Below are 72,089 nucleotides of genomic sequence, written 5' to 3'. Positions count from 1 at the left end.
ATCCCATTGCTATCCATGTTTCTGACCTCCCAGAATAGGGTCAGAAATCAGGTACACTGCATAGGATATTAGCTAATTAAGAGGTGGAAGGGACATTTATTCTGTGTAGTACATATTTTCTGAGCAGGGGCAATCAAACAGAATCTCTTTGTCAGTTATTATAAAATACTCTGAATTAGCAAATAAATTCTGCAGCAGAGAATCTTTTCTGGCATGCCTGTTAAAGTGCACCATCAAAATTGTTGGTGGCACACTGGCTCTGGTACAGCTGAGGGTTTGCCTTTGTGACTTTTGCTGGTTCCTTCAATACAGTCATTCTGAAGGCCCCAGATGTTCAGTCTAACAACTCACAGGCTTATTTGTGTTCCAAGCCCCTCACTCTCCAGCATGGCTGTGCTCACTCCTGCAACGACAAAGTAGGTATTTCTTTCAATAACATTCACTTGTCATTAGAAAAATATCCTAATTATGGATTCAGAAGTGACAGATTGTGAGATTCAGTTTGCAAAGATGATGTCACTGGTGGGGAATTGGTGGGTAACCTGCAATTACCTCTTTGAATAAAGACATCAGTGTTGTATCTCGAGAAATAATGGCTAATGATATGTCTTCCAAAAGGAAATAGCGTTATTAATTACCTTACTGTGAACACACCACTTATTGACAGCTTTGAAGGCCATTCATCCAATTAAGTATAATGACTAAAGGCTTCATTTGGCCTTCATGGTTATACAGATGGGCTAAGAACAGAGAGCAAGATTCTGATTTCATTTATAACCTTCATAAATATTCAGAGAAAGTCACAAACACCCATGGAGCTCCCCTGGTTTCTATTGCTGTGATTAGAGTCAGACTGTGGCAGGTAATGATGGTATAGAAAGTGCTGTAAATTGATACCTCTAATACCTTGAAGACTTATTGTTGTGCAATAATACAATCTGTCATCTCTTCTGATTGTTACTAAGCACTTCGCTTCCAAGCACTTTCCTATCAACATTTAGGGGGTTTCTCTTTCCCCAGCTATCATCCAGGCCTGCATACATTTCAGTGACAGATGATTCAGTGTCAACCACTGCCCTAATTTAGTTCTTAGTGACACAACTGATTTTTGCAATATTTTGCAGTTTCCACATTTTTTTCTCCCTCAGAATAATCTAACAATCATTCTAAAAATCATTCATTCATATGATACTTCCCCTCAGTTTTATGGATCTGCTTCTGATTGTGTTCACACATGCTGTCAAGAATAATGCAACTGAAGCCAACAGAATTACTTTGGAGAACAGAATCTGGCCCTAGGTATAAAGGATCATTTTTATGGACCCATCTAGGCATCTCCAGAGCCCTCATTAACATGCCATTTTGCTGATTAATTATTTTAATGGGTGGTAAGACAAATCCTTGTGCACAGGACAACTCAGATAGATGTCTCTGAGATAACTGTGTGGCTTTTAACAGTGCTTCTGCCATCACTGGCTTTTATCTCTGAACAGCAACAGGTTGCTAATGATATGGAGTTATCGTTTTCACATTTTGGAACATCAAAAATGCTGACAGACTGAGGTGGCAACAGTTTGTAAGCGCTCAGGTAGAACATCAAAGACCTTACTGAAGGCTTAGCACACACCAGGGGTAGCAACAGTTTTAGATCTACCTGTGCCAGGGGTCTAATCGCTCCGAAATCTGACACTGGGGCTCACATGACATCCCAGAAATGCTTTTTTTGTTAAATGGAAAGCAACATTACAGCCAAATGGCAAAGTGTCTGCAAGTGCTTTGTTTCTGTGCAACGCTGAAGAGCCAAGAAACTCCAACCTTGTAACAGCTGACATTGTGGAATAACTTAATGCTGCCAACAGGTCTTGGGAGAATGCAGAATTATATGTAAATATATCCAGTAAATGTTTCTAAGTGATAGGTCTTCACCTTGTGCAAACAAGTTGCAACAGCAGCATTTATCAAAAGGGTGCCTGATGCAGAGGAGTCAGGTTGATTGTTTATGCAGAGGCTTTCAGTCTGCATTGCAATGAGTGCAGGCACAGAGCAGAAATGTTTCTAGAAACCACCTCCTTCGTGGGAATGGCTGAGAATGAAGGAAATACAGTGGCAGCAATCTGAAGCACGATTTTAATGCCTTCTGCCACTTTGCATTGCCTGTGTTCCTAACACTTGGGTGTACTCAGGGTTGACACAACGAAGGGAGAGGAGCTGTTACTGAGCAGGTCAGAAATACAACCAATGTGTAGATGAGCCTCCCACACCTGTGGAGGTACCAAGCTGTGGAAAAACACACTCTAGCCAGAAGATGCCTGGAAACCCATCAACCCAGGGACAAATTTACTGTTTTGGATTTGAAGCCTGTAGATGTTAATCTATTTTTGCTTGTTGCCTTGTTTCCATCACTAAGGTCTCTCACCGTGGCAGACAGTGCTAAGGATTGGCCTCCTTTGCTTTTCCTGGCTGTTCTTCAGAAACTACACCTGGCCCCATAGCTTCTAAGGCAGGGTAACCATTTCTGCTACTAAGAAAGTGGGATGTGGGGATAATGAAAATACCAATAAACACAAGTGGAGCAGGTGGAGCCAAGGGAGACTCTGGACTTTGTGCTTTGGAGCTGTGCAGTGGTGCAGGGTCGGTTCCACAGCAGGGCTTTGCAACCTGGCCAGTCTGGATGGAGATTCAGGCTCAGCTGTGGCACTGGAACTCGGGGTTTATTTGTTTGAGACATCCTAATTTATGAAAGCAGGTGTGAAAGTCCACCCTGAAACATTCTCTGCAGCTTTGAAAGCAATGCAGCACCAGGGCTGTCAGTGACTGCAGGGCCATCACACCCTGTGCCAAACATCAGGGCAGCACAGGGACTGCAGGAGCTGGGGAGACCCCTGCCAGCCCCCCGTGCATCCCCAAAATGGGTCTGACACACCAAAACCAGACAAGGCCAAACAAGGCATGTCCTTCCCTCAGGGTTCCAGCTGGCTGGCACTGAGAGCTGAAAACCCAGTCTCATCAGCATGCCTGGCCCCCCATGGCAAACAGAGGTGCCACAGCCTCTCCACGTGCTGTCCTGCTGCCCCCAGTCCTCTCCAGGACACCAGAGGGAACTAAGGAAGGCAGCAATGACACAGCCTCTCCAATACTTTGCCTCCTCAGTCACATACTTCCCTGATTCTCTGTTTAGCCCAGAGGAAAACAAAGCCATCACCCCATTCCTCATATTAAATATCACTGGGTGGCAAAGCTGACACTGGAACTGTCATGAGTTGGGAGATGCAAGTTCTGAGCATCCCAGTGAAAACATGGGGAGGACAATGTCACTGTGCTTCACAACACGGGCCATAAGCAAAACCATCTTTTGATCCTGCAGTTGGTTACATGTCAGTAACTGCACAGAACGAGGAAAAAAGATTCAAAGGCCTCATAAAATCATCAGGGGAACTGTTTTAAATTGATCATGTCATACAAAAAAAAATATCAAAACTTATTTCCAAGAAATAAACAAAATTGTTTTCCAATAAAGCATTTAATTATGACAGTAAACATGATGAGTAGAATAAAAGAACATTGCCAATGAAAATCTAATTTCTCTATAGTGTCTTAATGCAGGACCTCATTTTCCAAGCCTGTTTAATAGCAAAATAGCAGCATCGATTTCATAAGTACTTTTTTTTGTTACTAAATGTACTCATAAATACAAGCTTTTTCAAGAGTGGAACTTAAGTCAGCAAATACATGATAAAATTTAGGGCTGTCTCCACAGCACAAAAAGAAGAGTGTAAAGCTTTTTACCTTCCAAGTCCACAATATTAAGACAGGGTTTATGTAGGTTTTCAATTTCTTAAACCAAGTCACTGCCATAGTGCCTTTGTAGCAAAAAAGGATGGATTTGAAGAAAATATTGGAAGTGCCAAAGTGAATGAAGAGAAAATAACTGATAACAGCAATGCTGCCAACCAAAAATTACTGAACTCAGTCCCTATGCACAAAGACCACCATAAAAAAAAATAAAGTTAGAAGCAAAGCACAGCAGAAAGAATCACATTTCATGATATACCTGTGCCTGGCATATCACACACCTGTGATACAAACACCTGCCCTACATTCAATTGTACATTCCCTACTGGCCACAATAATACTGTTAATGTCCTATTCACTCTGGGTACCATTAAGCAATTGGTGGCTGACAATGTTTTAGGAAGTCTAAGGCAATACTTGCACTCCCATAATTTACACCAGTGGCCAGGCTATCTATTTATCATCCATGGCAGGTGTTAAAGTGTGGCTGAAACAACAGTGTGGCAAATATATCCCAGTGAATTATCTCTACTGCATCATTGAGACAGAAATGAAAATGAAAAAAGAGATAAAAAATTAAAAAATTTGTCAGGAGCACATTAAAAATAAAATAAAATCTGTGTTCTGTTTAATGTTCTTGCCATGGGAAAATCTCCCAGTGGAGTCAATGAGAGATTATCTTGGGCAGGGAGTACTGAGCTGGCCTTAACACATTAAAAGATAAATCATATATAGCTGATGCAAGTCAGGGGGGAAAAAGTGTTATGGGAAATGTTTATCTTTTCCAAATCTTTCTGGAGGGCAGTGTAAAAAAAAGTTGATGTGATTGAAGCATAATGTCTTTACTTGCCAGGGGAAATACAGGATGTCAGGAGGCTGATTAACCTGCCTTCACAGTACGAGCATGTGGCCCTAAATTTGTATCATATTAACTTTTTATCTTCTGAAGTTGTCCAACTGCAAAGGCACAGGGAAACTCAGAAGGTGTGTTCACCGCAGCTGGAGAGTGAGATGGGAGCTGGGGGCCACATTTAAAGCCAGAGCTCATCTGAACTTTTTGCAAATATGAGGAGGGTCAGCTCCAAGAATATAGCTTAGATCCATGTTAGCTATAGGTAACTGAGTCCAGAGTGTGACCCCTTCAATCAGAGGAACTACAGAGCAAAACAGCTTTTGTCAGTGTGGCTTGGGCTGGCACTGAATGTCTTGATGTGAAGAACAGAATCTGATCTAAAGCTTACCTATTTATAATCTGCACTCTATGAACTGTGTGTATAATTTTTTTATGATCCAGGATAAATAACTATTTTTCTGTGGCCTCCTGCAGCTTTGTAACTAACACTTTTCTTTGATTTACAAAACAAAGTTCTCACCCCTGGTTGTTAGGGCTTTCTATTTTGGGCTGGGGCAGCACTCCTGGAATGCAGCAGAGCACGACTGGGTGCTGCACCTCCACTCCAAGCAGGGAAGAGTCTCCCAGGGGCAGCACCCAGAGGTTTGAGGAGGGTTGACAAAGCTCATCGCTCCGGCACAAAGCTCCGCAGGCAAATATATGCCTGCCAGCTCATGCCTCTAAAGACTGTAAGAACAGGCTGTTCCAGAGCATATATCATGAGATTCCCAACCTTACTGACACCTCGATGCCTGTTGGAACACCAATGAACAGCATCATTACTCTTAAATTTGTTAATACGGTTGCTTACTCTCGTGTGACTTGGGTAAGATTATCCACCTGCATTAGACTGAGCCCATAATTTCTCCCAGTGCCAGTAGAAAATAGCCTCATGGTAAAATTATATCAAATTATGGATTTAGAAATGTTAAGAATATAAGTTTATAAAGTCGAGTGTTTCAAAGCTGAAAAATAACAAAATTAGGGTTGCCTTATTATTCTCATCTGATTTTTTCCAGAGGATGTACTGTGCTCACATTAAGAGCTGAAATTATACCTCTTGTTCTTGCCCTGCCCTTCTCTGTTGGCAGGAGGAGATGAGCTTTAAAGCCTCATTTCTCAGAGACATTTACAGGCCCTCAACTGTCTCACTATGTTTCTTACTTGTTAACTATTTTACAACCTCCAAGCCAGATGAACTGGTGCCAGTGCCTCAGCAGAGGATGTGGGAACTCAGAGCCCATGGTCAGTTTGGACTGATGGATGAACAAAGAGGAGATTTTGCAGGACAAGGAAATGTGTGATGTGTAACTGAAGACTGTCACACTGGGAGAGGACGACTCTCCAGGCAGGTGACTCAGCCTGTGGAGCACATTTGGGGTGTTTTTCCCTTCTCCCAGTCCACGTGGCTGTAACCACCCCAAGACAGCTGACAGTGTCCCCACAGGCTTCTCTGCCCTGCTGGACCTGCAGAGCTTTCCCACACCTATTTGTAAATAGCTGCTTGGTCACCCCAGTGGGTCCTAATTAAGCCTTTCAGACTTCTCCCTTGCAGAGTCCCTGTGATCTGTCGTGGAAGGGATAACTTACAAACAAACCTGATCCTCTTCACAGGGATCACCCAGAACACAACAGCAGGGCCAGAGGATGATTTGCTAATTATGTCCCCGGCCTGAAAGACAGTGGCTTTGGTTCAGTTCCCTTCCTCATTACAGCTTTCTGCAGGATTTGTGGCAAATGGCCAAAGCCATCACCTGCCAAAGGATGCAAGCACAAAAAGGAAGAACAGAGTGAAATGCAGGCACTCAGGTACAGCACTGTGACTCCTCAGGTCACATATGCACTTACATTTTCAACAGCAAAACTCCCTCAAAGCCTACAGCCCAGCCCCACCACCCTCTGAGGGTTCAGTGCCCAGCTCCAACATTACCCTAAACATGGGTGGCATTGCCTCCAGCACTGAGCAGCCACCAACAGCTCCTGCAGCTTTATGGTATCAAATACCATCATCACTGCACTAGAGAGCTCAGATTGTGCCTCCTGCCTTCACCAGCCCTGTCCTCTGTGTGCTTTCTGCAGCGCTGGCAAAGCTTCAGCCACACCAGTGGAGTGTCCTTGTGCCCAGCACTGTGACAGCCAGTGGCAAAAGCATCTTCCTGGGAAGCAGATGGTTTGGACCCCAGCACAGTCATGCAGAACAGGACAGAGAACCTGAATTTCCTATGGCTTGGCCAAGGCCTCTAATCACTAACGTGCTTTTTATCCTCCTCACATTCCTCTTTCCCTTCGTTAAAATAAAATTTAAAAAAGGCCAGTATCACTTCCATTTTTGAAAGAAACTACAGAAGCATTTTAATTACAGAGAAGAGTCTAGCTGAGTGGAGTCTACACCTTACTTTGGCCCAATAAATTAAAATACCAGCTTAAATATTTCCTACTGTCCTTAAATTCACTTGCATCAATGTATGGTCTGCAGTGTATTGCAAAAAAACTTTTCCACATATGTCAGTGAGTGTAAAAAACTCTATAAGCACATATGAAGTGTGTGGTAACACCAAAGTGGATCTAGAGAAACAGAAGTGGTGTCATTTTCATGCCACAGACTGCATTTATGTCACTGGATTACCAAAACCTTTATTCCCTTTGCTGTAACAAAGGCTCCACAATTGGAGTGCACCCATGGGACCACTGTTTACAAGATTCATTCAGAGATGCATCAACACCTCGAGTCCTGGTACAGGAGAACATTGTAGGACATTCACAGTCCATAAACCCTCACAGAACAACTGCCAAGCCCTACAATATCTTGCTTTCAGAAGAACAATTCCCTCCTTTATACATCAAACAGCAATTTTCTCAACTGCAGTAATTGTGTATGTGATGATAAATTCAGATGGAAATCTGCCCAACAGTTTCTCAGGAAATGTAATGCAAAGAAACTCTCTAAACTTACTGGTGCACCTTTTTCAATATTCATGTATTATTTAAATACTTAAATAAACTTTCATTTCTTTGGAGAAACTGGGTACCTGTGTGCTCTTGACACTTGCACAGGTCTTTCTCTCCCAGGATTAGTCTCACTGTAGTTTGCAGGATTTACCATGACTCCTTATAATCACTGGTTGAAAAATTGACAGGCCGAGGGATTTTTCCCAAGAAAAGCACTTTGTAGGGCTTAAGAGACAGATATCTTGGTGATGGAGTTCAGAAAGGGAAGGCACATGACGCAGAGGAAGGTCACTGTTGGCTCAGTGTGACAGATCTGGTCCATATTCATTTATGGTGTGACCTCACTGAGTGTGGGACTGATCCCAACCACTGCAGACCCCAAACACAACCAGATCTCACTGTGGGGACTTCCAGACTGACCCATTTGGGATAATACACTTCACAAAACCCAGACTGTGAAACTTGGGAGTTCTTCCCAACCCCAGCAGCTCCAAGGAACCAGAGCAGCTGCAGCTGGAACTCTGGCATGAGCCCTTACCAGACCCTGCAGCACCACAGGAAATCCTCCAGTTTTTAATCACTGCACATTAAGTGCCCTAAGTCTTCCTTAGGAAAAAAAAAAGCTAAATCCATCAAACCCAAACAATAAAGTCCGTTTCAAAAGATTTGTTATTTTCTGTTTGGTTTTGCTTTTTTTGTGTGTGAAAATATGCCTTTCTGAACCAGGAGTTTTGCTTCAGCCCAGTGACTTGGGATTTCAAAGGTAAGGTACAAGTTCCAGCCTAACCCTGTATCACTTTACTTTAGGCCACTAGTTCTGATTAGTAATTAGTTTATCCTTAAAAAAAAGCTGGAAAATAATCAAACAGAAATCGAAAAATGGAAGAGATGTTATTTTCTTCTTTCTGTCTGTGTATAACAATACAGTGTAAGAGGGAGAAATATATCATCTCTAAAATTATGAAGGATAAGGATGAATGTAAGTAAATCCATTCAATTTTCTAATTAAATACAATATTCCCTTTTTTTAGTAACTGAATTTAGATGAATTTATATTGTTTTCTTATGTATCTAGCCTACTCAAGATAATTTATTTCAGTAGCATCAAGATTAATTCCTAGATTTTTATCCATTGGAATTATAATTTCTACACAAATGAGGATACAACCATAATCCAACCCACAATAAATGCAAATAGAAACAAATCTATACAAGATCTTAAATAATAGATACAAGATAAAGTGTGGCCTATATGTAAGCAAATCTATTTATAGGACCTAGGTAGTTTTTCCCTATGAGAACTGTATTTGACAGGATATTTAGATACAATTTTATGCTTTTTACAAGCTGACCCTTTCTAACATGACCCCTGAAGAATACATAATTATACACTATTACAATAATTTTCTATAAAGCTTGTGATTGTCCTTATTGCTACAATAATAATTTTGCTGCTAATATTGCTTGAGTATTTTTTATCAGAACAAAACCATAAATCCCAATATTACCTGTTATTATAGTCCATATTAGTTTTTATTAAAGTTTGCTTTTAGATTTCTAGAAGCAGGAGTCACTTTTAACAACAGCACAGAGGCAATACTTACTGTAACACATCTCTGGGAGGTTCTGATTTCCAATCCATTATTATCAGATCAATCAGCTGACTAGAAGATGACCTAATCCCATTCCCATTGCTGACAAACATAGTCCTGTTAACATAAATAGGGCAATGTAGAAGAATTGTGGATCACAACGGGCTTTTACTTGTTTGTTTTTACATCTCCAAAGATGTTACCCAGTGCAATTCTGTATTTTGAGATACAAAAACACAAGAGCTGGTTACATTCCTGTGAAGAAACTCTTTAATTACACAGATTTCCTGGAAAGGTGATGTTGCCTGAAGGTGTTGGAAGCTGGACTAGATGATCCAATCTGAGGGCCCTTCCAACCTGAATTATTCCAGGATAGACATCCCATCCCAGTGAGTCACCAGGCATCTTTAAAATTAACTGGGAGTTTCTTTCCCCCCAGTGCTTTGGGTGTGAAGAAATAATTCAGCTTTGTTGGTTAGACTTGCTAATGCCCTTTTTGCACACACTGTTTCTGCTAGAATGGACATAAAGAAGACAGGATGCTTAAATTCAACTTTTTCTCCTCTCCAAGGCTGTGTCATTATCTTCTCAGTGGCAGCTTTTCCTGATGCCTCCCCAGCCAGCCCCCCAATCCAGAGGGATACACAGGTAGGAGAGGAAAGTGCTTCCAGCGTGGCAGATCCTGATGCAAGGAAAAGCTTAATCCAGGAGTTCACCTGCCAGCTGTGGGAGGCAGAGGAGATGTCTTGGGGGCTAAACAACACCTAAAGATGAGAGCGGATCCTGGAGGGTGGCAGGAGGAGTCAGGGTTTGAATTTACTTCCTTTGCCAGTGACTCCATGGAATTTCAGCAATATTTCCAAACGCATCCACTCACCTTGCATCAGGAAGGGGAGGCTGTTTGGCTCAGGAGGACTCACAGAGATGCACAGGACACTCCTCCCAGGTGCCCTGGCGCTGCTCAGGAGGAAGCATCACTGTCAAAAACATCTGAACAATTACTGCAGTAAATTTGTCAGGTTTGAAACTCAGTCTCTGGTCTGCTGGAAGGAGAAATGCTCTGCAAAAGCAACATGTGGGGTTTTCTCCTCATACTTAAAGAAGATATTTACAATAACTTACTATTTGTTCAAATGGTGAAAATCCCTTTTAATTACATATATTTTCTGAAAAACTTCATGGCTACACTGGTTTTATGAGTCATTTATTAGAAAAGATTGAGGTTTTTAAGAGGATCCAGCTGTAACTTGCCCTGAGCACTGTACAAATTCTTTAGTAAGTGCTTTTTTTGTGTCTGAGTGATTGAAAAAATACCCAGTAGTTTTGTTTATCAATGCAAAAACTTGTTTAAACATATTCAGAATTGTGTTTCTGGTTTTATTGAACATAATCTCTCTGTTTCTCTTATTAAGAATGCTTTCATACAAATGATCAAAATGATGAAACCTTACCCCTCAGATTCACAGAGAATTTGAGAAAATGTAACAGTGGTAACTTTTGATGTTTTCTGAAGTAGGAAGACTACAAAATATCTCTATCTGTGTTTTGGCTTGGGGATAAGTACTTTAAAAGCATAGCACATGATGTTCTTTTGCCCAGAAAAAGAGAAGTAAAATAGACTTTTTTGGCAAAATAATTATCCTAACTTCCACACAAATCATCCAAGCAAACCGAGTCTGATCCCCTCATTGCAGCCTTGCTGGGAGTCAACATTTGGCACCACTGCATGCTTGTGCTTTCCAATTGTTGGAAGGAAAAGATAAAGAAAAAATGAGGGAAAGTTAAGATCTTATAAAAAACCACCTAGCTGTGATGGTGCTTGGTTTAAATATCAAGAACATAAACAGTAAAATCTGCTCTGCTTTCCTGGGTCACTTGCTGTGCCTCAACTGATTTTTTTGTGGATTCAGAGGTGTTGTTTAAATGTTCTACCTGTGCAGAGCAATAAAATGCAACGAGGTGCCCAATATCTCCAAAGCCTTGTGCTGGGTCTGCTGCCTTCACTGACTACACATCCCTGGAATAACAGTTTTCCCTCTGAGTTACCTAAAACCCACAAACACTGCCAGAATTGCATCATTCTCTGTCAAGATAAAGGGAGAAACAAAAGAAAACCCCTCCTGAAATTCCTGATATTTTTACCCAGGCAACCTCCCAGATCCCAAAGGAGACTCGAGGCTGTAACTCAACACATGATTTTGCATAATTGGACTCATCTTAAATTGCAGTCTTCTAGTGTTGCCAACCCTGGAGTCTGACCTTGGCTTTAATTTTTAAAAGTTTACTTTGCTGAAGCTTCTCCTTCTCAGCTTCAGTGATATTGAAAACAATGAGAGAGCAGCTAATAACTGCAAAGTGGGCAAACAACAGAGCAATCATCCAACTTTCCTGTACTTGGATACCATTTTAAACACAAGTGATATTGGGAACAGAGCATGATTTAAATGTGCTTTGACACGGGAGATGATACCGGGGAAGATAAATGTTTTAAATCAAACTCTATTTAAGATAAGCAGAGCATACAAAGTAGCTACTTGACTCTTGATTTAAAAGCCCAGTTATTCAGATACAGGCTTAAATATACAGAACTGTATCTGGAAAATAATTTCAATGAGCTATTATATTAGTAATGAAAATACAACATGCTTGGGCAGGATGCCATTTTACTTGTTATTATTCTACAACTAATTTTTACAACTTGCCAAAGTGCATGCTTTATACTTATTTGAAGCCAAATTTTAAGTACAGGTGCACCAATAGGTGAGAAAGTATTTCAATAGCTGAAGAAAAAGGTTATATCCAGAACTGAAGCTGTGCAATCAATGTCTTCAAGTGCTTAGCTGTGTGCCAGAAGAAAAAGACTCAGAAAGAAAGAGATTGATGCTATTGCCAACTCCCCAAAATCCTGGGCTACAAACACTTCACTTTTTGTGCAACTTTAATATCAGACAAGCCAAAATATTTAATTCCCAAGGACCAGGATTTATGTTTAGTCCTAATTTTTCCTCTGTGTCAGCAAAGCAAATTGCTGCTTTGAAAACAGGTGGGATAAGGGTCCACTGCCCTGGATCTAAGATAGTCATTAAAACAAGGGCAGACTGGGACTAGCTGTTAATATTGGGATTTAGTAGCCTTTTAAGCTCATTTTGACCTGGTGTAATGCCAAATTTTTGCATTAATTTCAAAGTTTGAAAAAAATAATTACACTTATTAGGAATTTGACGGCTTGATACTTAGTAAGGGTCTGGAGACAAATAAAAAAATAAATTTGAACAGGACTGAGCCTCCTGAGTTTTGCTGCTCATGAGAAGTGGTCTGAGGAAAAGAGATTCATGTTTCTTAGCAGATATGCTGCCAGCTTTTCTCACAGGAAGCACCAGGCAGTGTAAACTCCAGGGCCACATCAAAATGAACACATTTTATACCTGGGGGAAGCAGGGAGGGGCAGTTTTCCAGCAGTCACAATAATTAATCTCCAGCAGTTGAGAGGGTTGATAGATGAGGTATTAGGAAGAAATCCTCCCCTGTGAGGGTGGGGAGGCCCTGGCACAGGTTGCCCAGAGAAGCTGTGGCTGCCCCATCCCTGGGAGGGTCCAAGGCCAGGTTGGACAGGGCTTGGAGCCACCTGGGATAGTGGAAAGTTGGAACAAGGTGATCTTTGAGGTCCCTTCCAGCCCAAACCTTCTGTGTTTCTGTGACACAAGTTGATCTAACACACAGTGGTGCCATTAGGGACAGCAGGAAAAGGGTGACAATAACCCCCATGTCATGTGAGATCTGCCACTGTGCAAACTGCAGGGGCTGAGAACTGACTGCTCCAAGGTTTTCAGGCTGTCCGAGCACCAGTCCTAGGTCAGCAATGAGAAAAGGATGAAATGCTGCAAATTTTAGGATGTGATGATCTTATCACTCAGTGTCTTTGAAAGTGCTCTAATGAGAACTCACTGCCTTCTCAGAAAAAGCACCACTTTGTATCTGGGCTGCAGTCAGTGGTCATTTCAGCTGGCCAGTAACACTTCCCAAGCTGGAATGTCAGCTGCTCCCTGTGGGGATTTATGGAGGGAAGTGTTGTCCCAGGACATGGCCAGAAGCACTCCTGGCAGAACACCAACTTTCACTGAAAGATTTTAATTGTAAAAATAACTCCACCAGCCCGACATCCCCCCTTTATAACTGCATCACTCTTTGCTTCTGTGTCAGTCTGAACAAACCACCAACTCTGTTACCCTTTAGTCAGATTAAAATCCACAATTTTTCTTTCCAAGACAAGTCGAAGGTAGAATCAAATAAAGAAGTAAAAAATTTAATATTTTGTGTATCTCCCATTGCCCTTTGGGTAACAAATAAATAAATAAATAAAATCAAGAGCTTGTACTTCAAGCAATTTACTCTGGAGGGCAATTTGTGTGCTTTTTTCCAGGCACTAGGAAAACCTGATAAATCTGCTGCTGTTTGTGTTCACAGCATCTCACACACTCCTGACGTGTGATGCTCACCACGGCCAGGCAGTTATTGCCTCCTGGAAGGAAGCAGTTATTGCTTCTCCTGTCTGCCACTGGAAAACTCAACAAGCTCATTCGGCACCTTTTATATTCTGAGAGAGCTGCTGTTCCCTTCTCCAGCTATGTATTAGCATTTGATCAACATTAACAGAGCCACTGTCTAAAAGCTCTTTTACTTCCTCTCCTTCTAAAATTCCTGTTTCTCTTTACAACTCCCAGTTGCTAAAGACCATCACTGCTGGATGGTTTTCTCCAGCTATTTCTGAACAACTTAAAACCTTGTGAGTTTGAGAGATCCTGTGATTGTGAGAGATGCTTTGGTTTTTCACAGAACTCTCTTTTCTCCAATGCCAGCTTTTTTAACACCCCCTCAACCACAAGGTACAGCCATCCCCTCAGTTACAGCAGCTGCCTTCTGCAAGTCTACACCTTCCTCTGTAGGATTCAGGGAAAAATGTGGCCTCTTTATTCAGGTGAACTGCCTAAAACTAATGAAACGAAGCTGAATGTTCTCACAGTTTTAAGTGAGATGAGGAAGACACTGAGTGTATTTAACAGAACATATCCTCAGACTTGGCAACTTTTCAAACAACTTAATGATGCCCCACATGACGTGATCAACAAAATGTCACCTTTTAGTCTGAATGCTCTTTGACTGACACACTTGTGTGCAGTGAGCCCAAACAGGAACTGCAAAGGTCTGTGAGCCTGCAGCCCCAGAACACGCTGACCAACCCACCCTGACTGATCTGCACCTGGAAATTCATCTGCTCATTGGCTTCCTCTCCCCTCAGACTGAAGGGACTGTCTGCTCTCAGAGGGACACTCTCCTTATTCAAGAAATCCCTTCTCCCCTTGGCGTTCATTTCGCTGTGGTTTGCTCTATTTAGAGTGTGGCTTTGAGTCACCCTCCCAAAGTTCAGGATAGTTTTCCAGTGAGCTCTCCAGAAACTGCCTTTGGTGCCGGCTTTGGCAGCCGGCTCCCGGCACATATTTCATTTGTTACTTTAGACGTAATTCCCTTCCAGAACAGCCCAAGAGCAAAGCAGAGGAGCAGCCTCCAAATATGGTGAGAGCAGAGCCAGCCTCTGGAGCAGTTCAGCACGGCGGCGTGCGTAAGAGTGAGGGGAACTGGAAGGAGTTCTAAATCACGCTCGAAATAGACTGTGCTGAAATGTTCAGAACTCAGAACTACACAGAAAACCCCGAGCCAGATAAAAGAACAGCTCTGACCCTGTTAGCAAATATAACTGTCGTCATCAGCTCCAGCAATAAAAAGCTGCTTAAACCCTCTGAAATCACGTCCAATGAAACAAAGGTTAAGCCCAAGTCCTTAATTCAGTATTTGGTTCAGAGAGAGCCAGTAAAGTTTATACCATGAAACACAAAGGATGAGGTTTTTTCCAAAGCAATTATACCAGAAAGTTACAATAAAAATACTTACCAGAAAAAATACAGATTAAGTATCCACCAGCTGAATCTTAATTCAGATCACACAATTCTTTTGGTTTTAATTAGGATTATTTTATTTCTCCCCACTATTGACGGATGTTCCTTTCATCAGTCTCTCAGCTTCAAATTCACACTATTTCACAGTATTCTGTGTGAGGATTATGAGGCCAATTACACGAGGGTCTCAAATAGCAGTAACATTAATCAAGTGAAATGTTACACGTGTTGTAGCCAAATATAATCTGGCCACCAACAATAAAATTTACACAAGTTTTTTTAATGTGAAAAATATAAGAAAACAGGAAGTTTTCTATATCTGACCCTGGAAACATGTGAGCCTGGTATTCACATGCAATACACTTCACAAACACCAAAAAGCCAAGAGCACATCTCACACAGCAGGAACATCTTTTAACTCAGTCCTTACAAGCAGCACCCAGCACCTGCTGCAAACTGATTCCTATTCTCCTGTCCCCCAGCTAGAAAGAAATCAGGCAGATTTGATGTCAGGCTGTTGGATAAAGGAGTGCCTGAGGCTGCACAGCCACAGCTCTCTGCACTGCACTTCAACACAAAGGCTTGGACAACTTCTTAGGAAGACTTTACTTCTCCCAGAGCTCACTTTTGACTTTTACAAAACACAGAAGAGTGTATCAGATACTTTGGATTTGTGTACTTTGGAAAAGAATAATCTGGAATCACACAATTGCAATTTAAAATATGTAACTGTGGTAGCTTTTGAATCATAACTATAAAATATTGGAGCACGTATCCATAAAGGAATTAAAGCTATAAATTGCATGAACACTTCAAATTGTTTCTTGCTTTAGATGTTTAATTATTTAGTTTAAAATAGCATGTAAAAACTCCTTAAAAATAGCATATTTAAAAATGCTTATCCAAATGCAATTGCTATGCACAAGGCAAGACTTTTCGTTTAAAAAAAACCCTGACATTTTGTGTTTTGTGCTTCAGTGTTCCTTAAAAATAAGCACTAAGTAATCTACAATTAGCAAAATATAAGCATGTTTAAGCTATGAATTATAAGCTAATGAAATAAGCTGCTTTAATGGGAAAACATTTTATTAGGAAATGGAAAATACTCATAGACTGAGAGTCAGCAGTTGCTTCCAAAGGATGCCATTAAGCTGCCATTATTTTGGCAAAGCTCTGGTCTCAGAGAGGCAGATTTTCTTACTGTATTGTAGAAGTCCTTGGCAAATTACATAATATTCATTAAATTTAAATGGAGACCCTTGATGTCTCCTGTAAAGATGTCCCAGGGAGTCAATTTTCAAGGAATTCATAATGTAAGCAGCAAGTTATCGGAGAAGGAGACGTTCACCACCTAAGAAGGCTCCAAATGAATGATTCAGAGGAGGTGGTGATGTGACACATTGTGGTGACTCCCAAGACAGACACCTACCTCAAGGACAGCAGAGCAATCTGGCCAGCCACGTGCTGCAAACCCCAGATCTCCTCAGACACCTCCTGACTTTCCTAGGACAGTGGTTTGCTTAATCCCTGAAATCAATACTAATGTCAGGGGGCTATAAAAGCAGAAGTGACAGGTGGCTGAAGCCTTGTGCTCCTGCCTGACACCTGCCCCACATCCCTGGCACTTTGGGAACTCCCCCTTCTGCTAAAGGACCACCTTTGGGGGGGTTTCACCCTGACACTGATCTTGCTGGGAAAGGATGCTGGGTTAACTGTTCCTGTTAAAAAAAGAACCTGGCGCATGCCAGGCAAATAGATCCCCTAAAACCAGACTCCCAGCCCTACTAACTTCTTGTTGATGGTGGTTTTTTTGGTTCTCAACAGTGGAATCTCCCCAGTGCTGCTTCTACTCACTCCCTGTATGTCACACAGCAGACACTGTTCAGGCTGAAACAACAAAACATCCCACAAAGTTTCCCCCTTTTTTATATTCAGCTTCATTTAAATGTTGCATGCCCCTAAAACCTTCATAAGCAGCTTACTTTTAAAGTATAAACATGTCAGTGTTTAGCCACATAGGGTACTTTTCTGTCCTAAATCATCATCCATTTATCAGACTGATCTACATTACTAAATGCTGTTAAAACACATTATAAATACATTGCAATAATCCCCATGTAATAGCCACTGGCTTCCAGCACTGAATATACTGATATTTATATGAGCATTACACAATCAATGCCCCACAGTCTCCAGGTTGGGCTGGACTCAGTGTGGCAGCCTTCTGTTGTCATTACTCAATAAGTACAGGCAAGAGAAAACAGCTCACTTTAGCAGATAGTCTTATTCCCACCTCTCATAAAATGGCACTATTACAAAACAATCCAGCAAAATAATCCAACATTTAATTCATTAATGCAGAATAAGAGATGAGATTTGTTTTTCATCATCATTATTTATAACTTTACAAGCATGCCCAGTGTTACACAAAAGGGCAATGTATCCCAAGTGAGCTGCAGTCAGAACTTGCACAACACTCCCATAAAAACAAATTAAACAACTTAAAATATGGAAATGAAATCCTGATTTTCAGAGTAAATATTTATGGCTTCATAAAAGAAGCGAATTGTCTTTAATGACACATCTAATTTCAAGAGTTTTTTAACTGCTAAACTGTATTTAAAGTATCCTTGAAAACCTTTATTAGGGGGTCAAGATGGTTAATAATAAAAATTCAAAAACTAACTCCATGCTGGGGAAACTGGAGGCTATTTAGCCATGTTGGGCTCTTATATTGCTGCTTCACAGAAGAGGAAAAGAAGATAGGTAAAAGCCTATTTTTTGGGGGGAAAAGTGTGTTGAAAAACTTGTGGGCACATTGAAAAAATACCTACGGGGCAGGGCAGGGGTGGAGGATGCTCGAGTTTTCCGTCATTCTGGCCGGGTTTTTTCTGTCAAGTATGAAGAGAAATATGTGTCATGTTTTCCATACTGAAATTTGAAGTGCTTGTCCTCATGCTAAATGCAGTGCCAAAGATCTCCTGGTAATATTTACACACCCAGGGAATCACAGGAATAGTGCATTTAAAAGGATTGCAGGTACAATATGAAAAAAGATAATACAGATTAGTACATTTAAGAATATGGAGTTTTTTTAGTGGCTACCCTGCAAACATCTGGGATATTCATTTAGAGCTGTCCTTAAGGAAACACCCCTCTCTGTGGTCTGAGAGCCTTAACAGCATGGCTCTTACAAACACACACTTAAGCACAGCTTAGGACTTACATGCTTTGCATAACACAGATTAATATCACAATTCAAGAAATACTGTGGTAGTGCATTGTGGTGCTTTATTAGTGTTAGACATGCAATATTTATTTAATGAACAAAAATTAAAATATTAAGATAACATTTTAATCAAATTTAAAGGATCTGAACTTGCAATAATGAAACAAAAATAAAGTTTTTCATGCATTCTAAGTTTATAGTTCCCATAAGTGCATATAGTTGTGATTCTGTACCATTATTAAATGTAGACAAACTACCATTGATTGCACGAGACAAAATAAACCCTTAAGTCATAAGTAATGCTCGTATCTTTCACAGACTTGCTATAGAACCTGGATCTTCAGCTTTGTATAGTACATTGTAATACAGGACATCTGGAAGCTTCTAGGATGAACAGGAATGGCTCTACCACTTGTAACATACAGTGGCTTCTTCAACACAGAAATTATAACAGACACAGCGAATGCCCACCGCGCTCTAGGAGACCTCCAAACCCTTCACAGACACATTAAAGTGCTACCTATTGCATATTAAGTACTTCCAGTGACTGTATCTACATTTTTAAGTTACAGATCCCCGAAAACAGGGTTTCCTGCTGAAAGTGCTGACAGCCCCTTACATCCAGCATCCTCAACACAGCAGCACTAGAATCCTTCACCAAGTACTTCAAGCTGGTCACCCTGCTTTAAACATCCCCCCTGGGAAAGCCTCTACCAACCCTACAGCAGCAATGGGGACAGAAAGAGCAGAAAGCATGAGCTCACTTTACACAGCTGATGTAGGACAACAATCTTTAAAGCTGGAGGTGTAAATAACCCTCCAGTGCAGCAGTAAACACATTAAGACAGCAGTTCTGCTCCTGTCAAGATGCACCAAGGAAAGGGCATCCTGGGCAGAAAGAAATGCAGACCAGGAGCTAATGAGCATGATTTTCATTAGGTCCCCAAATCATGAAACCTTTCTAAATGCAAGGCAACATTTTTCACAGCTGGAAAACTACAAATAGTTCTTGACACAGAGCCAACAGCAATAAATGTAGTTATGGATAATCTAGGGAGAATGCTACATTCATTAGTAGGTGGAAAACCAAGCTAAACATAAAATACAGCAGCAAGGGGTAACATACATAAATATAAAACAACCTTCTTGAATGGCAAAAAGTTTAAATTTCTTGCTTACAACAATAAAGTATGGCCTTCATATTTGTCCTTTAAAGTAACCAAAACACATGGCTATGAGCAGAGCTGTTTCAAAGGATAATTTCAAAGTATAGTGCATGCATGGATGAACTCCTATGCTAATTTTTGAGAGAAAATATCAAAATAATATGGAGATGTTCAAAATTTTCATTCCTACATTTTAAAGGGCAAGAAAAACTGACTATAAGTAGCAAGTTATCATGGTTTTAAAATGATGTGTAAGAAAGTTGACAATCTTATTCTATGGGAGAAACAGAACTTTCTTTGTTTTCAACATATAAATTACTCTGCATGAAATCTTTTATTTTGAAAGCTGCATGATTCAAAAAACACATGTAGGGTGAAGATGCTTTTCAAAAATAATCTCAAAATATAGAAACTAAACAAAAAATGTGTATATAATCTTTCAAGAATTCCTCCAAAAGCAGCCTATATCTTTACCCAAAAGAACTCCACAAAAATATTTTCATAGTTGTAAATGTCCCACTCTGCCTCCCTAAATAATTTTACCTTTTCCTAAATTGCATTTGTCATTCTCCCCCCCTTTCTGTTAGAAACAAAAGGTGCTTTTATTCAACATGCAGATCAGATACAGACTAGATAGTGCATTGAAAGCTTCACTAAATTTCTTCACTAATGCACAAAAATTGATCTTTTCGCTACCTTTAATCTGCTTATCATTCTTGGTATGCAAATATGTCAAATGATCTGCTTTTAGTCAATTATGCAGTTTGATATTCTACATTTACATTCTAAAAGAAGCGATTTCAGAGGTGCTAAATATAGTAGAGTTTCATTTTAATAATTATAAGTTGGCTTGCATGTGAGAAGTCATTGGAGCACATTCTGTGGTTAGTTTACTGGTTAATCCCCACTAGTGTGTCTGATGTAAGCAGTGTAGGTACTAGAGATGGTCTCACACCAGTTAGCTGAAAATGACTGTGGAACTCCAAACAATTGCACAACACTTCCCCATCAACATGAGAAACCCACTTGCTTGGGCCAAGCATTTGAAAATGTTTGAGAATTTTTATGGAAATACTGAGTAACCGAAATACATCTTGGTGTAATTAGGAAATGAAAATCTAATTGAGTGCAAAACCTAAGCTCCAACAGCAAACGTACCATAACCCAGCACAGAACCTTTGGCACTTGGAGTACATTACAACAAATTTACAGTCATTTGGATCTTCAGTGGGTCAAAAAGAACATTCATGTGGTTTATGAGGTACCCAGCTTGATAAATCCTCAGGCTGACAAAGTGCCAGATGTGTGAGCAGGTCTCTGCTCCACCAACATCTGAGTGCAGAGCTCTGCATGTGGGCAGGGCTGGAACACTCAGGCTGCACAGATTTCAGGGACAGCACTAGGGGGGTGGGAGGTAGCTGCTAAATAAAAGAAGAAAATAAAGGAGAACAAGCCCCAAACAGGTAAATGAAATCTGAGAACATTTGTACAAAGAAGCTTTTTCCCTAACAGGAATAATTCTGTGCTGCCATACAATACTAACGGCGTCAAAGGCATTCACATACAACTTTTGCACTTATGGTTATTCAAGATATTACCAATTTTTGCAGTTTTAAAAATGAAAGTATATTTAAGTCTTTTACAACAACAACAAAAAATTGGAATTTAATTTCAAGCTTTTTTGCCACCTCATCAACAATCATTTCATGGTGCTGTAAGAAAATAAAAAACAGATCAAGTAAAGAAAAAGAAAAGGAAAAGACAGTTTTCTTAAACCCAGATCTAAAATATTCTCTGTACTTTTTTGTTAATATTATCTTACTGTTTCACAGCAACAGACAATCCAACTGAGATTCTTATTAAGGAAATGAAAATTAAAATCTCCTTCTGACAATATTTTGAGGATTCTTCTCCTACAGTATTTCCCCATTACATGTACATCACTATATTTTGCCAATTCATTGAATAACAGATACCATTTTCATATGTCATTCCATAAACAATTATTAAATGATCAGGAAGATATTTACTACATTCTTCTTTCATTTGCCTCAACGAAAACTGACTTTTAGAACTATTTACATGGATACAGATATTTTAATGAAAGGTCTAAGTACTCTATATGTGTTTAAGCAACATGGCCTATTTCTAAAGGCATATACTTAATTGTCATAAGATTTAAAAAGTTAAGACATATATCATGTAAAGCTCAACTTTACATTGAGTCAGTTCTACATTTTTTGAATTATCGTGTCTATTTAAGTCAGCCTCTCCATTTCTGCTACATTTTCATTGCAGTAGACTTTGACTGAACAAAAGTATTCGTATTTTTATTCCATACTTCTCTCCAGTCCTACCTCTGACTCTATTAACACTGTTCAAAGGACTTTAGCACATAAAAAGGCATGCAGCAACTTCATACAAAAAGATCCTCAAAACAACCTTGTGTCATGAGCTCGCCACCAAAGTTCACTCATTACACACAAAATTCAGCATTTATGTGTAAAATAACTGGTTCCAGCATATGCCAGTACAGAAGTGGCACAGGTTCTTTTACATTGTTATAGAAGAAGCACATTGTATAGAATACAGCATTTACTCTGCAAAGATTGTGCATCACTGTTAGCCCCTACACTCCACTGCAATAAACCACACTTAGCTTTAGCAGAATACTACTACACTGGCCTGAAAACAGTGGTCTTGGTGGCATGCTGGAATAAAAGAATAGATACATTTGCCTAATACCAATAATCATTCAAGAAAACACCCATAACAGCACAGGCTTCCCAGCTGAAACTGCCACATGGGGAACACTATGTATATAAACTGCATGGACATATTTAATGTGTATTATTAACTCTATTTTAAGTATTCGGTACCTAAAGGTGTTTTCAAAAAGAAAAAAAAAAAGTTCCTCAGGTAATTTAACAGAGTATTTTGGCAGTCCCTGCTAGTGTTTGGAGTACAAAAAACAAAAGAAAACCCCCACGCCACTGCCCCTTCTCCCTGGAAGGCATTCCTGGAATTTCTTAAGAGAAAAGGAATGAAGAGAAGTCAAAATCTTGCAGTGTGATTTCCTTCAGTAAAGCATTCAGCAGGCAGTTCCACCAAGCCCCGCTGCCTCAGCTTTTGGAAAACTTCCCAGCTTTGCGAGAAGGTTCGTATGGCACCCTGAGGATGCTGGGGGTCTCCTCCATCACCCGCACCAGGAGGTTGTCAATGTAGTCCTCCAGTTCACGGATGTGGGTGTCCTTCTTCCTCAGCTGCTCCTTATGTTTCACCAGCTCCTGCAGAACCTCCTCGTAGGTGAGGTTCCGGTACCCAGCAGTGGCATCGAAAGGGTTTCCTTCCTGCAGGGAAGGTTAGAAAAAACACCAGATTTTATTAAATAGTTCAGCAAATTGATAGGTTGTTGCTTTTCACACATTTCTCATGTGCAGCTCTTGACAGAAGCAGCTCCTTTCAGACAACACACCTCCATTTGCTCCAGATCTTTTCCCTGCCATACCCCCCTGGAGCAGACACCAGGGACAGGCTGCACAGCTCAATGGATGAATCCCACACTGTCATCTCAGAAAAATATTCTTCTCAGTGAGGTGTACACACAGTTAATGACCATATGAGCAGTGACCACAAGAATGGCAGGTCCATTCTGGGAAACCAACTCTGTGGTAACCTTTATTACTGAAGAACAAGAGAAGAGCCCTGAGAATTCAAGTCCTGCTGTAACTTCCCCGAGTTCTCGCTTTGGGAGCACATCACAGCAAAGCACTTACTCAGCCCTAAATGGCATCAGCCCTCATCTGTCTTTCATATTCTATTTTTAGTCATCAGTGGTTCTCCAGGCCTTGGCTTCTGAATCACATAATAAAACTTCCAATTTTTAATTTCAGGTGAAGGTAAAAGGCTGCATCTTATTTTCACCTGAGCACTGAAACCAGAAATGTGTGCTTATAAAAGACCTTGCTTGCTCCTTGCTTGCCATAAAGCAGGAGGGGCCCAGAATTAAGCAGCAGGGAACACTATTTCTGTAATGATTTCTGATGACTCAGTAAGTGCAGGTATTAGCAGAGTCAGTCCTCTTAACAAAGGGCAACATGTGATCCAAACCACTATAAACTTGAATGTCTTATTCTGTGTCAAGAATGAGCTGTGACCTTACGTAACCAGACAATGAACAACTTTGAAATGTAGAACTGAAAAAAGATTGTGAGAGCTGGTTTACAGAAGTATTAGCACTGCTAGACATGCTAAGCAGCAAGTTTTGTCTCATCCAGAAATGGAAACATTTAGAAGATATGGAACATAAAAAGCCCTGCAGCTCTAACAGGGCAGAAGAACACAAGACAGTTTTTATTTACAGTAGAAGCATTAAAAAATATAAAGCTTGCACAGCTAAGAAGCACAGTGCATAATAAAGTCATACCCATTCCTTTTCCATGCTCCACTCCCTTTCCTTCCACACAGCTCCATATTTGCACCCTGGCATATGTCAAACCATTCAAACACGCAGATGGCCAAAGTTTTCCAATACACCCAATTAAAAGTGATGCTGCTCTGCAAATAGGCTGAAGTGCAACAGATCAGCCTCTCTCCATCAATTATATTCTAGCAGCAGTTCTCAAAAATAGGTGCTTTTAAAGGTTTTTCCCTCCATTTAATTCATATCATGTTTATGTACGTGCATTCAGTATTTCAAACTTACCAAGTTACAGGACTGTAAGTAATCAGTAGCTCCCACTTTATTAAAACTGTTAACCTGATGAAATTTATAAATTCGTTAGGAATTGACTTCCAACAAGTATAGAAGAGAAAAATCACCTTTTGGCCATATTTTTAACAGATTTTCTTCTACAAGAAGGAGGCAAAATTTTCTCCTTGGGTTACTAAATTTTTGTACACATTGGAAAAGATATCATTAACACTTACATGTCTGAAATACAAAGTTTGCCTAATTTTTTGATTTGGCAAAGGAGCAGGAATTAAGATGCAATGATGTCTTTAATTATTCTATCAAGTTTACTTGAAAAGTTTGTGTAATACATATGTTTTAAAGATGATGTATCATATTCATGCTCCATGCACATCTTTTGGGGAGAATAACTTATCACATTAATTATGCAAGAAAATTCTACTTAAAGTACAGTAGTACTTAGAAATAAATAATTGTTCAAATTAAGAAGGTTCTAAACGTTCAATTTGAGCCAATAGATGATATTTAAATGTATAAGGAACACCTGTGTCCTTACAAAAAAACCAATTTAAACGCAAAACATTAATCTTATAATGAATTATTTAAGAAAAAAAAAGGATTCTAAAGAACAAGATATGCAAGTTATTGTCTCATCTACAAAGTGCTGTTGGGGTACACACTGCCAGGCAGAGGAAATGGCATTAGATAAAATGAAGGCCAGGCAATCTCTGATCATCTCTTCATTGTTCTAATGAGGAATTCTGCTCTGGGAATATCATCTAAGCTACTTTCACATCTTTTGTCCTACTTACTTCATCTTCCTTTCAGTTCTTAATTAGGCCTTAAAGAGCTCACGCTGCCCTTTCAACTGGCTACTGCTCCCATTTAAACACTGCCTTCACAGACAGGTGTTGGCATCACAGTGGAAGGCATACAAACATAATTACTAAATAATATGCACAAGGAAGAAAAATAATAACTTGGTGAGGGCTATTACTGCAGAACCTAATAATAAATTACTTCAAACACCTTAGAAAGCAATCTTGAATATTTAAAAAAAAATCAAATGGTTTCATTCAAAACTATGGTTGAGATATAATTTCTTCCCACCTCATTTGTATTTTGCATGAAATGAGCGCCACCTCATAATCCTGCAACTGACATTTAGGATAGCTGGCATTCCAAAGGAAAAATCATCAAGGATTTCTTTTATCACCTTTAAATCCTTTAAATAAAACAATTCACATCTTATTTCTTAAAAGAATTAAACTGATGCTTTTACCAGCAATAAATTACATGATTTGCAGTCGTACATTTGCAAGCACATAGGAACTGTAATTATGGTTACTTTACAGACAATGGCTGCTAAGTTAAATCAATTTTTTTGATGTCGCTTTTTGTCAGAGATTAAGTAACTGCCTGGTAGAATTCAGTTTACTATCTGATCAAAGGCAGCCTTCAAATACTCTGACATCTCCCCACCAGTAACTCACATTATAAAAACTTGGGCATTTACAATAACATCAATTGTTATGACAAATCATTTACATAAACCAGCGAAAAACAAACAGTACAAAGCCATATTTGCTTGTGAACCTTGTTTTCTATATTTTTAAAGATTGAAAACAAACCCACTTATAAAGATTTCATCTCTTCAGAGAACAAACCCCAGTAAGACCACATTTTCCTTCAAACAAAGACACTGCCTATGCCTTTTTTTTGTCTTTTCTTCGTACACAATTTATTCTTGGTGCTTTGAGAACGAAGAGCACTTGGAATAATATCTTTTAGTATTTCTATTTTTTAGTGCTTTCTGAGAGGCTGTTCATGTATTATGTGTATTATTAATCCTATCATATATCAGCTCATTATTTCCATTTTGATTTGCCATCTACAGACTGTCCTCAAGTCTCTGATCAAAGTGACAGTAAATTCCTGTTTGGTCAATCAACACACCACTGCCTAATGCAGAGTTCCTCACCTGACCATTACTTCTCTAGATTAGTCACCTAAAGCACCCCCAAAGAAACAGTTTGGTTCCTGTTTTTCCTACTTTTTGTGCAAAGACCTAAATTTTTCCTTCCTCATCATCACATCACAGGTACTCTGTGTATTGAGTGTAAAATTCTTCTTTATTCCCAAATTTCCATTAAGCCTGTGATTTTCTAATTAGATTTTCTGGGTATGTCAAAAGAGAAAGAAGAAAACCCCAACATTTCCGTATAGGAGGTTAAAAAAGAATATAAGGTTATATTGTGTCAAGCACCAATTAGCTGGCATTTACTGATGTCTTTCCATAACATTCATAACTCACCGATTTTTTCCTGAGATCCTCAATGCCAGAAGGATTCATATGAAAACTGTGGGGGAAAAAACCCAAAACAAACAAATATTAGTAGTGTACACTTATTTGACCACAAAACATCTACTAGAAGACAGTACTGAATTAGGTATACAGCTATAAGATATTTAATATGATTTATGTTCTTGATTTGTTGAACTCAGGAAGAGAAAATATTCAAAATGAAAGGAAGTTTTAATGTACTCCTTGCTCAAAATTTTTTGTATTTTTCAAGTTCTTTTTGTCATAAAATCTGAATAAATAATTAAGAAATGCTAGAAAGGCTATCAGGGATTGGGCTTCCCTGTCTCTCCTCTTGTATCTAGACTTAGCTTAAGGTTCTAAGCAAAAAGTGATACTTTAAGTGAAATATCCCAGAAACAGGTCCCTGGGATGAGACTGCTGAAAAACAACCCCCAAACCCTGCAGACTAACATGTATTCCCAGCTTTCATGAGCTCCTAGAGGAGAAAGGTCCCATGGAAATTCCAGTGAGATCACCAGCTTAAGTCAGAGCTGAAAAGCAACCCTCTGTCAGCAACACCTAAAACTGAGTAAATAATCAGTTCTTTTTATCCTACATATCCAAAAAGCAAAGCTATTTCCTGAGGTTGTTGATACTGATAAAAGCAGCCACTGTCTAAGTGTCAGGGTTAAGAAACTGTCCACTGGTCTCTCAGGTTGGTGTCATTATTAGCAAGGATCTTCAAAAATGAGTGTTGCTATGTTCTGATGGACTTGCTGCAGAAAGTTTGGACAGAAAACATGCTCTGAAAGTGTGTTCAAAATCTGGATATGGCTCACAAACACTATTAACTTGGTAGCAACAGAGCAGACATCATTCTTTCACCTCACAGAATCTACTGTTTCATTAGTCTGCATGTACTGGCTGTGAGGGTGATATTTATTGACTGAGAGTGACAAAAATATGTCCAGACTTTTTAAAAATAAATTTTAAAGATAGGTTACAGTACGGAACGTGAATTTTGTGACTGCTCATCCCTCTTTGTTATCTGAATTTATAAGCCATATATTTCACGGTGTAAAAGCGGAAGGGACAAAAATTTACAAACTGAAACGATGTAAAATATAAAACATGATTTTTTTCTGTAAAGAATTTTTGTTTATATTATGAGTTTGTTTTTTTTTTTACATTTCTTTTATTCTGTACAATATTTTTCATTCCCAAAGCAGGCAGTCTTTTGCCCATACAGAAATCCTGTGAACCATGTGCTGGGCTGAGGGATCAGACAGGGGCTGGATTACAAGAACAGTCGCAACCAGAAATCAAGAGGTGTCTGACGAGTCAAGTTGGGCTAATTCCCATTGTACCTGTTTGCACCAGTGCTCCCCAGCAGCCTGCCTGGTTTGCTGGAGCCCAGTTGTGAATGAGGGGCCTCTTTCCCGGGGTATTGTCTCAAGGCCAAAGGCAGGACCCTCCCTGCCAGCCCTCCTTTCAGCCCCTCACCCACGTGTCAAACCCGGGATGAACTCCCTCCATTGAGGGCTGCCTTCCCTGATCCCAGCACAAAGCACTGCCTGAGCTGAACTGCACTGAATTAGCCTGCTGAAAACCAAGAATGGCTCTATTTAACCAAGTGTGGCGTTAATTTGGGATATCTTTCTTTGGGGACTGTTTCCTCATGTCAGACAAGATATACAATAATACAGCCTGACTGCTCAACTGAGTGACTTTCTGAAAGGTCAAAAAAGCAAGATCTTTCACTGCCTTGAATGACTTTATAGTTTCTGTGAAATAAGGCCTAGGAATCTTTTGCATAGCAGCAGCTTAAAAGGAAAGCATTGGTTCTGATTATGAAAAGGTACTGTTTGAAAATTACAAATATAAATCACTGGCAATATGGACTAAATTTTTTTTTTAAGCAGTAAAAAACCTGCAATCACTTCTGTAACATTGTGGACATCACAACTGCAGTTACAAGAGAGCACATCTGCGTATTTTACATGAAGAAATTTGAATACGCTTGCAAAAAATGAAAAACTATTAAAATATTCCCCAATAAAACCCCCAACCCCCATGAACACTCTTACTCATATTTTGAAGAGATATGTGGAAAATATAACGCTTCTCAAGGAAGAAACAGGTGCTGAGATTGCACAGAACATTTTTTTAAACCAAAGTGTCTGTTCAGTAAGGTGGGAGCTCGTTGGCCTCGCTGAGCCCTGCGGGGTTTCCTGCCAGTGCTCCCTGCCCGAGGTGAGTGTGAGCAGATGCAGACTCCCACCACTGCACCCATATTTCACTGTCCCCTCAAAAGAAATCACTGTAAAATTACGAATGCATTTAAGCTGGGGGAGTTGTCTGCTTGGTGCACTGAAATTAATGAGAGCGTTTATTTTTTAATTTCAATTTCATCATAATAATACACCCCTGAAGTTACCATTCTCACTCGATTACTGGCAATAATTACAGAAAACATGCCCCTAGGACTACAGCCCACATGCTGTACAACCATCACAAGCCTCCTTCAAGCAGCCATTATCTTAACTTCCTAAGAGCATTCTGAAATCACTGATCTAAGCAACTGTAAAAAACAACGTCAGTTTTCCCTGTTACAGTCCTAGTTCATAGTGATAGTACCAGTTATAGTCCCATTCCTCTTTTTTTCCCCACGGGTTGATAAACTGGTGGGGAACCTCTGCTATGGAAGAAGTTCATATGTTCACAGCTTGGGAAAAAGTATCCTTTTGTTTTTGGGGTTCTTTTGAGTGCAGCTTACTGTGAACGGGGATTGTAAAAATCTAGCATGGCAGGATTCTGTCATTATTTTTTCTCAATTATGCCCAAACTAAATTTGCACAGTTTACAAGTAAAATAATGTTTCTTTCCCAAGAAACAGCCTTTCTGCCAACTCACTCTGAGAACTGCAGTCAGCCTGGCTTTCCCTGGCTCATCACCTGTAACCCTGTGGGTAACTCCAGGTGTTGGTACATCCAGCACCTCCTCCCTGGACATACCTTCTAACCCACACACACTGACTGAACTACTCCTCTTCCTGCTCCCTGAATAGAGACCATCCACCTTCTTGCTCCTGTAGCCTTCCTCAAGGAATCAAGTAATCTTCCACCCTTCCACCTGCCCAGACCCAGCACTGAACTCCCCCTCTCCCCCTGGGGGAGTCCCACGTGCCCCAAGGTGATGGCCCAGGCCCCTGAACCATTTTTAACACAATAAACTTTCATACACTTGGATCACCCTCGAGACAACCAGGAACTACTAAAAGGGATGTAAATCCCAGGGGCACAGATTAAACATCAGCTCCAGTGGGATCATGGAAGTGACAGTGACCAAGCAAGACACCCAACTTCTACACCAGCCTTAACCAACTACAGGTAGAACAGACTTCTCCAGTCCAGCACAGCAATTAGTCTCATCTCACTCATCTGGGAAATCCATTAATTTCCTTAGCAGTTATTTTATAACACATATTTTTACCAGATTAAATCATATCCACTATTTTATTGTTTTGGATATAACTTTTTCTTTACATTTTTTCCCAGAATAGTAAGGTTTGTTTGAATTTCTAGGGTTTTATTAGCTTGGATGTCAATTTTAGCTCATCTGAGATGAGAACCCTTTCCTATCACCATGTTCCTGAGGGGTGAAAGCAATGAGAAATAAAAATAGTATAAACTAATAATGGAGAGAGACATACTGCAGTGCTGATTCTGCAGAGTGTTTTGGATTACTCTTTCATAACCATAGCAAGCATATTGTTTTATACTTTATTGCTGTTTTCCCTATTTAAATACATTTCATTAGAATTACATGAAACTTTACTTTTTTTTTAATAACACCTATTTTTACTGGTAGTTAAATACTCACACTGCCTGTTGATAATTTACGGTTTGTATGGAAACTGCAACTCAGTGGAGTTGAGTTTGGGATGTATCACAAGTTCAGGTTTATGAGTGCAGCTTGTAATTTTGTCTTTTGAAGTTTAATGGTAGTTAAAAATTCAAACATTAGGTCTAGTGGCTGCTTAAATATTTAGCTTCTGAACGCCTAGAGATTAAAACAATCTTTATGAAATCTTTCCTATAACTGATTCAAACATTTTAGTGCCTGAACCATTTACTCTGACAACATAATGAATGGGAATCAGACTCCTAAATTATGCTCCATGGAAAGTGTATTTTCTTAAGGAGCAAAATCTTTTTACTTATCTTTTGCTATTCCTATTAGTTATGTGATCGTTGCACTGTATACTATTAGAAATTAAAATTAGGATATTTACATTAATCATCACTATTCAAAGTATTGAAATCTATGTTAATACTCTGTAAAATACCCATAATAAGCCCAGGTTTCAGGTTTTTTCCTTTAATATGGAATGTCTGCACACAGGTAATTAACAAAGCTCTACCATATTCATTTTCCATTAGAGTTGAAATATGTTCCTATTCCTACTTCTTGGTCTTTGGACTGATTCTTAACTACAGTGCCTATGTATTTTTCTTTGGATTCTCACAACATATATCAAAACCTTAAATTATTAGGATGCCATTTAAGCTATTACCAATGCACTAAAAAAAAAAAAAAAAAAAAAAAACAAACAAACCAAAAGAAATGAATAAAATCAGCTACAGTTAATGAAATTCAGAAACTTAGCCTTCCACAGAATATTGTTGGCCTGCTGTGCCTGGCACTGCAGACCTCACTTTATATTCTGAGATGGAATGACTGTCATGTCTGGCAGCCAAGTAAGTACAGAATAAGCACATTACCATTTATTTTGCAATTAGATTCTGGGGAACATCACTTCACAGACTGCACTCCATAAATTGTTCTGCTGTCAAGCCACCTTCCATGGCCTTTTGGAGCTTGTGTCCAGAGGAACACAAGAAGAGTATCAGGTTTTGTTGCTATCACTCTGTTCTCTTAATATTCCTATAAAGCCTGATGCCAAGAGTGAAGAAAACAGACTGAAAAACCTGAACTCTGCTTACTTTTCTTGCAAATCATTTGTTTTCAAGCTACATATTCTTTCCATAGACTCTTTTGGAAATGGTCTGTTCAGGAGCACACTGCTGCCCTTCAAAGGGGGCAGAAGGTTCCACGAGATGAAGAAGTTCCCTGAGATGAAGAAGTTCCCTGAGATGAAGAAGTTCCCTGAGATGAAGAAGTTGCACGAGATGAAGTTCCAGTCTCAGAACACAAGGCTCCATCCTGGCCCTGAACAACACCCCCTTCAGGGGAGCAGCCTCTTCTCTTGGGGCTCACGTGTATTTCAAATTTAGAGCAGCAAAAACACAATGCAGCTACACAGAAGCACAAAAACTTTCAGTTAAATCAACTTGAAGAATTTAACAGAATTTTGCCTTTGTTCTGAAAACACATATGAACTGGGATCCACAACAGGCTGGTGACCAAACCTGAGCTGTCTGGTACTGCTGCCTGCATGAGCCCTACCAAAATGCTGGACTTCTCCTGCCAAAATACAAGTAGTATTTTAAAACAATAACACTTGCACTTGCACACTGCTGGACACATTACTAGTGCAAATTCATTTGTTATTCAGGACTCACAAGACATTCTAAAATTAAAAGTGATCTCATAAAGTGTACTCAGCTGACTTATAATTACAGTTTCAGGAAACAAGCAACAACAGTTTTACATTAAAAGTTATTATTTTTAAATATATAAAAATTCTTTCTTTTACGAAGCAGTTGTGCTATGGCTAAAAAAGCTAATGAAATTTTATTCTCTAGAGACCACTAAAGAACTGTCATACTAAAAGTTGTGCCAGCATCTTCACTAGAAGACCCTATTATTGGAGATCTGTAAGTCAACAAAAAGAAAAAACCTAAAAAACCAAACAACCCTAAAGTTAAATTTTATACTGAAACTTCCAGAACCATTTTTAAATTATTAAAAAATAGAACTAATTTTTAGCTCTTATAATGAAACAGAAAAAAAAATTGCTCATCATCTCTACACATATTAATAAACTGAGTATAACTATCAGATTATTCTTTTGTAAAATAAGATAGAACAGGCCATGCATTTTCCCTTGGGAAAGATAATGTGCCTCATGTGTGCTCTCAAAAAAGATTTCATATGCCTTAATGTGCACCAACAGACAGTGAAAGCTTGAAAAAATCTCTTCATGCAGCCAGCAGGATGAACTTCCCTATGAGTATTCCCAAAACAGTCAACTAATTAGGAGTGATTTTTGATGAAGACTCTGAAAAGTCAAGATTAATACTAAGTATTTCTACAATATCTCTGCAAGAATTGATTGCTCCAACCCCCCTTAGTAATGCCCCAAATGCTGTGCCCATTGCTTTGTAGGAGCTCTGCAAAAGATTCCATTCTTCTCTCATCACATGCAGTGATCTTTCTAAACCAGATGGTAACAGACCTGGCAGGACAGACCAAGAATCCCTGCATGGCTTCTGCTTGCTTTGTAATGTCCCTTTACCTCTCATGTACCAGTAAGGTATTTCTTGTTGAAATAATACTCTACTGACAGCTTTACCATGCTGAATTAACAAATATTAACAGTCTACAGTACAGTTAAAGCACTGGCATAGTCCATCAATATTTTACCTTGACTAGAGATCAGACTGACTAAAGTCTAGTCTAACTTCCACAGAGAACTGAAAAAAATACATTCATTTCAAGAAAAGCAATGCAGAAGTGCATTGCTCTTAAAATAAGACATGCTAACACTGATAGAGGAAACAAAATTCTGAAAATAGCATAATTCACCTGATGTTGTTTTTTGACCAACAGTAAATATGCCAAAATGTCAGAACAGACTTTATTACTCCAGCAAGCACAGTAATAAACTCGTGAGAGAAGAACATTTCCCAAAAAGGCATGTGAAAATTAGAAATAGTGAACTGTGCTGTACACTGGATGATCTATTTGGCAAATAAATATACAACCATTACAACCCTGTGCTCTGATCAGGCAACTTTTGGGGGTCATTCCAATGGAGCTGTGGCCAGTAACTACATAGGATTGAACCCATTTAACAGTCACTTCTCTTTGATGATGTTGGAGTTACTGCACTAATAACTGACCTTCAGTGTGGTTTAAGGGAACAGGTTTTACTTTACAGTTGAGTAGGGACAGGCACCTGCTAATTCAGCTCAAGCAGTGACCCAGGCAGGGGAACAGCACGATTTGGCAAAGCTCCTGTGGCTGGCTGACCATCACACACACAAAATGTGAATGGCTGTGGAAATGGAGCAGACATCAGCTGTTCTTTAAACTCAGCAGGATCCAAGCACACTGCTCTTACCAAGAGCCTCGTGTCTTCATGGCACCTCATTTGTTTTTTAACCAAGCTAATAATGAAGTTGTCCCAGTGCAGCGACATTGCTGATTTCAAATATTCCTCCATGAGGAAGAATGAAACTGTTTGGCACAGGTGCCACTGGAGAGGCAGGCAGCTCCAACAGACACATGTGAGGAGAGCACAAGGCTGAAGAAAGTAACCACATTCAGAAATGACAAAGCAGAAAGAGTTTAAGGGTTGGGTTGCTGCTTTTTTTCGTTTTGAGCTGCAAATTTTAAAAAAGGCTCAAGCAGTAAGAGAACACAGAAAAAAATATTAAGTAGTATTTTTATAATTTATGCTCCAATTGACCAGGGACTGTTATAAATAAGAGCATGGTTCATAATTGTTACAGTGAATCCCAGTAAGACAGAGGTTTCTTTCTCCTCCACTATCCCATCTTCCACACTGGTTAGAATGTAACATCCTACTGTCAGAACATGAGATAAACTGTAATTTGTACATAGGCACAAGCTTTATCTTCTTTTCTCTGAAGTTTAACAGAAGTCATATTTTAGAAGGGGTTTTTTAATGCTTCTCCCTATATGTGCATACATATATATGTATATACAGACACACACTTACCTTGTTTGTATATGTGTATGTATTTTATATACATAATTATGTATAACATTATATACAGTGTTTAGTAGAAAGCTCCCAAACACCTATCAATCCAGTTTCCCAGATCTGCAATTGGATCAGACGAGTAACAACCTGTCAGCTTTAAATATTGGCCTGTTTGTCTCCCTGTGTCCAGTGCCTAAGATCTCATTAATTACCTAAACTCTCTTTCTGTAGGTCTTGTTAATTACCCGTCTCCTGTCTCAGAGGACCTTGTTAATAACTTGTACAATCTCTCTAAAAAGGTCCTAATAACACATTAAAATTAAAGATGCTTTTCTTTTAGCACTTGTCAAGTGGTGTAAATTGAGAAATTTGCACATCAGTTTATTAGCCTGTAGTGTGGTGTCATGTATTTTCCTAAACAAAAACAATTTCAGAAAAATGATGCGCAAGGTTTGGTTATGGCACAAAACAACCTTTGTTTTCCAGGAGGACCCTCAGTTTCTTTAACTGTGTTCAATACAAAATCCACGTGGCTTCTGACTGCAAATTAACCTCTTGAGAGCCATGACAATAGCAGTGATTGTAAGAACGAATTCAATTTAAACCAATATTGGGTCAAAGTTTCAAAGCAGTGGATTAAGAAGTAGGAAGACAAAGCTGTCCTTGGTAAATGCTGGCCTGAAGAACACTGGACATATTGTTTGCTTAAAAATTCTTCACTGGCTGTATGATATAAAATCTCTGGAACTAACAGATTTTGTAATATTTGCTAAAATAGCATTTTTTGTTTCACTATGAGACTCCTGCATTTTTAAATTGTCAGGAAGTCAGCTCATAAATATCTGTATTACTCCTACACCCAATAATAAACCCCCCCAACCTTAACACTTATGTAATACTGCAATACAATATCTATAAAAATGTTACAAAATACTAATTTATCCACTCAGCATTTGCAGGGGGTAACAAAATATCATCCCCATTTTACAGATCTAAGTGATTTACATCTGTCAAAGAAAAGTCAAAGAAAAAGCCTTTGCCAGGTCAGAGATTAACAGAAATTGAGGGTCCATATTTTGTGATTTCCTGATAACTAGAATTACATACAAACCAAGCAGGTTTTGTTTTGCTTTTCCAAAATACTTCTTAAACCTCCTTGAAATAAAAATAATAAATAATAGTAACAAAAATAAATAATGATTTTCAAATAATCCTGAGACACTTGCTTTTAGAAAAAAATAAATCCTGTAACTGTTGCTGAACCACTTCTACATTTTCTGTATCATCAGCTGAGAAACACGTGGAAGATTTACTAATTAAAAGAATGAAGATTAGTACATCAGAGTAATTAGTGACAGAGCATGCATACACCCAGCTAGAAGGAAGGATGGGCTGGGTGAAGGGCTGTTCAGCAGCTCTGCCTGCAGCTCACCCACCCAGCACTGATGTTCTCCACAACTTACTGCTCAGTAACGTTACCAGCCACAGTTCATTAGGATGGACTCGGTAATTAGGACCCGACCCAGAGCTCCCCAAAGTCTCTGCAGAGCCTCCCACCAAGTTCACAGGCACAGCCCCATCACTGCTGAGAGGTCACACCCACACCACACACAGGGAGGACTTGGTTTGGGTCAAGGGTTTTTTTTTTGGAGGAAGAGTTGTTGTGGTTTGTTTATTTTATTTTTCCTTCCACTTTGCTCTATCTCCAGCCTGGTCCCACAGACTGACTGTCCTTCTGTGGTTCCAGTATGCTCCTGGGACCCACCTTCCAGCTGAATTTCCTCAGGCAGGAACCCAGCTCACAGCCCCAGGACTGTTCCATCCCTCACACCAAGGCTGAGCTAAGTGGGTTAATTGGGAGATCCAAGTGCAGAGCAAACACTCCCCACAGCAGAACACTGAGCTGGGACACACCTTAATAACAACACACTGCCTGATTTGCTTGCAGAAATGGGATCCATCCACAAGAGCTTAATAGCATGTTGAGTAAATAAAAACCAACTCAGTGGCTAAATTCCCTGTCCATGCTTTCTGCATACTGAATTCATTACCCAGCCTCATGGATTTTGTGCCCACAGATTCATGCAATTCTTTCTTACAGTATTACTAGTTCAAAAAAATTAAAAATGGGACTCTCTTCGACAAATCCTCCACAGATAAAAGGTAAACTCAAACTGTAAACTTATTAAATATGCACATTTTGTATTAGTTTCTACTTCAAAAGAAAATAATTGTACAAGATACATTTGAAAGAAAGTAAACTAAGTCTAAAAGGTTTGCACAGAACATAATAATGGAACGCATAAAAATCAAGAGCTTCTAACTGAACTTATTGCATGCTAGATACTATTCCATAATAGCTGCCTTATAGAAAAGGTCAAAACGTTTATTTTTTTTCTTTTTGAAAATAAAATAATATCTATTTGTTTTATCAAAAGTTTATGTTTACATAAAAGTCAAGAACTAGTAAAAGAGACTCTCATACAAAGAGGGAAACAAATGACTAGAGTCCTTCTGAATGGGCACTGTGATGAGCTTTTTAATTACAAAATAAAGAAAAAGAAGTCCATCATGATTACCATTAAACATTTATATTTATCAAGATTTGCTGCATTCAAGAACTTCAAAAGATTTCACTGCTTATATCTAGCATCTGCCTGAATACAGTGTTTCATTTTAAAAAAATTAAATGCTATGTAGTTTTAATTGTTATTTAAATTATTTCTCTTTAAAGCAGCTTATTTAAACGGAAGTTTAACTTCTGACAAACCAAGCTACAACCTAACCTTCCTCTAATCCAGAGAAAGCCTTTATTAAATAACTAATATTCCAGGACTGCCTGTAAACATGTTATTGCAGACACTAGGAACTGACTTGACTCATAGAAGACACTAAGAAGATAATTTATTGAAGTCTGTGTGAGCTTCTAGCAACCAAATCTTCTCTACAGCAGTTCCAGTTCAGTCCATTTATCTAATTCACATCCACCATTAGTTTTGTTAAGAAAATTACTCTAAGGTTAAATCAGGAGTGCATGCATTCTAACTATGAATAAAACTGAGTTCAGATACAATAAGATCACCCTGTTCTAAAATCTTAAAGAACAAGATAACAAGAAACAAGTTTTTATTTCTTTTTAAGAAACTACTCCCATGTCATTAATTAAGGAATTAATACACAGGAGAAGGAAAATTTGTTAGAACATGTTTTCCATTTAAAACAGTGATTTATTTTCCAATCTTAAGATTCCGGTTTGGAGCATTTTAATTTTAAATGCATTTTCTACCAAATGTAAGTCCTTAAATAGAAATTAATCATTACCTTGAAAAAACAAGGACATTAATATACAATATACAATTAAAAAAATGCAAATGAATAAAAGCTAATTATTTAACTTCTTAAACATTTATCTATTGGGAACAGTATATGTGAGGGTGTGTGGACAGAGAGACAGAGAGTGTATCTTCCTCACTAGTAAACAAAGGCCAGAAAGAAATCTAACTGTGGGTTATACATTTTTTTTTTCCTTAAGGACAACAAGTAAAGTGTTGATAGACAAACAAAGATTAAAGTGGATTATTTAAATCAAAGTTTCTTATCAGCCCTGGGGACTTAATTCATTCTGCTCAACCCCCAAACTGCTGCCTTGTGCAAGGATTTCCATCCACAGAAAGCCAAACGAATTCAGGAGAGGTGGGTGGGCATGTGGATGTCCCCAGTTAGAAATAAAATGGTATTTAATTCTTGTACTCTAACATATAGAACCTAGTCTTTTTTCCCCTCACACAGTGACATCCACAGGATTTGTTTTCACTACTCACATTTTCTTCGCTCTTTTATTTATTTCATTTCATCCTTCCCTTAGATTTGAAATTTTTCCCTCTAAAAGCCTGACTGGGCAATGCAATAATTAGCAGTAAGTGTTCAGTGAAAGCAGAAGACTTTCAGGAAGAATCTGTTCTGAAGCACAAACAAGGTCTCCCACAGATGCAAGTACCCAAGAACATTCACAGTACATATAAAATAAATAGTAATAAAACCAGTAATAAATAGTAATAAAAAGTCACTTCAAAATGAAGAAAATTATATAAAAAGTTTATAACTTTTACTCAGAAACAGACAAGCAATGATATAAAGGCATATGAAGCACAAAGATGGTGTTCCTCAACACTTCACATTTTCACTTATCTCACATGTTGAAGATATCAGACTGAAGCCTACCTTGAAGATGGCAACATGCTTGTGGGCTTGAAGTTCGTCACAAAGGGATTAGTTGGCTCATAATCAAAGCTCTCCTGGTGAGCTTCACCGACCAGCCCGGGTGATTTCAGGTCAGTGGAACTGTCTGATCCCCCATTGCTGAGTTTATCTGACCTCTTGCCATCCTTTTTTCCAGTCACTCTTTCAAAAAGACTAACTTTCTCCTTTTTCTCTTTCTTAAGTTCTTTCCTGATTTCCCCAGGTTTGGAGAACAGACTGATGTTCTGATCCCACGTTGCTGGGCTCTCTTCAAACGGGTTCTTCTGTCTTGGCAGTGTGGCAAATTTTTGGGGTAAGGAAGCACTCACATTGGTAAATGGGTCATTTTGTGCTTCAAGTGCAGCTTCATCAACCGTGCTGTCAAGCTGGTTCATTTTAGAAGTATCAACACTTAATGTCCTTCTGTGTGGAGATTTTAGACTCCCTGCAAACAATCTGTCATTAGTATATTATCAATAGACACAGTATCACAGTTTATGACATGCAGAAAACCCAGTTTAGCTCAGATCTAGGAGCTCTGCAATGGAGTGTCAGTTCAAAATTCTGATGAGTAACTAAGCTATTTAAAAAAAAAAATAAATTAACAGCTTGACTTTGTGGTTCAGAAATGTTTATAGATATATACTACAGGAAATTTTTGTTTCCTGTGTGAAAACTAAGTTCTACAGAGAAGACAGCTATGACTAGTGTGCCATTCCAGAAAGAGATAGTAGTCTATTGCTGCATAATAACTTTGAACACAGCAAAGTATTTTCAGTTCTTTGTATAAATCACATTTAAAAATTGGTGATAGTTTTCAACTTTTTAACTAAATTTTTTTCTCACAAGGTGCTATTTTGCCTACAGTCCCAGAATGCAATGCTTCACTACAATATACTCTCAAATGAGAACATAACAAAAAGAAAAGCTAAATTATCATATATTTTCACAAAATAAGTCATTTCTTATGCGCAGAAGTAGGAATGATGAGCTGCCACCAACTAAAGGAAGTAAAAAAAAATAGGTCAGAAATATTTATTTACTTTTTGGCCTTGTATTGCTTCATGAACTGAAGAAACAGATTTTGAATGCCCTAACAGCAGGGAACTGTGCTTGTAATGGCCCTGAGTTTTACTCACCCCCTTCCTCCACGGAGCCAAAGGCCTCCAGCTGGCGCCTGAAGAGGTGGGAGTAGCCAACGGTGCCGGGTTTCACCTTCTCGGAGGAGACGTGCGGGCCCGTCAGATCCGACATCGAGTGAGCTGAGGACAACCTCTGAGGTCCCAAAAGGAAAGGTTTTTTTGGTTTGGATTTCATCTGTACTTCCCCACTACACAGCTCTATGTTTGCATCAGGTATGTGAGTACTTGGGATGATTGCAGAGGATGTGTCCGAAAACGTCCCATCGTTTTTCCGACCCTTCATTTTGTCTTTTAGTTTAGCAAAAGGGGATTTGGTTTTGTCCTTCATTGACAAATCAAACATACTTGCTGTCATGTTATTCCTCATAAACTGAATATTGACCTTTATTTCTCCTCTGTCTTTAGTTCTCTTCCCTTGTCTGGACTCTAGGGGAAACCACCTTAAAGGAGAAAAAGAGCAAATTCAGTTGTGTTTTCTGGAGGTTACTCATTAAACTCTGGTTAGTGGGTTAATGCATTGGGTCAGTACAATCTGAAAGATGAAAACCCAAATCCTGTATCAAAGATTCAATTATTCCTGTACTGAAAAGTTTGTTTATATTCATTTTTGCAACAGAAAATAACTAAGCAAGGAGGGAGCTCTTTACAGTGTTCACCTGCTTTGAAAACCAGCACCAACCCTGGAAGCTTACTAAACTTCATCAAAGCTAATGGGCTCACATCTGCTTGTGAAGGAGAATTTGTACCTCATATTAATGATAAATGCAGCTACATTTTATTTTGCTATTTAAAAGAACACTTGATAGTTTTCAAGTGCTCTATATTTATCAGTGATGTGTATTAATGTACATTAATATGATGTATATTAATGTGGCAACTCCCTCATCTGGTAACCTTTTCTCCTTTGGTTTTGCTCAGGTTTACACAGCAGCAAACGTTTTCCCCTCTACCCCTTCCTTCTGACTGCTGGTTAAGATTTATGTCAACTACATGAGCAAAGAGATGTCTGAGACCTCTGAACAGCCAACCACCATTTCAGTTCTGCAACTGCATCCCCAGGGATGCCGACAGCAACTCCAGGAGCATCAGGTGCAGAGCTGGGAGCACAGAGGTGCATCTACAGCCCTCCTCTCCTTTGCAGGTCACCAGCAGGATAAACTTCAGAAATATTTCCACAGGCTTTGGAACCGTGATGTAAATCCCCACTCCTTGAAAAGAGATCAAAGGTGTGATCATCTGCTTCAAAAAGCCAAGTGTGCTTCCTTGCCAGGTCCAACTAAAGCTTTATCATTATCCAAGTGTCTTATTCATCCCCTATTGTGCTCCATTGTCCCATGGAAGCATCTGCAGAATTTTGGCTCAATCTTCCCTCCACAGCTTCACCCAAATGAATGACCCAGATGATCCCTTCTCCACAACCATCACCAACAGCCCTTCCCTATTTCAAAAGGGGCACGAGGGCATATTTCAGATCCAGCAGCTCCAAAGGAATGCTCTAAACCCACTGCCAGGAGAACTGTATGCACACAGATTAACAGAGCAGCTCATCACCATGAGGAAGTAACTCCTGAATTGGAGACCAAGAAATTAAATTGCCTATCGGCACAGATGCAAAACTGATTGCAGAGTTATTCATACATTATTCAGCCCTGTCAAATATAGAAAACAAGGTCAGGAAAGGAGAAAAATAACCCTCCATTTCCTTTCAGATTTCATAAATATTTTTAAAGGTGACAGCTGAAATCAAATTTTCAGGCAGAGATACTGTTATTTGAGTTGAGAAAATACTTCTAAAAATGACACACTAAAGAAATAACATGAGGATAGAGTATTAAGCCTTTTTTTGTTGCTTTGTGATGTCCACGAGATTTTAGGTTTCATACTGAACCAGAATAATTAAGATATATCAGACCTCCTCTGTCTTGGCACTGAACAACATGAATCCAGACCAGTAGACCCAGAAGTTCAAACCAGTAGGAGGATAATTAAACCTTTAGGAAGAAAGTTTTTCTTCTGTTGTGAGGTAACTTCATTTATGTATTTTAAATGAAATGCAAAACCTGAAATATGTGTCTGAAGAAGATGGATTGTTTTTCCTTTTAGTTAATAACATTTCACTTCTTTGGTAACTGATTCCAGAAACACTCTAAGTCATCTATAGACTCATTACAGAAAACACACACAACAGAACCACAAGTAAGTTTTTCTGTGCTATATAATACTGCAAAAATGGGAAGACAAGACAGCCTACTTTCTTTAAAACTCTCCTTTAAAAGAAAATCTGTTGACATTTTTTCTTAAAAAAATAAGAAAAAATACACAGCCATAATGGGCAAGCCCTTGCTCAGAGAGATCCTGTCTCTGCAGAGAAAAGCTCAAACCCAAAGTCACCCTGAAACTGAGAAAGTGCTCCCATGATTCCTTAGACAGGCATTAAATATACACATAACTACAAATAAGGCTCATGAGTATTTCAAGAGACTTAATAGGCAGAGAGGACCTCACTTTTTGACATTTAAATTTAATGGCTCGGCCTACCCTGTAACAAAACATTCCCTTATTCCCTCTTCCCCTCTCCTCACGGGTCTTAAACATTTATACTGTACCTCTGATCAGACTGCTGAATTTTCATATGTTCCTACTTAGGAACTACCAAAGCTTGAAACTCGTGTATGACACTTGTTAACTTGTTTTAGAACAATATCAAGACACAAATTCTTAAGTTTTTGCTGTGTGGAAGAAAGTATCTTATTTTAAAAATTAATTTAACTCAATTATTGGCATTCTTATCATCAATCACCAAACATTCTGTGCCACTGGCAGTACTCACCTGCTAACAGCAATACCTCCACTTAATATTTTGAAATTCACCTCTTCTTCACCACTAAAAATAAGTTCAGCTGGGAAAACAAAGGAACTCTCCTTACCCACGGCAGACACCAGAACAGCACACAGGACTGAGCCTTGTACCTGCTGGGACCAGGTTCAACACTGCTGCTGACTCCAACAGAATTCAGTCACAAACTCTTTTACTCCAGCAAAATTCCTCTGGACTTCAGTGGAATTTCTATTTGAATAACGATTGCTGGATCAGATCATTGTATAGAAGACAGATATTTAATTTTCATAGGCATTTCAAGGAGGTTTCTTTGTTACCTTGGAGAGTTTATCTTGTTTTAGTTAAAATGAAGGTTCCATATGCTTCAGCTCATAACAAGACAATATGAGAAGCAGACTCGAATCATGATTTCCCTCAAATTCAAAGGCAACTAATTACTTTTTTAAACAGATGAGAACAAATGCAGGCAGTGCATTTGTGTGGAGCTGCACGTGAACGAGCAACTGAGCCTGTAAATGTTTCTTATTAGAATCTGTTTTGACAACACATGGGCGTGAGCAACAAACAGAAAAAGCAGCACTGTGTGTAACAGAAAAAAGAACTGGAAAATGAAGTCCGCTGTTTGCAGATAACAACATTTCGGTCCTAAAATACCAAATTCCACTATACCACTGCCAATTTAAGAAATTGTAATGTATTATAAAAGCCAATAAAACTTGCTATTTTGGTTTTGTTTACAGTACTTTTAGCCACAGTAAATGCTCCATTTGTCAGGCTGCCATGAGCTGATTCTATAGAAAGTCTGTACAAAGTAGGAAAATAGCCAATAACACACATGAACAAAACAGGGTGGCTTTTATGAGAGCAGATGCCCTTTTATTTAATAACCAAATATTACATCCAGTCTTGCAGACAGTCTTTATTTAAACAGACCTTGTACAAAGTCTGGCAAATTTTCCCAACTTCAAAGGAAGCCCTATTGCCTTCTGAATCACATTCATACTTCTTGCTCTCACCTTCCAATGTTCTGTAGGGCAATGTCCTCCATACACCCCCTAATTTCGGATTTTTCCCTATGGCTTCCATCAGAACAACCCCTGCTTCTTTCTCTCATCTGTTTTTGAGTGTGCTGATGGGCTTTGCCTGCCTTGCACAGGGTTCTGATCATTTTTACTTTTACATAATTGCCACTCTGTATGCTGACAATTTTTGAACATGCAAAGAGATGATCAACATTCAAGGCTGAGTAGGAAAAATCCTGCTGACCAGGCAGCCCTGAAAAGCTAAACTTTTAACTGAAGAAACAGGGCTACTTTCTAATCATGATAAAATCCCCTGGGTTTGGCCATATCTACAATCAGGGGTGGAAAAAGCAAACTCCCTTTTTTTCTAGCAAAGACAGTTATAACCACCTTCTGCATACCATAAAGTAAATTGTGCAGTATTAGCAGCAATGAACCCTTTACCTTACTAAAGACAGGCAGGAAGAGTGAAGGAGAAAACTGAAATAAGCTACTATAAATGAGCAAGTTACAAAATTCTGGCCTGCCTATTCCATTTAAATAGCTAGTGATCTACAAATGCACTGACATTTCCAACACATTTTCTTCAACTGGTTTTTTGCCTCCCCCTTTTTAATTTAATTTGTCCCCCAAATCTGCCATGGAATTTGACAGTTCCAAGTCACATCCCTCTCTTTCCTTTGAAGAAGCATCACTCAGCCTATTCTACTCACCATGTAACAGGGACCAGCACAGGCTGACAGTGTGGGTAAGAAAAACAGTAACAGCATGGGTAAGAAAAACCACTACATAATTTCAATTACATTTTAATTATATAGTTTAACTGCCTCCAAAATCACTGGGTAACTTGTCTACCAATTGCAAGAGGAATCATAAGTCTTCCAGCCAGAACATTCAACCTGTGCATGACAGATGATCTCCTGACTCTGTCTTCTTGCCAGTGCCAAAGCTGGAAAGTATTGAAGGAATTTTCTCACTCATTTCCCTGCTTCTCAAATACACTGCTCTGCCTTCACTCTACTCAATAATTATCTATTGAGCTGATGTAGTTTTGTTTTGCTGGAAGCATTAGTTTGCACCCAAAGAATTTTGCAAAGTCTTTATTTTAATTCACAAATTACTGAAGGAGTATTTCAAAAAGCCCCATAATCATCACAGCATCTGCAAGGCTTCTAACCTTGATGTTACACGTAGAAATCAGCATCCTGACCTAAACACCTTTCATCTGCTACACAGGAACGAGGGGAATTTTCTATAGCAGCAAATACTTCTAAACCTATAGAAGATCATCAGAATGCCAATGACAGAACATGTCCATTACCGTCACAGGCAAGAAGTACTTCTCCATCTAAGATGACTACTATCAACACATTGAACAAACTTGCTTCAGAAAACCCCACTAACACAAATGTCCACAGCTAATTGATAAAAAAAACAGCACCCACAGCCCACAACTGACATTTTCATTAGCAGCATATGCACTTTGAAAAATGCAGAAGTATGTTTTGTGATAAATCATTCTGATATCACACTGAGAGACAGCCCCAAAAGTCAGCAAGTAGGAAAATTAAGGCAAGGGGCTGAGCACAGACATTGTTCATGAGGGGAAATTAAGAAGAAAACAGATTATTTATTAAAATAAGTGATGACACTCACAAAGATGAATACTATTACTTTCTGGAAGCCAAGTGAAACGACATATTCAAAGTAAGAGTTTAAAATAAATATTACAGAGTGACATTGTAACACCACAAAACATATGGGAACTGACAGACATCACAACACCCTCACTATGGAGTCAGCCAACATCGACTGCAATCACAGTAATGAAAGTGGTCTTAGTTTACTTCTGATTTTGGCTAAAGGCTACATGCAAATATTTTTATTTTAGAAACAAAATAACTGCAGGTATGAGAGTTAAGGCCAGTTATTTCAGTGTGTGTGTGCACAGATAATGGGGAAGCATTTCCATCCAGATGGCACTTAGACTGACTCAGAACTATGACTTACTCAGAGGATGTGCATGCATTTGTTGTCAAAATGTAAATGCTGGGAATATTACCAGATAATTGGAAAATATCACTATAATTCCATAAAGCTACAACTGGGCAGAAGTTTTTCTTTTCTCCCATAACCATTTTCTCTTCTGTTCCTCACTACTAACCTTCCTTCATTTTTTTTACATTTACTGACTGGTGCCACAAAACTACTCATATGGAATCTCCAGGCTCCTCTTTATTTCTGTGCCTTTAACAAATTTCTCAGTCACTACTTTTCCCACTTTTGACTCGAGTGGAACAAGATTCTTCTCTTGCTTCAACCACAACATTTTGGCATTTTCTGTTACAGCCTGCTAATTCCACTGCTACTGAGATTTATCACTTAAAATGCATTTTTCTGGTTTTACCTAAATTTATGTACTAAAAATTAGTACATAATAGTATGCTATATTTTGTAGAAATATTATTAACATACTAACAATTTACCAGTTGTTTGCTTGTTCATAATTCAAGCTGTATTTGAAGCCACCTACTCCAGTGCCTCCTCTTGCCTCTTGCCTATGCTGCTACAGGTGAGAGAGAGGACAGAGAAGAGGCAGCTGAAGATGGAACCTGTTCATATCCAAGCAGGAGGCTGCCAGGAAAGAATTCACATTAATCTGGAGGAAGACACACAATTTGGATATCTTTCAGGAAGCTCAGCAGCACTAAGTGCCTATAACACAGGGCAGTGACTGTGGTCAGTCCTTAGTTCTTTCTATTTGCTTGCTGAGAAGCTGGTTCTGACTTTTTTTTATGATCAATGTAAGTAGAGAAGTCTCTTAGATGAGGCCAAGATTCCTTCACTGTGCTCAAATAAGCATTGTTTTTAACAAGAGTGCTGCAATTTGTGAGTGTGTGTGTAGGGGGGTGTTGTTGAGGTATTACAGACGCCGGGGAGAAGAGGAATTAAATCACAAATAAAAGATGTCTCCTCCGACATTTCCATAAGAAATAGTAACTCTGCATCTCCTGCCTCCTCAAATTTATAACATTCCAGACAAGAGCTGCATCTTAAATCAGCTGAACATACAATAAAATTAGCTGTCCAGGAAAGCTAATAAAGGAATGGACAATAAACAGAGTGGAATTAGTAACAAGGATGAAGCAAAAGCTGATGAAATAAGTAACATCATGGTGAAAGCTAACAGAAATTTGTTCTTCTCTTGCTGTGTTCTTTTAGCCCACAGGTGAAAAAAACCTAAGCACAGCCATTATGAAAAACGACTGGAAAATACTTCAATAAATTAAGACATGTCAGTAAATGAGTATTTTTTTATTCCACGGTAATTCTAAAATTTGTTTTGATGCTGTGCAGTCAGATTATCAGCAGCATTAAGGCAACTATGAATTATAACTGAACTGAAATTACTACAAAAAAGCACACATGCTTTAAAACAGCACATTTGTTGCTCATAATTTCCATTTCAAATGCAAGAGCAGAAGAGGTATATTTATTTTGCAAGAGCAGACCACAAAACCTGTCATGTATTTCTCAGGATGAATTAAAAAACTCACACGACGCCACTGCAAGAAATAAAAGTCATGTCAGAAATGTAACATTTGAAAACTTATGCTAAACACGCTTCCAGTCAAGCAGTATCTCCCAAGCTTTCTGAACTGCTGACAAACCTCACTGAAATCTCTCCACATTTGCAGCCTGGTTTTCAGCTCTGAGAAAAGAGCAGAAGTGGGAAGTCCCTGTCCATTTCCAATAGCAAATTCACAAACGTGCACAGGGTGAGGGCATCTCCGCACTGAGACAGCAAGAACACGACCTGGGATCCTGCAGATGCTTTGGAGGAAGCCTCTGGAACAGACCTAGTCAGGGACCAGCTGAGCCGCATCTGGATCTCACTGTTCCAGGAAGACTTATTTTTAATACTTCCCAAAATCACCAGTTTCAGCAGGAAAAGGACACTGCACCACTGCACCGAGGTGCACACAAAACTTTCACTAGGACTTGTAGTAAATAGAGGGCTTTGTTTCATTAGCTCTTGAGCCAGAGCAAGTTTATTAGAACACAAGATGTGCAAATCCTATCATGAGGCCTCTGCCTGAAAACTTTAATGCAGCGAGTATGTTTCTTCAGATGTGACGAATAACAAAAAAAGCTATACAGGCAAAAAAAAGGATTATTTTTCCCTAACATAATGTTCCCGAATCCGCAGTGACTTTTGAAATTTATTTCTTCCAAATTATAAAATATTAAATCAAAAAAATATACAAAAAGCCAAATGTCACACACCCCATGGTCTTCCTAGGAATTCGAAATCAGCTGGTAGCCTTCACTTCTCATACCTCCTTACTAAAAAAGCACTAGGGAATTGCTGACAGGGTTCAGCATTGTGCAGAATATTAAATATCTTTTTTGCAATACCCTGGTGACTCTTGAGTCTGTCTCCTACAGCACCATATGTACAGCTGTGTTGGAAAGAGGAAGCTATTAAATATATTAAAAAGTAGAAATATTACCAATAGACACTTCATCAAATAACTGGATCTCATTCATCCCCAAACAAAGCAAGAAATGTTAAGGTTACATCAACATAAGAAAATAACTCTGGATTTAATAACAGCACAAGCCTGTTGAACATATTTGAAAGTAAAAACATTGCTTAATAAAACAGATTAGTGTTTCTGAAACAATGAATATAGCTTTCAACCCTCAGAAAACTTCGGTAACAAAGGCTCTGGACGTGGTCGGGAAAGGCACTGGGTGTCTCAGTTCCCACACCACAGTCACAGCTAGAAGGCCTTCAGCTCCAAATATATTACCCTCAGTTTACTGCCAACACAGGACTAGAAGTATTTTGTATCAAAAAGGATTTAATAAAAGGAAAACAAAAAAAGAGTGCTTTGTTTGAGATCACATTTGCAAATATATTCTTGTAAGTTTGCCCTCCTGCACACACGTCCCAACCCTGCACCCACATGTCCAAATAACGCTCAGAGGGGACAGCAACAGCCATGAAAACTTCCAAAACACAGCCGTGAAAACTTCCAAAACATCCACGCACCTCAGGGCTCAGAGTTATTTTTTTTTTTCAAAAGTGAGTTTCAGAAAGGACAGTCTTGAGGTTTCTAAGCACCTAAAGACACCAACGGGAAAACTGGACTTTCAGTGGCTCCTTCCTCATAAGAATTTAAATCGGCGCTAAGCGAGTACGCGCTGCCAAAAACCCCACCAGCCACACTTTTACACTTACAGAAGACTTTTACAAGGACGGCTGTTCGGCTCTAGAAGCCTAACACCCATCAGCTTTTAATAAGATTTGCAATCTTAAATGCCCAAGTAACTCCTGAAGAAAGGACTCAGGCTGTTTGTAAAAATCCCCCCCAGGCCCCACATTGCACAGCCCAGCTCGAGGAGTGCGGGTGTCCCGGGGAGCCCTGGGGATCCCAGCTCTGGGAGAACTGCTGCACCTTCCCACAGCAGGAGCTCCTCTCTCACACTTAGAGAAAGGAATGAAAAAATAAAGAACACCTAGGAAGCCCTGCATAACTTCATATATGAGTAGTGCAGAGATCTGAATGTTTTGTTTAACTATCACAAGGACTATGTTAATGACCCCACTCAAAAATTTCTGGAATAATTTTGTAAGTCTCCAATACTATTTTTGCCAAAATTGGTGCAAGAGCCTATGGTTCTTTTTCTAGGTTTTGTTACTCACAGTTAACACATGAATAATTACATATTTCCCTCCAATTTCTGAATATATATTTCTACCTATATTTATAGCCTTTACATTTAGTAGCATTCCTTCCTCATTCATTCCCCTTTTTTTCTGTAGAGCATCTAGGTGTTGCAACTAAGGCAGTCACCTACTGACTTGCAAGATAACTACAACTAATGACTAAAGAATTTTTAAGATGCATGTCTAAAGAGCACTGCAACTTCTTGAATCAAGTATAAATAGAAATTAAGACCCTAAGGCTACAGGCATTACCACATATTGCATTAAGATAACTGGTTTGTCCCTAAAGTGATAAGCAATTAAAAAGCATAATACTCCAGATATTCAGCACCGGCCTCTTCTTTCCTATTATATGGTTTGTTAACATCCTGTTTTGCTAAATATGTAGTTTACAAATGCAAACAAACAAACACCAGGGCAAAGACAGCTTTGACTTGTCTTTGGTGCTCCTTCAACCTCAGCCACTGCACAGCAGCAGGACCAGGGTTTGAGGTGGTCTCTGCAGAAACAGTTGTCTGATGAACAAGACCTGGCTGGCGTTGCTGCATGGATTTCCACCTTTCCATCCTCCTGTGAGTTCCCACCCCAGCACAGTCAGTGACAGACAAGTGATGCCAATCTTTTAGTCACTTTGATGCCAAGTCCAGCACCTCACCGTAGACCCACCACCATTATGAATACCAGGCTTTAACAGCTGAGATTTTTCTACAAAGCCTTTCTGTTCTACTGGAGATACAACTGGAGGAGGAAAACCATCTGGAGCAGGAAGTTCTTAACCCCTGTAGAAAGATCTGTCAGTGTTCATACACCGCTGCCTACACAGACCTCACCTGGAGGTCTCCACGTGTTCCTAGACAACTTCTGTGGGACAAGCACAACTAAATCAAACCCAAACCGTGCAGTCCCAGCCATGCCTGCAGGACACTCATACCTACAGTTTATTCCCAGAGACTTTGGAGGATAAATTACACAGGTACCAGACATCTTTGTGCGACTACGTCCTTACTAGGAATTATAACAACTTTCCTATTTAGTTGAAAAACCCAGAGAATTAGATAAGTTTACAGTTCAACTTAACTGCTATGATGCTTTTTTTTAAATTTTTTTTTTTTGCATTCCAGTGCCTGAATTTGCTGGCAAACAGCAATTTCATTTGACAAAGGCTTATGTAGGTACTGATGGAAGCTACCACAACAGCTGACATTTCTCTTCAGTCTTCTCTGTTGAGGCCTGCTGTACAGTGCAGCCTGCACGATCACGGCCTAAGATTAATCAGGATCAGCAAAGCACTGTGCTGTTGTGGTAAGCCTTCAATAAGTCACAGTTCATTGACCACTAAAACATAAATATAAAATATTTATAAAGACGCTTGGTTGCAGCAACTGAAAGAAAACAATTTTAAAGAGAACAGCACAAGGCTTTGAGGACATCTGAGCCTCATGCATGGCCCAGACTGAGGTAGGAGTTGAATGGGGATATGGCCCTGTGCAGAATGAAGAAAAATCCTTAGAAAAACAGACTGTGATGAGTTCATGTTACACACAAGAATTTGTCAAAAAAGTTAATGTTATTGACACTCCCTCCCTGTGCAGGGTAACCACTGTGATTACAGTAAACTTCTCTGGAAGAGGTCAGGCCATAATGACATAACTGTGGACGTCAAGGAGTTTGACCACAGCATTTCACAGAGAACTGTTCTGATTTAATTTCAAAGTACGTTGATGGTCAGGCTATTTCCCACCCTCCCCAAGTGCAACCGTACAAGGCATACAAATTACAATGAAAGAAAGCCAACCATCACTTACTCTGTTTTCCGCCTTTGCTTGTCTTCAAATATATCATTCAGGCTTATGGCCACCTGTCCCAAAAACCTGTCCAGCCCCACCAGCGACCTGTGCATGACAATCAGGTACAGGATGTATTTTTCTGGATTCTCCTGCATGAGTAATCCAGGGAGCTCGAAGGAGGCCTCTTCCTTCCAGACGGGGTCCAGGGTCTTCTCTGCCACCGAGGTGGAGTACTTCTCCTTGCCCAGCTGGATGATGGTGTAGGCATCGTTGCTGCCATTTTTACCTTTTGGCTTCAGACCTTTGGCTTGAAGGACCGTAACTTGCACGTGAGTTGGGAACCACTTCTGGGCTTGCTCTGCCAGCATCATCGCTGAAGATCGCAGCAGCAGCAGCAACAAACAGAGCCCGCCAGCCCTCGAGCGGCCGCCTAAGGGCACCTACGGCGGGGACACCTGTCCGGGGCTCTGCCGGCGCTCCCCTAGCGCCGCTGGCCGCGGGTGTCCCTGCCCAGCCCGCGGGTCCCCCCCTTGCCCCGCAGCCCCCCCCGCGGCTCCATGGCCGGGGTTCCCCCGCAGCCGCTCCGGGCCCGCCCGCGGCCTCGCCCTGCCCGCCTCTGCCGCTGCCGCCGGCCCGGCCCCCCAGGGCATCCCCCGGGCGGGCCGCTCCGCCGCGGGGCCGGCGGCCGCTGTCCCTGCCCGTCGCGGCTCGGGGCCGGCGGGGGGCTCGCTGCCGGGCTGCCCTCCCTCCCCTCCCTCCCGTCCGTCCGTCCGTCCGTCCGTCCGCGCTCAGCCGCTCGCCGCGCTGCCCCCCCGCCGCCGCCCGGCCTGCCGGGCCGGCTCCGCCGCTTCCGCCTTCCCCATGCTGCGGGCGGCGGTCAGAGGGCAGAGGGCAGGGTTCGCCCCCTCCTCCGCATCCCTCCCCTCCCTCCCTCCCTCCCCGCCGCGCCCCGGGCACCGAGCACCGAGCACCGCCCGCGGGCAGGGCCGGGCCGGGCCGGGCTCCCCCGGCCGGAGGCAGCGCTGGGCTCCCGGGGCCCCTCCCGGCTCACGGCCCCGGCCCGGTAATTAATGCATCGCTATTTCTGTTTCTGGAGCGGGCAGAGATCCCTGCAGGAGCTGCCGAGGGGAGGGAGCCTGAATGAAGACATCTAGTTTTGTTATTATTTAATAGCAGCGGCTCGGGGGCGGCCGCGGACCGGGGGTTTTGGTGAGCCCATCCTGCTGCCAGCCGCTCCGGGATGTCTGCGTTTTCCATCCCGTCCACCCACCCTGGCAATTCTCATGGATTTCAACGAGAAAGTGAAAATAATAAAATACGAAAATATATTAATGAAGATTAATATAAAATAAATATATTAATGGGGAATAATATAAAATACAATAATATATTAATGAAGATTAATATAAAATGCAATAATAAAATATTAAAAATACAGCAATAAAAGGTAAAAAAATACAATAAAAGATGTTTTGAGAACACATAATTTTGTTGATGGAGAGGATGGAGACTTGTGTGTTTACATGCACACCTGGAAGTGGAGTCACCGGTATTAACTTTGTTTCTACAAAAAAAAAAAAAAAAAAAAAGAGCATTAGGATTGCAAGGCTGTGTATCCCACCCCTGCAAACCATAACAAGCGGGGAAAACAGCAGCCAAGTCAGATAATACTTCATCTGCCACCCCTCGCTCATGAGTCCCCAGTCCACAGCTCACAGGTTAGCGAGCAACGAAAAGCTTGGGAGACCACCTTGTACTGCTGAGACCTACAGGAAATTAAAAAGTTAAAGCTGAAGGCCATTAGAGAAAGTAAAGTATGATGCTGCCCACGATTCTTAATACTGAGCGAGTTATTGTGCAGGGTCAGAACAGGCAGGGGATCACCAGTCAACACACAGTCATCAGCCTGGGTCCCAGCTCACATTACCTCTGTGCACAATTTCAATAACAGCTTCATTGGCCCATGGATTTTGGCTGGGAATGACAGCTGTGCACGCTGGGACACCTGAGACAGTGCTGGCAATTTTTTTCCGTGTTGTATGTGATTTGTGTTGATATTGGAAAATAGATGGTCCAGTTGGAAATAGTAACTTCAGAACGTGTCTTGGGACCGTATTTAGACAAAAACATGTAAATGGGTTATCTGGGGTAGTAATTTCTGAAAGAGTTATAAATGCTATGGTTATCTGCCTTGGTTTGTAATGCTAATGGCCAATTAGGGCAGCACATCAGTTCCCTGGGATAAATCACCATCCTCCTCACCTGAAAATCCCTTCCCCTGCTCTGCAGCTGCCACTCTCCCACTCCTCAGGTATCTTTCCCAAATGTTTCACTGCCAAGCTTCCAGGATGAGCTGCTGTGCTTGGGAAAAGAGCAGCAGCATTTCGGGGTGGAAGAGCCAGAAGGGATTATGGTGACAGGGCTCTGCAGGAAACTTAGGCCATGGGGGAAAGCCACGGGGTTCTTGTTGGAAACCAGAGAGACATAAGTACATCAGAATATTTCTTAAGTGAATTTTACCACATACAAGTTCTGTTTTAATACAACATTCTTCATTGCACTAAATAGAAACCAAGCATGATGCACTCATCGAATCAAAACAAGAAATGAATTTTAGGTAGGCAGAATGTATTTCTTTAATCAGAAATTTAAGTCAAACATCATGTCTTGCATGCTGTGTCTTAGGAAAATTTTATGAGATTTTATAACAGGCAGGATTCGTGCTTTATTAGTGTTCTCTAATTTCATACGATTGTCTTCTTCCTAAACAGCAGCTGACTGCAAAACATATGCAGGCAGCTGAAGAGGGGAAGGTGGAAGAACTTTTGCACCTCTGCAGACAATATATCAATACAGTACCCAATCTTCCTTTTCTGCTTTCAAAAATAAACAGATTAATAGTTCTCTACTCCTTGTGCGCAATCTGCCATGTAAGAAGAGGAATGTGGAGCCTTTCTCATGTCTCTCCTCCCTGCTCAGGTGGTGGAGCAGGCATTGGGGAAATGCCCTTTCAACTCCTCCACCATTCTGCTTCATAAAAAATTCTGCTCAAAGGTGCACCAGATATATTTTATTCCCTCTTATACCCCTCCAGGGTCAAGCTGTGAGCTGGCCTTTTGGTTTTGTCCTCTTTGGAATAGAGTAATTGTCATCTTCTGGAATGAAACATGCAATATAGATGACAAAATATCTCGGAGAAATAATGATATCTCCAGCAACACAGTGTCCCCTGGCACTATGCTAGAGCATTAATCCAGAAATGACTCAGACTCCCATTCACTAAGCCACCACCACTGCTCAGTGCCTGCATGCACTGTAGGTTTTGCTCATCACTGTCCACGATTTAGGGAATATTAGAAAATCCATTTTATTTTCTATGCAACACTTTGGTTACAAGACTGCACCATTCCTTCATTACACCATAGATATCCACTGTTGGTCTGTAATAATAATCTCTTAAACTCACTCTTATTGCTGTATCATGTTTTCTGTCCAAGCCCACTCACTCTGGGGATGCCCTGTCACGAATTTTCTAGTCCTTGGTTTCTTCTGGAGGATTTTGAGCTCAAAACATTACATTTGGAGTTTGCACTCATATGTAGCTCCCTTGTATGCTACATTGCGGTAAAAAGGATTTCTCCCTAGGGGTGGTTGGAAGCTCCTGTAGTGTTCTCTGCCTTGTCCCTTTTCTTTGTTCTGCCCCTACCTGTGTAGCTGGGGGAAGCCGGGGGAGAAAAGCCAGCCCAGAATTCTTGCTGAGGAAGAGAAAGCCATCCAAGCTGGAGTCTCCAGCCTAGGAAAACTGTTTCTGCATTTCTGATTTGCAATAGCTGTCCTTTGCTCCTGGTGTCTACTCCAGCACTACATCTGCTTGTAGGTAATGATGAGAGTGAGTTTGAAAACTGATTGCTTATTGCAGAACAGTGGATATCTGTGCTATGTCTGTGGTGTATGTTTGATACAAAGCCTGAAACCTCACGTGTGCTGTCTGTCTCTATTACATGTTCTTCCAGTCAGTTCTGACCCAGGAGATCAACATTGTTTTTTAAAGAGGGAATTCCAAGAATTATAGTGGATTTTTTTCAGTTCCAGCAATTTGTAATAAGCTCTCAGTTCTCCCTCCTGAGCCCCCAGTATATCTGATAGGCTTTGATACTGTGCCTGCCCTTGCGAAAGAAAATGCAAGAAAATATTTTGGTTCCACGTTCTGCTTCTCATTTCCAGTTGTGTACTTGCTAAAGAGGATCAGAGCAGTTGTTCTTCCAGTGGTAAACTGTAGCAGATAATTTGGTGATTTAATTTCTCCCTGGTTTCTGTTTATGAAGTAGGAAACATTTTGTTATTTTTTTTATTATGAAAATGCTATCTTTTCTTTGAAATTATTTGCTGACTAATTCTTTGTTGGCAGATCTCAGGCGATGTGTTTGCTTTGAACGTTACATCGTTGGGAGGAACAGGCTGGTTTTGTCTAGACATGTGACAAACTTCTGCTTTCTGCCTGGCTGACTAACTTTCACTAGCTGTTGCAACTGTCCAGGCTGCATGTTTTCCAGAAAGACTATGAAATTTTTGAGACTGCACATTGTTGCCTGTTAGCTTGCTTTATCTCAGCTGTTGTTATTTTTTCAATTAGTGATTTCTTCAGGAATTCACCAGCATTAATTGACTGCAGAAATCAAATAGCTGGGCTCAAACCCACCATTGTGAATTAGGAGGTTTTTCCCAAGCTACTGTTTTTGTCTGCTCTCTTGGTTGGAGAAACATTCATTAAGTTGGGAGCATTTGGATGTAAAAAGCTGGATTGATATTCATTAAATTTTTGTTATGAGCCCAAGTGTTACAACCCAAAATGTTCCAGGTTTTCTGAGGCTGGGTGACTTAGGCCACTGTCCTGCTCTGGGGGCTTTCTTTTACCTTTCACATTCACTCTTAGGGAACATCTCAGAGGGAGCAGACCTTTGGCCTCATCACTAGGGCTGAATTTTCTCTGATAGCTTTTGAAAGTCCTACGCACACCTCAGTGGTCCTGAGCTCTCAGGTCCTGCCAGCATCATTTCTGGTGTGCCAGTGTTCTCTCTAGCCAGCTATGGGACCATCCTACCCTCTGCTTAGCAGGCAATTTTTGTCTCTTCTGCCTCACTCTTCACCTGTCTGTCTTGCATTACTGCAATGAACAGGGTCATACAAGAGACAGCAAAGGAAATACATCTTTGAAGATCAGAGTGAGGGCTTGAAATCAGGACAAACCCCACAGAATTATCCATTGTTCTAATAGAAATCCAGTGCTTTTCAACCGGAAACCTGGAGTCAAAGACAGGGGAGTACTCTGTGCAATATCAGACTTCAAATAAATGCCAGGTACCACTGACAGTGTTGGAAGCATCATCTTTTTTGTTCATTTTTAGCTGAACGTGTTTCACAGCCTTTCAATGCTCTCATCCATTGTGAAGTTCAAAGAGGCTTAAATGCTGTAAAACAGTCATCAAATGCTATAATTAAACTTGCCAGTCATCCAGATTTGACCCAAACTGCCTGTGTCTCAAGATGTTAGTCAGCTGTCTGGGTTAGATTTCAATTGAGTCTTCTAAAAACATGAAAAGTTCTCAGCATCTTTTGCACAAACTGCAAGCAGGCAAACCATTGTGCTCTTCTGTCAAAGCCCTTGAGCACTTGTAAGCTGCCATGGCCATCCCTCAGGCACACTAAAGGGCCATCACCCTGCCCTACACCCGTAGGATCCACACTGTCACCAGCAACACCTCCCCAGGGGACAGCCCCAGCCACACCAAACTCTTCCAAAGCTGAACTCCAAGGGCTAGATCCAGGTTTGCCCTTGGCTCTCCTAAAACTTCATGGAAACCTCCAGGCTGACCCATAGAGAAGTACCAAAAAGTTCAAAAATCACAGAAACACAAATTTGGGGCTCAAACTGAAGAGTTACATTGAAATGGAAATCAGCTATATCACATCTGTTTTTAGACTTAAATATGCACATTCTCTTCTTGTTTTCAGTCCATGCCCAATGCTTGAAGGTCACAAATAACTTCTATGCATTGGAAATGGACATGAGTAATAGAGGGAGAGCTGAGGATGATTTTGTCATCTCTACAGAGAATAATATTTTTTTTGTGCTTGACAGAACCTAAGAAACATTAATAATGGAAACAAACAATATCAAAATTATGACCTTCTTTCTGGTTTCCTAATGAACCAGGAGGGGAAAAAATAGAGATTTTTATCTGTCTCAGTATAAGGCTTCTTCAGAGATGTTTTTTCCTGAGTTTAAATAACTTCTGAATTTATTCTCTAGGTCATTTATTCTTTATGGGGTCTTCAAGGATCTCAGAGACCATTACCTCACAAATTCTCCAAAGTTATCAACTCTATTAAGGAGAATCTCAGCAAATAACATAAAATTATGTCCTAAAAGAAGTTCTTTCAGTGGAAGCTCTGAACTTCTCTGCTGGTTCTCCCTCTCTGGGACCTCAGAGGGCTTTACAGGACCTACACATTCAACATCAGTAGGCTGCCTATGAAGACAGACAAAAGGGAATTACCTTTAAAAAGATTAAATTGTTGTATTTATATCACTGGTTTATGTGATAAGTTAGCAGCAAGTGGGTAAAATACCTACCCACCCTAAAGCACAGTGTATGCCTTGAAATGAGCAAAAAGTCCTCACTGAAGTTTGGTCTTCTTAACTAAAACAACACACTTAAACTTCCTGCTCGTTCCCAAGACTTTTTCCCAGGCATAGCTGCCCCCAGACTTTATTCCCAGGGATTTTTCTTCTAGCAGAGGACTACTCTGTGTCTCTTCTGCTGTTGAAGGGTCTAATGGAATCCACCTGCAGCCCTGAGCCAGCCGTGATTAATCTGCAGTTCACTGCAGGGTCTCAACACCTCCTGCCTGTTTGTAACAGGAGAACTCTTCTTCCCTCATGATACAGAGAAAAACCCAACCAACCAAACAATTAAATAACATAAAATAAAATATTTAATGAATGAAGGAAGAAGGATTGATGTGTTTGTTGCACATGGCTCCTTTCAAGCCCTGATAAACCAAGACATGGATTTTCTAACCCTTCACCCCACATTGCAAAGCTGATATAAAGCCCCAGAACAATATTTGGTATTTTGGCAGAATTTTTTTCTCTTGCCCAGTTGCTTAATAATTCAGCTTTTTATATCATATTTGCCTCCTAGCAATATAAATTTGAATTTGGCTTCATCAAGGTCTTAAGATAAATATGTGATTACTGAAGGAATCTCAATTAAATTGCTGTAGTTAAGTTTTATGTGTGTTAGATGTATGTACTCCAAGCACTCTTCTCCAATGTTACTTAAAGCCTTCCTTTCATTGAAGTGTGGTTTATTCTTAGAAAACTCAAGCTGCTCCTAGAAGTCTGCTCCCAGTAAGAGACAAATTAGATAAAAACAACTTTTTGAGAGGAGAGAGCTTGCAGAGCAAATAGACATGGAGTGCTGCTTGACAGCCTTCTATGGCCTTTTGGTAAGAATTATCCAATAACTAGTAATGTAGCAGATAGAATTTCACTTTTCCAAAATATCTGTAGTGCATCTTCTTCCCAACACCATAAGTTGGAAGGATTGTGAGGGCTATGGGAATACTGCAGATTTATTTTGGCACTGCCTAGTGCTTCAAGCATCCTGGAAATCAGCACTGGATATGTTCTCATACTCTGGATGTAAATTAGCCATATGTGCATTAGAGGCATTATTTACAGATTGAATTGTGCAGCTAACTATACTTAGGGCCTTAGATAAATTATCTCTATACTGGGTCCAATTTTTGCTGTCATTTACAGTAATATAAATCTAGGATCACTCCACTGCAGTCAGTGGGGTAATTACTTTGAATTTTCTCCAGTGTGACAGAGAGCAGAATTTAGTCTCTGATTATTATTTGCAGCTCTGAAGGCCTTTCCCCTACACTGGAAATCTACTGAGGCTCTTCTGTCACTTTGGCCACTGTTGCTTTAGGACTGTGCTCAGGAAGTGCACGTGCACATGGAAGCAAAGCGTCAGATTCAGGTGGTTTTGGAGTCTGAGTAAATGAAAATGAGAACAGTTACCTGGTGTCACAACCTCTTTTGGCTTTGTTTTTCACGCTCCTTTGTCTTTGCTTCCAAAAGTTTGCAGCTGGAGCTCTTTCTGGTTAAACCTTATTAAAAAAGTCAACACTGACAGCATTGTAATACAGACATCACCCTCTGAGCTTCTTCACCCACCACTTTAAATGGACCTGGTTTTAAAAAAAGTGATTTGTCCCTACCTTAGGGTTTTCACTGCAGCTTCGTGACTTAAACCAATGTCCCTCTCGCTTTTTCCATCGATGTTTGACAGCACTGTCTGTCTAACTGTGAAAAAGCAGTAAAGAACAGTAAAAGCTCTCTACAGCAGCTCTTTTGAAATTCCCATCTGCTAGAAAATTAAGAACTCAAAGATGGAGCATACTAGCCTCAATAGAAAGATAGAAACCATGCTAACACATCAGCAATTGTTCTCTAGGAACACTCTCGCTGATGTTGGGGTGAATGGGATTGTCCATGTCAGAACACAGATGTCTCATCATCCAGCAACATATGATATTAAGGCATATCAGTGTTGGATTCAACTTCGTAGCTGTGGTTCAAAAGCTCGTGTTAGAGGAACACACTGGGATACTGGTTATATCTTTTTCAACTCAGTGTTTCTAATGAGAAGAAGATGTCTGAATGTATTTTCTGTAAGTCATAATCATTTGAAAAAATGCATTAGCAGGCACAGGTCTCACAAGTGATTTTAAATCATCTCCATATTTTGTTTTCCTTCAGCTTCTCCTTTGTTTCTTTGCTGCTGCTCAGTCTCATTTTTTCTCTCCCTCTATTACTGTAACAGCATGTCCACCTTCATTTCCAGTGATAGAAAAGGCTGTGGGATTGAATGCTTCACTTTGGCAATCAGATATTCTTGCTATTTATTTATCTATGGGTCTTTTGTGCAAAGTCCTGCCACTACCCGAGTCCTTCCATTGCTAGTGACAATATCAGGATATCACAGAAACTGATAATTGCACCATTGCTGAGTTTGAGCAGCATGGTAATGCCTGGAGAGTGCTGACTGAACAGGCCCAAGAGCAACATTACTGTGCAAATAACCTTTACTCAGCAAAACTCACAGGCAGTTGTAGGTACTGACTTAAATATCACCCCAGCCAAGACATGACTTCTGGAATTACTTACATTACAGAAACAGAGATTCACTTCAACATTTAAGTATCCAGTATATGTTCCCAAAGAAGACATTATTTCAGACTTTTCTATCCAGTAGCAAGTCTGAAATTTTAAGTGTCCGTGAGAAAAAAAAGAGGAAAAGAGGTAGAAGAAAGATTAGAGCAGTTGGTTCGTGCATGGCACTAGTGGAATTGGACAAAGCAGATTACCTGGCTCCATTTTTGTATTTTCTACAGGAAAGCATGGACATGGAGGGTATCAGGAAAGAGGGAGCTGTTCACCAAGCCAAGTGCAGGTGGCTTCCCAGATATCAGTGTGGCTGTGCAGGCAGGACTCCTCAGGTAGGTCTGACTGTGGTTCCTGTACCCATGTGGATTTTGCCAGTTAGCTCAGCTGAATAAGACCTGCCCCAGCACATCCATGGCCATAGGGATCACATGATTAACAGATTTGCCCTGGCTGGGATGCCTTGCCTGGGAAACCTGCACCCAGCCCAGTTCACAGCTCTCCTTGTGTCCAAGAGCCATCCAGTCTGGACTGAAAAGCTCCTGGGGTGAGGAACCCACAATCCTTTTGTAGAAGTTTTCCTGATGACTACTTAACCACACTGTTAATAATTCTATCTACTTTATCTATAATCAGAACTTGACCATTTCCAGCTTCTCTGTCTTGATTAATTTTTATATGCTAAATACAGAGCCATTACAAATCTGCTCCACATGTAGATATTGATATATCGATCAAGTCTCTTAAGCTTTCTTTTGATAAAGTAAACAGATTAGGTTGCAAACATCTATCCCTAAAAGGCAGATACTCCAGATCTTGAAATCATTCTTTTCTGATCTATTTTCAATTTTCCATGGCTTCTTTGAAGTGTGAACACCAAGACTAGTCATGATATTCCAGTAGTTTTCCCACCAGCTCACACACAGCTGTACTTCTTGTGCCAGAATCCCTGGCCCAGTAATTCTGCTGCTAGCTTAGGTTTAGGAAATTCAATCTAGGGTATTAAAACCTTACTATATATTTTTCCTGCATAATTGGAAAGCAGCGAGAGATCAAGCAAAGGATCAAATCTGGGAGGGGAAAAAAAGTTTCCAATTCTCAAGTTAATTGTCCTGAAAAGTTTGGAGAAATTTACTGCAGATATACTCTCCCATAGAGCAATCAAGTGCTGACTGTAAGTCTGTTTATGCTTTGGACACATCTGTATGGCAGCAGCATAAAGAGTGTGGCATGCTGTTTAATATCTGTCAGGCTTCTTTTTTAAACCACTTAATAAGCATGTATGTAAATTCTGCGCAATAAAAAAGTTCTAACAACGAGAACAAGAATAACCTTTTATGTGGTGGCTCCCACCCTTAATCCCAGCTTCTACATGCCAGTTCCTCCCCCCACTTTCACATCCCCATTTCTTGACAGGTGCCAGGAGGTTTCAGAGTGTTCTTGCAGCTTCCCCACGGGAACTGCCGTTTCACCAGGGATGAATTTGACCCGCTGAGCAATAAAGCTGAGGCCAAACACTAACACTGCAGCCAGGCTGGGGGGATTGCTTGTTTTGCTGTTGGCATGTTCTCCTCTGGCAATTTTTTTTTCACCAGGGAGAGTTCCATGTTCATTCACCCTTCCTCTAACTTCACCTTGAGAAAGAAACAGGGTTTTCAAAGTGTCGTTTTCCCAGGAACAGCTGCTGCTTTTAGCATCCAACAGTCTTTAAATCCATAGAAGGCTAGTTTATTTGGACAGGGAAGCATTAAATGCTAGGAAATGAGGGTCTTTAGGTAACTATTCCAGATCTGCTATATCTGCAGTTACAGCAATAGGTGGTGTTCTTTTACTGGCTTTTAATGAGACACATTTATTACTGCCTTGTGATAAACCGAAGTAAAGCCATAAAAGTGACTTTCATTGAACATTTGTTTGAGTTCTGCCTGGGTCTTATAAAGCTCCATTTGTTCAAGAGTTCGGTTTTTGTTTTACATGCCTGCCACCTTTTTGGTAACAGCTGTTATCTCCTTGGGTAGTTGAATACAATAGGCTCACCTTCCAGGACACAACAGAACCTTGGTTCATGACTTGGGTGAGACAGAGCTGGGATCTGATCCTTCCCAATCTGCTGAATCAGCAGAGTATCCCAGCTGCTCCAACGACCAGGCAGAATTTGGGTTTGAAACTGCTCATGTTTATTTGTTAAAATTTCACAACAGTTGAAAACGGTGACTGTGCAGGTTGGTAACAGAACTGAAATTTTAAAAGAGCATCTAATCCAGCAGTCTTTGTTCAGAGGACTGAAGACCTAAGGACTTGAGAGATCCTTGACGGACCCAAACCTTCAACCATAGCATGGTGATAAAAATAAATATGCTTTTTTTAACTCCAGCAGTGAATTCAAGGCTTATGCATTTTCTTCTTCTGTAGGGCTGGTTCACATTTCACTAAATATGAGTTCCAATATTGCAGCTAAACTCTCTGGAAATGTTGTTCAAGAAATGTGCTTAACAATTCACCTCCGTAAGTTAATACCTATTAAAACCTAAAAATGAATTAGATTTGGAATTTCCTGGATTCTTGCGTTTGTCATGCAAATTTTCAGTGCTGTTCTTTTTATGATAATATGAAATAAAGTAGTTTCTTATAGTAACATTGTAAATCATTTGCTTTCTATTACCCGCAGCTGGTTTTGTTACAGTAATGATTTTGTATGGGTGCACACTGCAGTGCGTATTAAAGGCAATGAAACGTTCTTTTTCAGGGCTCACATGCCATTGATGTTTGTGCAAATAGAACCAGATAATGACAAAACAGTAATTTATTATAATATATTAACGAGGTTGGTTTTTCTCTCTTCTCCCAAAACACACCTTCGCATAAGCTGCCCCTCCTCCCTGCAGCAAATCCTTATTTTCCCTGTTTACAAAAGCCCCTCCCCACCCTTGCAGATGCAGATTACAGTTTTTCAGCTCACTAGAGATCCAGAATCCAAATCTAAACCAGCTGGTGTTTTTATGCGGGTGTCTTACTTTAGCTTACTCAAAAGAACACAAGATGAACGGTAAGAATTAAATAAACCACAAATTATTTTGGGGACTGTCTGGTTTACATTAGAAGTAAACTTTTCACTGCTGGCTGTTGTTTCAAAACTATTGCCTCTATTTTTGATATTCATCCTTGGGATCTAACACAAACTATGTCTTACTAGTTTAATCCATTGTTAGGCCATGTTTAAATATCTTTTATTATAGTCATGTGCTATAAAATAGTTCTCACTGGAGTTTGCTGGCTCAAAGCCAGAGGGTAATACTCCTTCAAGTGGCACAGCGCAGTATTAAAAGAATTTTTTTCCTTTGGTGTTGGTACTTACCAATTTCACACCTTGAAAAGAGCCTGACTACATCAAAATGTGATGTATCTACTTTGAGTGCAGGGACTAGAAAAATATTATGGCACAAAACAAGAGCAAAGAAAACATTTCAACTGTATCAGCAGTGTATTCATTTTGGTGCCTGATTGGCAATTGGTGTAATTCCTTGCTGTAGAGCCTAGAAATTATATACATATGTTTTTCAGGCTTCTGTTTTTAAAAGTAAGTTTGTTTTTAACTTCCTGCAGCAGAACCACCTACAGGACTACAACGCCCATTATTTAGCTCACAGTTAACATTAAATTAGTTCATCTGTATTTAGAAAGATTTTTTTTTCTCCTCTGAAATGGTAATGGAGTGAAGGGTGTAACATCTCCAGTTCAGACTCTGACAGCATTTTTTTTTTCTCATGGAGAGCCACAATCATGCAAACACTATCAATAAAGTGAATAAGGAATGATAATAGTGCTTAATAATGTGGACCTTCAATTCTGCAAGCATTTTGGCAAAAGTAGGTTCCTTCCCTGATACATTTCAAAATACTTCCAGGTACGGACTGAGTTCCATTGGGGTGATGAAGGCCTAGGACAAAAAAATTGCTACCATTTTTTCTTTGCTGTGGTCTGTACCAGCACCTTCATTCTGGTGTATTGGGACATTCAGTTCTGGTTTTTCTATTATTCATGGGGAAAACATGGCCAGAAAGGAAGGAAAGGGCCTGTTAGGAGCAGTTAACCTCTGCAGCTTCCATGGAGAGCGCTAACATTCAATATATGCCAAAGCAGCCCCATTAGGGTGAATAATGAGGGAGTAGATCTGAAACTTTGTACGAGACAAGATGAAAACAGATTGGGCAGGCTATTGTACCACACTTTATTACCTAGTGAAATGTAATTTGATCCATTTGCAGGAGGAAGAACCAGAGATGCTTGTTTCAGAATCCAATTGTTCCAGAAAGATGTAAGTACCCCGGTGTTGTTATTTTTATATCGATTTTTATGAAACACGTGTAGTTCCATTTTTACAAGGCAGTAGGTTCTCTTAACGATGTCAGCAAGACAGGCAGTGCAAATGTTAGGGGGCTCAGCACATTCCTCTGTCAAATGACAGAGGGCAAGAATATATGGTCTGACTTCAGTCTCAGAGAAGTAAAACCAGAACCAGCCCCCAGACGAGCTGCAGCCGGTTTGGTTCCTGGAGAGGTGACTTTCTGCTGTCCCTTCATTCTTCCAGTCCCCAGGTGGGGATGTTTGATAAAGTGAATTTACAGACAAAAGCTTGGGCTAGTTTGACCACACGGCCTTTAGAGGTGGAATTTCAGCTCTATATGAACTCCGCTGTTGGTTTCAAGGTGTGGTGTTCTCTGCTGTGACAGAAATCTGTGTTCTAGAGATTTTTACATATTTGTTTTAATTTTGAAAGTGATAATGATTTTGAATTTTGATCCTGCATGCCTGAATTTGCAAGAGGCATGTTAGTAAAAGATGATGCCTGTATCTTTAAAAGGGAATCAGACAATTTCGTTAGCATAACTTCCTTTTCTTTTTTTTCCTTTTTCCCTGAGAGCCTCTTTAGTTGAAATAAAGAAAAAAAAAAAAAAAAGGACAAGAAAGTATTGTCAGAGAAAGAAAAAAGAAGAAGAAATGGCCCTGAACTTGGCTGTTAGATAAATCACAGTAGAAATGCTGTTGAGCTGGGCCTTGTTGTATTTGGGAAAGTAGCCACTAAGCCAATATCAAATGAGACACAAACATTTGGATACAAAACTCAGCTTGCTGCATACCTTTAGGACACAAGAAGAAAAAAACTCCAAACATAACACTCCATTATTATTATGGAAATACTTAACATGAAACAATAGACTTTAAATAAATTAACCCAGGAAGTCAGACAGTAGCCCAGGCATCTTAGGCTATTGCTTTGTTTTGAAACTGTGTGTGCAAATGTACCTGTACATTTTATGGAGATTCAGTCATAGCTGTTGATGCTTTTATTTGTGTTTCTCTTTCAACATCAGAAGACACTCTACTTCTTAGGAAGCCCTTCTGAGCATGTGGAAAGGATCACTAACTTCACAGATCTTGAAGCTGATTTATTCACTTTTCTGCCTTGTTTTATTTTTTTTTTCCAACAGTGTTGACCCTTTTTTTGCCGTGCAGACTCTCCAGAAACTCCTGAAATGTCTAAACTCATACCAACTGACACACCCCTTTTTTTCTTTTTTTTCTTTTTCATCAGTCTGGTATGTGGACCATCTCTTACAGCAACTCTTTCTGACACTGATCTCAGCATCTGCTGTCCCTCTAGTAGGCTTAACCTCTTCTCACAATATATTTCTGGTTTTGTGTAGTCCTGTCTTGTCCCTAAGTGAAAAATCCCCATCTTAATTTCTTTGTCTTTACTTTTACATAATTTTAATACTTTAAATGATGCCTTACATGTGTTACAGGAATATTCAATCCGGGCCATAACAGGGAGGGACCTCAGCTGCAAAATTCAGGTTGTGATGCAGAGCCACAAACTGGAAGAGGCACATCCAAAGTAGGACTTTGGTTCACACCCATTCCCAATGCACAGCATCTGTATGAAGAAAGACTCTTTAAAGGTCTTTGAAATACGTCTGACTGCATAAATAGATTCCAATGGTTTAAACATGTTTGAAAATCCCAAATGCAAAGCAATTGGGGTGCATTATACCTATCACTTCCTCACTTTTTTTTTCAGTCTGCTTCTAAACGAAGAAGCATCTGAAATCCATAAATTTTATTTCTTTATACTAATTTAAACACTACTGTAGATGCCATTAAAATATCCATACGTTTGAAACCTCAAGAAACATAGCTGTATAATATGTTTAAAGATTTATCATATTGAAATAGTAGATAGAGGCAGAAAAGCCTGCAAATCATTATTTAGGAGTCTGTGGTCATAATGAAGAACTTTACCTGTGGTGAAGTAGTTGTGCAGTTTTTTATCTCATTTGCACAAATATGCTAGCTAACTATGTAAATTAAATCAAAGTTGGTTTGAACCAGCACATCTGTCCTATTTTTATTATCTTTTTATTTAGAAGATATCAACTGTCTTTGCACAAGGGTTGTTTTATTTGTGCTGTCACCAGAAGCTGGGTGTTCTTGTGAATTGGCCTTTCCAGAGTATTTCTCTGTGTAGACTCTTCATCACAGCTACTGAAGCCAGGCATAAAAACACTATTAACCTAAGAGGGATACAAAGATCTGAGCCTGCTAACTTGTGCCATCCAAGGATTAAAAAAAAAAAATCTGAGGGTGTCTTTCCCCTGTATTTCCTGAGTGGAAGTACTTCAGAGACAACAGAAAGGTGATATGACACCCTAGAGCCAGATCTGGGGACACGTGTCAAGCTAAATTAATCCTTAGCTCACACAATCATCTCAGTTTGTTCTGTCCTGAGGGAGAAAGAATTCAAAGAAGTAATCATGGGATCTTTACTCAATAATCTATCTTTTACAGTGATACAGAATTTGTAGGGTAAGTGTTGAATGGCAAATAAAGCTTAGAGTTTCCATACTATTAGACTCTGCTGTAGCCATTAGTGCTCCCTGGGGGTGAAGGAACCTTCCCTGGGAAGCACAAGCTGGTGTCCCTCTGGACAGAGCACCACAGGAGGCTCTGGGGAGCAGAGGTCAGACCTGTAGATGGTATCTGAGCTTCATCTGAGCAGCAGATAACTTTGCAACTCACCTGCAGCAGTCTTTGCTCAGGTCAGATAAGCTCATAGTGGGGAGAAAAACCCACCCCCCCTCCCAACCCAGCACAAGAACACATCTGAGGGACACGTGGGTAGGGCGTGATCTGGGAGTTAGTTCCTCACAGCATGAGGATAAAAAACAATTTCCAGATGAAATCACAGGTGTTCATCAAACTCTTTCTAAAAACACCCTAAAATCTAAAAAAGTCCTAAAGAGAGATTCTTAGCCCTTATTCAAAATAAGGAAAAACATCTAGTGATGTGATGCCAGTGAAGCATGGCAGGAGGGCACTGTGGAGTGAGCGAGACTAATGGGTTAATTCATGATTATCCCAGCTATCTGCAGTGGAGAGCTCCTCTCTTTACTGAAACAATACTGGAGATCAATGGAATGGCAGCAGGGCTCAATCTGACACATCTTCCAGGACAGTGTTAGAGGCTGGCAAAGGCACTGCTCCACTCCAGGCTCTGCTGTGGAACAGTTATTTGGTGGCTGTTCTGGGAATGGATGGATTTTCCCCTGCCCACAAACTCTGCCTGGTTATCCTGGCAGTACCAGTCTGTGGATTCCATTTTACTGGGAGAGGATATCAAGGTGCTTTAGAGCAGATGATTTCCCAACTGGTGGGATTGATGAAACCACTGGTGGGGCAGAGCAGTGTTAGTGCTGAGGGGACAGTGTGGAGCACTGGGTTTGCTGCTTTAACTGTTGTGGCACTGTCAACATGGATAACTTGAAGCTTGAACTCATTTTACAATACATTTTGCTCTGCCATCTCTGAGGAGCAGAACAAGGCAGCCTGAGAACAATGATACCTTTCCCTCAGCCCTCTTGCTGCTTCCCATTCCATTCCAACAGTTTCACTGAGCAATTGCCTCGCCTGACTTTTGTTTCTGAGGAGCTGCTGGTGGTTTGGAGGTGATTTAGAAGTGATCAGGTGATGGTTACCCTACAGTCCATTTCCAACCCCAGCTCATCAATGACTCTGTGTAAGTACTCTCTCTGCTTTGCAGTTCCCTGTCCCATCAGTGTGCTTGTCCCTCCACAAATGGCAGAGCTCCTGCTCGCTGACCTTTGCTGCAGAACTTTGCAGTAGATCAAAAAGATTAATGATGCAAGTTGGTAGTTTCAAGACCCAGCTCTCCAAATAAAAGATATTTTTTAATTACTGTCCAACCCTATTAGGCAGAGGATTGTATAACATGTGTTTCCTTTTAGAGATGAACTGCCCCAATGGCAGTCACAGAGCACTTTTGCATAACTCTTCCCCCTCCCCCTGGCCCTATCTCTGTGCTGATGTGTTAATGTGCAGACATCCTGCTAATGGCTTGGATATGCTTAATCTTAAAAAGTTATTTTCAGGGGGTTTGGGTCTCTGCTGCATCCCTGGGGGGCCTGTTTCTCGGGCAGCACTGCCAAATGGCTTTGGGATCTTAACTCCTTACTGCCAGGTCTTGCTTTCCCTTCAAAGACAAATCTCTCTCCCTTTGCCTCCCCAAATACATCCCTGTTCTGACACAAAGGTTTGGTTTATATTCTGGTTGGATTCTCACCAGCTTTACCCACGTTTTTTATCATTTGCTGGGGGTTTAACCACTCCAGAGATGTCAGTAGAAGGGGTTCACAGGGATCTGCAGCAGCAGATTGGCATTTGGCCCAAAGTGCTTTAGGGCACTTTGCAGTTCTACCTGAGGTCACAGTGTTAGGACAGTGAAATCCATTTCTTTTGCCCAGTGTGTTGTTTCTTGGATTCAAACAACAGTTTGCATGTGGACAGAAACATTTGAAAAGGTCTCTGCCAGGCAAGGCTCCATTCACTGGCTTTTGGCCACTCCTTGGCCAAAAGGATCCATTTTTGGATCCTCCAGCCTTTACCTGTCTGGGTAATTCGGGACCTCGAGGAGACTCAGATTCCCTGCTAATTACAGGGGTTTCCACGAGACCTGGGTCAGGATCAGGGCCATGGTTTCCAGAATGTGAGGTTTTCAGGATGAAATCTTCAGCTGCACTTCTGAAATGATCTAGTCTTGCTTTCTTTGCTGTCTACCCCCGTTGCTGGTCAAGCCAAAACATTCCACTGTTCAAATACCTGGCAACAACTGTTTAATTTGACAATTTGTAGATGGTATTCCTGTATTACCCTTTAGGACCTTAATAATAGGTTTTTCTTTAGTGAAGCATTAAAACATTAAAGGCCATAAATTCCACAGTCACCTGTATCCATTTATTGCTAATTTATTATGGAACATATCATAAAACTTTGCTTGACATATAGGCCTCTTCATAACTATAAATCTTTTTTCAACTGTTTAGATAACTTACACTTAAGTTCAAGGAAAGACCTCTACGAACAAATATTTAAAACATCTATTTATTATGCAACATTAATGAGTACAAACTGCATGGCAAATCCTGAGAAATATTACTCTATATTCAGATTTATCACTTCAAACTTTTGGGAGATACAAATATTATGAAGATAAAATAAAAACTTTGTGTCAAGTGTCTGCTTTGTTAAAAGGTTTAAGAGCTCTGACTGAATAGAGTTGTTATTACAGTTAACATCGAACATATAAATGTTTCTCTTCAGCTTAAGTTTCTCATTTGTAACCTGGAACCAGAGGAAGGACTGTAAGTGTGATTCATACAGGGGAGCTCACCAGAGTGAACCCAAAAGTTATCAGACTTGGTAATTCCAGCTCAAAATAGTGTCTGTAATATCACTGTTACTACAGACAATGCTCTCATGAAGTCAGTTTTAAAATCCCAGTGACGCAGGATCAGATAGAGAAATAAGCTGGGAATTTCACTTACTTGATCTCAAATAATTGCTTGGGGTTTGACACTGTTTATATTTGTTGCTTTTAAATTACCTGCTGTTGTTTTGTATAAGGAAAATAAAATTTTTTCTCCCTCATGTTGTATAAACTCAAGTTGCTGGGATAATTGAATCCAGCATTCTACAGAATACTACTTTTTTTTTTATTAATTTAGTATTTTTGTCCTGGCATAATTATTAGCACATCTAGTTGCTAATAATACATATTTATTTGCATATGTAGTAAACTAATTAGTTTTACCAGCAATGCATGTGCATAAACCCAGCCAGCTTCTTTAGCAACAAGTTGGTTTGTAAAAATATTGTTTGGATGCCTCATTAAAGGTTCTGTTTTATAAATTCTTTTTCTGAAAATCAGTTTTCTCGCACATGGAAGGTCATTTTTCGTTCTTGAAACAAATTTCCCTGGTGGTGCTGTCCCCATCAGTGCAGCTTGAGGTGTGTTTGCTTGGGCTCTGTGGCCTTGGGATTTTCTTATTCATTGTTAAACTGTGATGACCAAAGTCACAGTGTGAGGCCAGGGCAGCACAGTGAGCACAGCTCTCACATTTGTGTGTTAAAGTCAGAAAAAAGGGATGGGAGTCTTCTGCAACCTACACAAAATGCTGCTCTTTAAAGTGAGCCCATTTATGGTAAAATAATTAAAACTGTAGGGATTTTTTTTGTAGGTCAGAAAACCAAAAACTCGACACAATCACGTCATTGACATCCGAACGAAGGCAGAGCAACTGCTTCTTCCAAACTATGCAGGAGTTATTCACCAGTTTTCTGCTGACTTCATCACTGTTTTTTTACCAAGGCTTGTTTCCTGGGACAGGAGGGGAGGATTCACCCCAAACCATTGTATCCATCCTCCAGCCTTGGGGGAACAGGGGCAGTTTTCTGCTGATGCTCTGGCCCTGTCTCGCCCCCCCAGTGCACTTGCTGTGTTCTGCTCTCAGAACACCTCTGGATTTCCCCCTCCCTCATTTCCCCCCTGCTCTCTGCTTTGGCTCTTTTCCTTGTCCTTTTGGCCAGTCCTTTCCCCCAGTGTCCTTCCACTCACCCCAGTGCCCCTGCTCCAAATACAACGTGTGGGGAGAGCTCTTACAGCCAAATTCATGCTCTAGACTTAGAGCAGTGTCAGATGAAAAAAGGCAGCTACTGTTTTTGGTAGGGCTGTTTGTGCCCCAGACTCTTTTTCTGGGGTTTGTATGTTCCTAAAAATATTGATTTTTTGATACTTGCTGAGAAAAATAATCCCTATAAAAATAATGAATTAATATATAAACCTGGTCAAGAGAAGAATGCCAGCAATTTGTAAGCTTAAACAAACCAATTATCTTTTGATTAAATTATCTATAGCAGAAAAAATTTTAATATTACTTAGGGAATCTGTGTGTCTTTGCAGCAGGCTCCCAGCACATCTTTAAATTCTGCAGTTCCATGGTAAACAACTTTTTATATTACTTCCTGAAAGTTGACCCTGATGGATTGTAATTAATTATATTGCTGATAACTGACAAAATAAGCAACTTTCCCAGTTATTTATGGTCTTAGATTTCACTCAACTGCATAATACAATGTCTCTTTAAACGTTGTCAGGTGCTGTGAAAATTATCAGCCTCAAGCAGCAAAGCCTGGGGAACAAGACAAGGTTTAAAGCTAATACCAGGAGTTTCAGTTGCTGATACA

General features: G+C 40.0%; 1 protein-coding gene across 1 annotated transcript; it reads right to left on the bottom strand.

The window, feature by feature from the left end:
• Positions 1–18,442: 18,442 nt before the first annotated feature.
• On the bottom strand, positions 18,443–51,822 carry RAB11FIP2 (RAB11 family interacting protein 2). Its single transcript, XM_064663680.1, has 5 exons — positions 51,269–51,822; positions 39,863–40,305; positions 38,706–39,168; positions 26,579–26,624; positions 18,443–22,921 (listed from the first exon to the last, which is right to left on the bottom strand). Exons 1-5 carry the CDS (start codon positions 51,619–51,621, stop codon positions 22,694–22,696), a joined length of 1,533 nt encoding a protein of 510 aa, XP_064519750.1. The 5' UTR covers positions 51,622–51,822; the 3' UTR covers positions 18,443–22,693.
• Positions 51,823–72,089: the final 20,267 nt, after the last annotated feature.

The sequence above is a fragment of the Pseudopipra pipra genome, chromosome 8, assembly GCF_036250125.1.
Source record: "Pseudopipra pipra isolate bDixPip1 chromosome 8, bDixPip1.hap1, whole genome shotgun sequence".
Lineage (NCBI taxonomy): Eukaryota > Metazoa > Chordata > Aves > Passeriformes > Pipridae > Pseudopipra > Pseudopipra pipra.
Note: the sequence above shows the minus strand (reverse complement) of the source record. Positions and strands in the feature narration are given on the sequence as shown.

Excerpts from the sequence above, each read along its gene's own strand:
- RAB11FIP2 (XM_064663680.1), bottom strand. The coding sequence starts at position 51,621 with ATGATGCTGGCAGAGCAAGCCCAGAAGTGGTTCCCAACTCACGTGCAA. Across the intron at positions 26,625-38,705 it reads AGCATGTTGCCATCTTCAAG|TTTTCATATGAATCCTTCTG; the intron begins GTAGGCTTCAGT and ends TTTCCCCCACAG. Across the intron at positions 22,922-26,578 it reads AGGATCTCAGGAAAAAATCG|GAAGGAAACCCTTTCGATGC; the intron begins GTGAGTTATGAA and ends CCTTCCCTGCAG.